Source organism: Alosa alosa, chromosome 23 (genome assembly GCF_017589495.1).
Source record: "Alosa alosa isolate M-15738 ecotype Scorff River chromosome 23, AALO_Geno_1.1, whole genome shotgun sequence".
Lineage (NCBI taxonomy): Eukaryota > Metazoa > Chordata > Actinopteri > Clupeiformes > Clupeidae > Alosa > Alosa alosa.
The window spans coordinates 12,968,063-13,040,151 of NC_063211.1; the positions used below are offsets into that span (position 1 = coordinate 12,968,063).

Below are 72,089 nucleotides of genomic sequence, written 5' to 3' on the forward strand. Positions count from 1 at the left end.
ACCATCACGCTTCAGCATACTGGGCCTCTCCCAGAACAAGCCCCAGTTGTTGACATAGGGGATGCTTAGGGAAGCGCAGTAGCGTTTGAGCCAGGTGTGGAGATCGAACAGTCTGGACTCAGCACCTTTTCTGTAGGTAGGGAGAGGCCCAGAGATGACAAAGCGTTTTTCTGTGCCCATCAGAGTGGTGATGAGAGTTTTGTAGTTTTCCTGCAGTGCTACTGACTGCTTATCTCTGATGTCGCTCGCGCTCCACGCGGTGCGATGATGTTGTTGACCTTGGTGTGGCGGGCCAGGATGCTTGGGAGTTTCTGCTGGATGTCAAGGACCTTGGCACCAGGGAAGCAGTAGACCTTGGAGGGACCGCTACATGATGGGGGAATGCAGAGGTCTCTAACCATGGAACTGCCGATGACCAGGGTGGAGGTTGATGAGGTCCGGGGAGGAGGGGGTCGGGGGGGCGCCGACTTTGAGGAGGGACCAGGATGTTAAGTGATTTCAAAATGCATTTTCAAATATTTTAAGTTTGAAGGAATCCTGTTTGAGTAGGCTATAGGTCTATGGACAAAATGTAGCCTATCTGGGTTTCAAATCAGATGTTTACACATCTTAACATGTGATGTGAGTGTTCAAGAAGTCATTCCATCTGATTTGGCAGTGCACATGTTGTGAAGAAGCAGGCTTTGTATCCCTAGGAGCCTATTAACTGAGTCTGTAGGCTAGGCCTATTTGAAACAACTTTCTAAAAATGTGACCGTCACTATTGCTACACATGCATACACACACACACGCACACACACAAACACACCTTGACATACAATACAGCAATGTGTAATGACCGCACATCTATGTAAAGTATTTATTGCAAAGTATTCTGTTGTTACAGACTTGCCTTAGTGAAGGAGTGCGCACACATGTACAGACACACTACATACAGGCACACACACACACACACACCTTTATTTGGATAGGATAGTAAAGTGTGACAGGAAGTAAACTTGTGGGAGAGAGTAGGCGTGTTCATCTGTGCAGATCTGACTTGATGAGCTTTCCATTGTGTTCAACCCAGCATGCATCACATCAAGTCAGATCTGCACAGATCTGCATGAAGACGAACACACCTAGTGATGGAATGGGATCAGGAAATGACCGCAGGTCCGATTCGAATAGGGTGCCCGTGGGCACTTGGACACACACATGGTATGGACGCTGTACCCAGTTGTGCCACAGTGACCCATGCAGCACACACATGACGTACAAAAGCACACTCACACACACAAGGAGCTACTTCGGCCTACTTACAAAACATAGTGATCTCAATGGTGCATTTTGCCCATGTTCAGGGTGGAAAGTAAACAAGAAAGATTTGCATAAGTCAAATTGGTGTTTTTAAAAAGGAGGGATCATTGAGAATAAAGGAAAAAATATTTAAAAAAATCTTTGTATATTCCCACAAGGTGTTTGGGTGCTCTGAAAATGAGAACCAAAATGATTTTTCAGACTTGTAAGGTCTGCTGTTCAGACCCTGAAAGGAATTTATTTTCTGTTCATTGCTTTTTGTGAGAGTGTTTCTACTTATTTTAATAAGGAAAATAAATCAAGAGCCTATGTTGAGTACAAATATGTTTTCTGAAGGCCTAAACAGAGCCCAGGCAAAAACTCCAATAAAATTTTGATCAACTTTGAGGGACAGCTATGACCATGCAGGATCATCTACATGGTCCTACATGGTTTAGTTACTGCGCTGTGGGCTTGTGAACTTTCTTGACTGTTTCAGAGTGGCTGGCCATGGGCATGCACAAACATGTCCTTCTTAAAACAACCCTTAACGTTTGTTTTCAAAACTGTGCAACTCACCGAGTGGTTATTGGTAGTGATTATTAAAGGCACACTATGCAGGTTTTTTAGCTTAATATACAAGTTTTTTAGCTTAATTTACCTTCATTTAACAGCTTCATTGGAATGGTTATATGACTTTTTTCGGGTTGAATGGTGGCCATCTCGCTTCCCCCTAGCGCCTGTGAGCGGAAAAACCTTCCTTGCAACTGTGGGCCGGCGGGCCGACGGCCTCAGTGTCAGGAAGTATAACGAGTGTAACGAATTGCTTTACTGCATTCAAATACACATACACGCCAGGCACCGGCTAGAAAAAGGTAGCGATGGAGTTTTTCAGACATTCGTCATGACAAAGCCAGCGAAAAAGAAGCAAAAACCGAGAAAACAGTAAGGAAATTACCAATACTGCATAGTTTACCTTTAAAAACAAATATATCAGCACAATGTATGAATTCAATCTGTGTTATTTGCTAATGTGGAACTATTTTTTCAGATACCTCACAATCGTGTATCCCTAACCACTCGGTGAGTTGCAAAGTTTGAAAATGAACGTTAAGGGTTGTTTTAGGACATGTTTGAGTAGCCTACAGTATGCCTGCTGGCAGTCACTCTGACTAGTCAAAGGCTATTCAAAACGAGTCAGAAAGGTCGAGAGAGGACCAATCGTCAAAATTTCGGTGTCCACCACTCTAGTTCATCCAAAACAAACCAGAAAAGGGACTCAAAGTGCTAAATACCGGAATTATCCTCTAATTTAGACATCAACACATTTTTTTCATTAAGCCTATCATGAATATTTTTGTAGATTTCATATGTGTAATTAAGTGTGTTAGAGTGTTGTAATTAAGTGTGTTAGAGTGTTTTAATGTGTAATTGTATTGTTTGGTGGGGTATAGGATTTGTTACATTCTGGGGAACAGGTGTCTTTGAGAGACATATTTCATAATTTATTTCCATAGCAGTTAGTAAGAGCTGCACTATCCTATTTTGAATATCCATGACTCAAAATGAAGGTTGTAATCCATTTACCTTTATTAAAAAATTCGGTTTGTAGAAACATTGAAAAGAGTTCAGTACTTGATTAAATGTTCAGCACCATTGTTACAAAATCATATTCATTGCATTTCCCTTCATCTCCATAGCACATATACAAATGTAGGCATTCAGTAGTAAAACAAATAAATTACAAAGAAGAATACAGACAGTAATGTATTTGACATCTACATCTGTCTTAAATTGGCCATATACCATTCAGTCTTTCATAGGCTTTCAATTTCATTTGGGTTTTTTTTAGTTTTCATCATTGCTCCCATGTAATAAACATTACAAAAGTACAAAATGTAAAAACACATATACAGTTTCTATGTGTAGTCATTTTTTAGATTACCTTTCATATTTTTTACACACAATGAACCTTGAGGCAAGTTTGCAAACCACTTAATGCTATAGTTGCAGTAAGCATCTGTATGCTCAGGTTTGGTTCCATATAGACAGAAAGAGAAATATGTTTTTGAAAAGTCACGGATAAATATATTTTTTGTATGAATGCTATGAGATTTTTGAAATGTTACATGCATCATCACTGCAAACTGTCGTAAAATGAAGGCTGCCCATATGTAAAATGTTTATGAAATACCAATGGTTAAAACAAAACAAACAAACAAACAAAAACAGTCACAGAGACAATCTAAAAAAATCTGATAAGCAGAAGTATGGTAAGTTTGTTTTAATATTCCAACAGAAAGATTACAGTACAAAAAGTCTAGAATTAATTTGCAGTTATCTAACAAGTGTTAAATGTTGCACTAATGGGGGTCACTTAAAATACAGTGTCTTCTGTTAATGTTTTTACAGTCTTCCACTACAAGGTAAAATATCTACACACAGAAGTGTGCACAACTGATTATCTCTCTACCTGGCATCATATTTTGCTCCAAATCCAGCATCAACCCAAATAGTCTTACAATCAACTCAAACTAACATGATTGCCCTCGATTTAATTGAAATAATTTCTAACTGCACTGAAAGATTCATGTTGTAGCTTCTATGTAAAATGCCCCTGAATGACTCAGAGCCCATATGTTTATTTAGTTGAAAGCATAATGTTTGCAAGTGTTTCATTATATAAACAGTGCAATTGCTGTTTTGGATTTAATGATGGCACATTCATTCAATCCATTTTAACATGACAATACTTTTCACTCCAAGGCTTCATACATTTATGTTGAAATTATCCTGCCAAATGTTTTATTCATTTATATAATTAATTCATTTATTTATTTTTACATGGGGTACAATAAATATCCAGAGAAAGACGAATGGACATATTGTCCAGCATAAAGTCCTGCTGCTTGATCAGATGGAAGCTGAATATGTACTGTATCTCCTGTCTGTAGTGGCAGTACTGCACTTCCTGATGCTTGATCTAGGAAGCCCTTTTTGTATTCATCATAAGTGTACATTACTGGTTCATTGTTTCTGTACAGTGCAACCCAAACATTGGCTCCTTTACAATGAACGTGGTAGGCAAAGTAATAGATTCCGGGTACATTGCAGGTAAAGACACCTGTTTGTGGATTGTAGTTCTGACCGCCATTATACAAGATTTTGTTGAAGATGACTGGACTACCAACTGGAGGGAAAGGGTTGGTAAGCTGTGCTGTGAACGCTGGCATTTCAAGTCCATTCCTACCGATAAGGTCTGCTCCATTCTTCCCTTTACCCTTCTGGCCTTGTTTCTTACCATCCAAACCCAATTCGGGTAGAATCTGTGTGATGTCTGGAGGCTGAGCAGGGGGGCCAGGAGGTCCTGGTGGGCCTGGTTGTCCTGGCTGTCCTGGCTGCCCAGGGAGGCCGCCACCTCCTGGTTTTCCTGGAGGTCCAACAGGTCCTGGCAAGCCTGGTTTTCCTTCACCAGGGTAACCTGGTTTGCCTGGACCCCCTGGTTCACCTCTGTGTCCTGGAAGGCCAGGGGGTCCGAGTGGTCCACCAGGGCCCATTAGACCTGGAATTCCTATGGGTCCTGGAAAACCTTTATCACCTGGGATTCCATTTTCACCCTTGAGTCCGGGCTTTCCTGGAATACCTGGAAGGCCAGGTAAACCTTTGTGTCCATTTTCTCCTTGTGGCCCGAGTGGTCCTGGGACACCTCTTGGTCCTGGTTGGCCTAATTCCCCTGGATATCCCGGCTTTCCTGGAAGGCCAGAAGGGCCTGGCTCACCTTTTGGGCCTGTAGGACCCTTTGGGCCTCCATTTCCACCCTCTCCTTTTAGTCCAGGGAAACCAATTCCACCAGGAGGTCCCATGTGTCCTGGAAGGCCTGGAGGTCCACTAGGTCCAGGTGGGCCAATCATCCCTGGAGCGCCACCATGACCCTTATCACCTTTTGGACCTGGTTGACCAGGTATACCACCATGTCCTTTGTCACCTTTAGGACCTGGATATCCTGGTTTTCCAAAACCAGGTAACCCTGGTCCTCCAGGGAGGCCATGTGGACCAGGTTCCCCCTTACCACCAGGAAGTCCTGGTTTTCCAGGCAACCCATCTAGGCCAGGTTTCCCCATGCCAGGAAAACCAGGTGGTCCAGGTTCACCCCCTTCACCTGGTGGACCAGCCAGTCCTGGTTCTCCAGGGCCTCCTGGTTTTCCTGGTCCTCCTGGGACTCCTGGAAGACCATTTAACCCAGTTTTTCCCAAGCCTGGCAGACCTGCTGGCCCTGGTGGTCCAGGAGGACCTGCTGGCCCTTTAAGTCCAGGCAATCCTGGAAGACCAATCCCTTTGTCTCCTTTTGGACCGGGAATTCCAGAAATTCCTGGTAGACCCTTGTGACCTGGTTCGCCACGACCCCCGGGCTGGCCCGGAAGTCCTTGTCCACCAGCTTTTCCTATACCCGGTAGGCCTGGAGGACCTGGAAGGCCTGGGGGCCCTGGCAATCCAATTGGTCCTTCTCCACCACCTGGGCCCAACTCTCCCTTTGGTCCAGGTTGTCCCATCCCTCCAGGTTTACCTGGCATGCCTGGCATTCCTGGTTTGCCAATTCCGGGGTAGCCTTGTGGGCCAGGTGGGCCTGGCTTTCCTGGGGGGCCTGGCATGCCATGGCCTGGCTGCCCTGGAGGACCTGCTGGGCCAGGAGGTCCTGCTGGTCCTACAGGTCCAACATCACCTCCATTTCCTTTCTCACCTCTAGGAACAGTCTCACCTGTGGAGAATGGCAAGAAAACACTCTGTTACATTATTCCAATACAATTATTTACATCTTTACACCTTTAATTTATATTGGGTATTTTAGCATGGTAAGTTCACTTTTAAAAGGGTATTTAAATGAGACCAAAGCTGTACACTCAATACAACCCTGCATACCACTACTGAACCCTTTGGCTGCTGTGTGAAATTCCGGTGATTAAATTCATTAAGAATGTTGTTTCGCAATCAGATACGTATTTCATGGCAGTGTACGCAAAGCATGCGTCTAGTGCTTACTCTGTGCCTACGTGTTTTATGTGTTTTAACCAGTGATATTGTTCAATACAGCACCAAACCTCATCAGTAGCTTGCTTAGGGTCTCTACACATAAAACAAAGCACCAACAGGGCTCTACAGTGCGCCCATTTCACTTGCACATGCGAGTAAAAATGATGCCGTGCGAGTGCAAAAAAATATTTAGGCGCACTGGTGCGAATGACTTATAACCATGTCAATGTTTGTCTACAAAATACACCGCAACATCGAGAAACTTTACTGGTGCAAACCATAGAATCACGTCGCGAATGCAGCATAAAAACTACACCTCCCATCAACGTTAGCAGTTTCGCGTTGTGACCCGCTAGTAGTCGCTTCTATCAAATCCAAGAGCGCACAGAAAATGCGGAAAGTTAGACTAGCCAGCCAAGATGCAAAGATTGAAGAAATCAGTTCTTCTATCCACCGAAGTCATCGGATATAGGAGGAACAGGATGAGATTCTGAGGATGCAGTGAGAGAAGGAAAGGTAACCTAACATGCCTTTTAGCCCAGTTGACGTATTGGCTGCAATATGCAAAATATAGCTGTAGCGAACAGGCACAAAAGTAGCCTCCTGTAATACTCCCATTTTATTCAAAGGTAGAACGCTACTGACAACTCCAGGCTTCCACGCACGCATGCTTGTTTACACCGAATACAAGCTGAAGTGCAAAACGAAAGTAGGTCTAACGTTTGCCTACTGCCCCAATCAATGCAGATATTTCAAATAAAAAATAAAAGTATAATATACTTTTTATTATACATATATATAAATCCTGTGTCCTGTAGCCTAAATGTTGTCAGTCATTCTTAATATTCGCAATTGGTGCACTGGCATGTTTAACTGTTAGCTGCAGTGTAATGTTAGATTATGTCTAAGTTAAGTACAGAACTGACTGTGCGCCCAAATTTTTGTCTGTGCTCTTAATTTTTTTAACTTGGGCGCACAAGTGCTGGATAAAAATGTTAGTGTAGAGCCCTGACCAACAACCTAGTCAACCTAGTTCTGTTTATTACAGAAGACTGTTAAGAACCCTTACCAACTGTCCCCTTACCAGAACCGCAGTCGGATTCTTAACCCTTAGAACCCGATTGACGCAAAGTGCTTCAAAAAACACACCCTTTCTTCTCTGTTAAATTGCTCCGGATCTGTTCATCGCAGCAAGATGAAACCTTTATTGCATGACAGAGCAGAAGTGGGGCTTTCCAAAGAGACTACACACTTGTCTGTACGATCAAGTATAAAAATAAAAAAATCATGAAATTAAATCAAATTGCAACATATTTACAGTCTATACTTCTCTGCGTTCACCTGCGCACCCATTACTCTCGTTTGAATTACTCGCGAACCCGTGATCGCATAGATATGGCAAGCATATCAGATGAAAGAGGAGACACAGGGCTATCCATTGGTACCATGTATATCGATCCTTCTGGCTTATAAAAACAGACAAAGTGACTGCAAAATAACGCAATAATAACACAAACCAACGCTGCACACCCATTACTCTCGTTTGAATTACTCGCGGATCCTTGATCGGATAGATATGCCACGCATGTCAGATGAAAGAGACTCAGAGCTATCATTTGATACCAAGTACATCCTTCTGGGTTATAAAACAAACGAAGTGACAGCAAAATAATAACTTCATATTGCTGGACTTACCCCACGTTTTTGTCTGTTTTTGTGGCAAAGCATAATCCTAATCCGGTTTTGAGATCCTAGCAAATTCCTGCATGGCATCCAATTCAAGGCTCACATTGCATCCCAATTTGTTCAACAAAGAAACAGCTTTTTTGCCTTTACTTTGTTCATGGCAATCCAGTAAAAAGTTGAGAATCATTATGAGTGCATACACCATAGCCACCATAGAATTTAGTTTGATCTACTGCCCTCTGGGAAGAGGTACAGAAGCCTGCGCTCCCGCACTACCAGACTCACCAACAGCTTCATACACCAAGCTGTAAGGATGCTGAACTCTCTCCCTCCTCTCCCTCCTCCACCCTCAGCTACATAACATCCTGGACATTGGACCCACAATGGCCGCCTGCACTACTCCACTTGCACACTTGCACACTTGTACACTTTACAACTTGGTGTTGTTGTCCTGAAAACACAACACTTCTGCTGCTCTTACATAACTTGCACCACTATGCCACTTTCTTTCTTACTTAGGTCAAACAGAACTACCCAAGCCTTTTATTGGCCTGACTTTTGCACTAGTATTTTATTGACTGTCTATGCACAATTTCAACCAAATTTTGCTGCTCTTATTTTTCATTATTATATGTGCCCTCTTATTTACTTATTTACTTACTTTTTTGTTTACTTGAATGTTATGTTTGTCTGTGGACCTAAATTGGTAAAATATGTCTTGTCTTCACCGTGGGATAGTGAGAAATGTAATTTCGATCTCTTTGTATGTCTGGAACATGTGAAGAAATTGACAATAAAGCTGACTTTGACTTTGACTTTGATAGAAAGGTCATTTAAATCACTAAATAAAAAAATGGCATTTATTTCTGTAAATCACACACCACATATTTCTGTAAATTGCTCAGCCCCAGAGTATCCCTCCAACATGGCAATTATATTGCCCGTTTCAGGACAGTCTGCCCTACACACACATGAAATGCATGTAGAGCTATGAGCTTGCTGTGGTGAGATACATGTTGAAATATAAGAATTTTTATAATAAACTTTATGTTTTAATTCTTTACAAATCAAAATAAAATCAATGCTAGTACTAATACATGAAATGATGGCAGATATGTATAGCCTAGACTCTGCTGAAAAAAACAATATATAATATGTGTGTGTGGCACTTACAATGACCAGAATAAATCCTTATGAATAAAGGTAGTGAAAATGCCCTAAAAACAGCTTAGGATTCTAAGGGTTAACAGCTTAACAGTTGTGCCTAGTGCTCACCAAAATCAACATTTATTCTATCTAATGACATAGAAAACACAATGGAATATGACTGTCAACTCATTTGAATGTCACTCAGCAATAGGATGACATCAGAAAAAATGTGCAGTGGTCTCTTAATGTTTTTCCGGAGCTGTATAAAGTTTATATGAATTCCGAAATATGAAATAGAAACATATGACATAAGCCAGCTATGCCTCAAAGACGGTGCATTTAGTAGTTGGCTCAAGCCCATCGCTAACAATCGGTATCAAGATTAGTACAGATCAAGAAGATCGGTACTGCATGGGATTCCGTCTGTGTCGCCTCCAGTTCCACACACAGTGGGTTCAGATCAACCTCCACCTTGAAAGCGGAGGTCCTGTGGGTGTTTGGCTAAAAATGCGTCAGCCAAATGTCAGCCATGTAATGTAATGCGTTGAAAACTGTGAACACCACTCATACAACGGGAACAAAGATCTTGCCAAACTTTTCCAAACAATGTTCCCAGACTCTAACATTGCCAAAAAATATTTTGAAGGGAATTTTAATGACTGAAGTTATTTTTCGTAATTCGTGTAGGTCATAAATTTAAATCATAATGGTCATAAAAAGCCATTAAAAAGTCTTAAATTTGACTGACTGAACCCTGCAGAAACCCTGCTCTAGCACTTATCAAACTAAAATGACACCCATGAGAAGAGCCACTCTGAAGTATTATAAATAACCAAAAGTGTCATTTTATCACAACATAGGCACGCAAATTATGTTATTTTGTCACCTATGTGTGAAATACAGTAGCATAGTTTTTACAAGCACTTAACCCAACGTTACTGTTTTCTTTTAACTTGTCATTTGTCAGGCACAATTTACATTTTTGTATCAGTTGATATGAAAATGATATCCTGATCAAAGTAATATTTTAAATTGTTGTCAAGATACAGATCTTGAATTATGCCATTTTTTTACGCCATGTTTTTCCAATTGAAAAAACTGAGAAAATCATGTTTGAACTTACAGGTTACAGGTAGGATTTGCAAGTTGTGAATAATATTTTTTGTAACTTTACATTTTTATTTTGACTATGAAACTTATTTTGAATGATTATGATTATGATGTCTTTTCTTTTATATAACATCAGAAAACAAAAAAAATATATTTTCAATGGATTTTGAAGTAATCTACCTGTATCTCAAAATTAGAATGTGCATCTTTGGACTCATTTTGCCAGATCGGGTCACACAAATATATTTCAATCTGAAAGGGAGACTACACCAGGCACATAACTGAAGCGCTCAGTTAGCATTGCTGCAACAAATAGCTTAAAAACTAATTGTTAAAAAAATACACTATTTTTTTGCTATACGCGAAAGGAGTGCTTACGTTGTAGACCCAGGTAGCCCTGGTGTGAGAGTTGACTTTCTAGGCCTGTTTTCAATTGCTGGTGAAATACCACTAGTGAAATGTTCAAAAACTGTTCTTGGTCTTATAATCAAAGAATATGATGTATTGATATGAAATAGAAAATTGTATTATAAGACACAAATATAATATAGAATATGGACTAATGTCATGTGATAAATGAGTTAGCATAGAACTTGTTTCGTGTAATCTCAGAAAAGAGTTCCAGAATGATCGGTCACCTTTTCCTTTTCCTTTGCCCTTGCCCATGGGAATTGGCATCTGCGGGTGGGGATCTTCTCTGTACTGCGGTAGGATGGGCATCTCGTTGCCATATGGGATGTGGTGCATGTCCTTGCCTAGGTATTGCTGTTGGGGATACGTCTCCTTGCCATGAGGCATATGAGGTATCTGTGGCATGGGCTGGTGCTGCTGGGGCAGGTGTTGCTGCGGCAGTTGCTGCTGTGGCAGCTGCTTATGCCCGTAATACGCTCCCGCGTGGACATGGGTGACCACGTAAAACTGGCAAACCACAAACAGCAGGTGAGCTGAGGGCAGAGCCCCTGCCATGTCCTGAGGAGGGATGAGGAGAGAGTATCAGTAGATAGATAGATAGATAGATAGATAGATAGATAGATAGATAGATACTTTATTGATCCCCAGGGGAAATTCAAGAGTAAGAATAATCAATTCTTCAAGAGTAAGAATAATCAATAGCGATAACACCAAGTTAGGTTCAATTGAACTATATCTGATTGGACAAGAGGCATTCCATGACTGGCAGTATCCCAGGACATCCCCAATTTGACTCCTCACTGCTAGAAATCACTCCACATTTTGCATTGAGTTGTCTGATGTTACATCTATCTATAAAGCAAGAAGCGTCTGTGTGTTTGTGTGTCTGTGGCACGCATATCTCGCTGACGTTTGTCAGACTGACCTAAGATTTTGTATGTGGCTTGCGCGTGGCACAAAGGTGTGCACTCTCGATTTTGAAGATTTTTGAATGCATATTTCAAACTATGCTTATTTACGTAGGACGTTTATCGCTGCACTGCACTGTTTCCAAGGGGACCAGTTTCAGGGGAGCTCCACCCCATTGATCGTGTACTGACAGCTCTCACTTTGATGATAGTCAGTCGCAATTTAAAAAACGGATTACTCGGGAACCGCTTGTGGGTTAAGATGCAAGATGATTATCATGTCTGACCTCAACAATAAAGACTCCCTGTATGCAGTTTGCTTGCATAAAATGATTAGGCTGATTTTGCAACAACACGCCAACAAACACGGGTGTGTAGTAACCACTCAAAATAAAAGTATGTGCAATAAACTGATGCTTCGAATAGCCCAGGCTACTTTGGACTTGAGACTTTGACTAAACAAACGACAATTCCGACTGCAAGGTCCCAAATTGAAACGAGCGATAGGCTAATGCCACATAGCTAGACAACAACAAGTGGCAGACTGAGCGACGTCACTTATGCTAAAGACTGTTTTTGAGTCACATCGTTGCAAATTTCAAACAATGATGCATCATTCCACAAAATGGTTTGTCTTCAGTATTAGGAGGTTATTCAGTAAGCTTAATACACATTTAGCCTGAACTCAAAACAGTTGTTAGGCTTATGTCATTCTTATCTGTAAAAATGTACACTATTAGAGGCCACATTAATTATAGGTTAAGATATTATAATATTCAGTATACATTATTGAATGCTTAGCTGGAATGATGTTTCCCTATCATCCTATTTTTAAAGCAGGCATACCTGTGGGTATGTAATTGGGCTATGGGTTTTCTTCAGGAATGGCATGTTTGAACGGGCACTGCACTAGTTCCATCAATTCGAAATGAGAGACCAGCGTTTTTCATACCATAAAGTTTGAGGTATTGAGTGAGAAAATGGAGTAGGGCAATTCTATTGTTCTATTCTATTTTATTTAATAGTGTTCTCCCCCGGTGCTTGTGGTTCAGTCCAACCAAAAGCTCAAAAAAGGAAAATTAGAAAATTGACGCATCATTTCAATTTTTAACTTCTGAACAGAAAACCGCAACTGTGCTCAATTGAAAATCAAAATATGCAACAATAACCCATTTACTGTGCCGTCCTAAAGAATGGATAACAGATTTTTAAGCCTATTTTTATATTTTTTCATGTGAATTCTGCAAATAGAACATAGCACTGCAAAGCGTTACACGGACCTTGAAGCAGTTATTAGCTTCTACGCGGTACAGCTCTGGAACTAACTGATGGATGACATCAAAAATGCCCCAACTGTGGCCAGTTTCAAATCTAGAATTAAAACCAAACTGTTCTCAGATGCTTTCTGCTAACAAATGCATTTCCTGCTAATCAGACTACTCATCATTCCTTGTATTGTGTATGCCAAACCATGAGATACTGTGTGACTTTCACAAGTGGAATGCTGGTTGTGTGCCGAAGATAATCAAAGGCGGACAGAGGTTTTGTCCCAGTAATAACCTGTCCTGTAGAGAGACTGTCTGATGGTCAATGTTTTTTTTGTTTTTTTCAGGCTTTGTTTGGTTCAGCAGGTCGCTAAATTGTTTACAAAGTTGTTAGCTGTGTTCCAGTAATCAGAAGTTGTTGTGCACACTCTGTACAGTTTGTAATGGCAATGTCATTTATAAAAGAATGTTACTAATCTTTTCATCTCTCAATTAGAAAAAGGCTCGGAACAGTGTAACCGGAATGTAAAAACAATGTTTCTGCTCAGAATGAATCAAAATGAAAAGCATTCTGGTTTTAATCCCTGCTTTAATCCCAGTTGTATCACACAACACAATGGCAATTTAAATGTATTCAGAATACAGTTACACTGATCAGTTCATTTTAAATCATCAAAACATGTAGGCCCTGGCTTTTAAAACTCAAATTCAAATTCTGTTTTAACCAAAAGTGGCTCGCTCTCTTTTTTATAAAACCTCTCACAGAATGTAGAATGTAAAATTAGTTTTGTTGTATGCCAATAGGGCCTTTATCCAGCCAGCATGTTTTAGGCCAGTATAGGTTCTTGTCGGACATATAGGCATAGGCTAGTTCATATTGAAAAAAGTTATACAATTTGGAACTCTAGCTTTTCCCCACCGCAGTCTTTTAATGCCATCTAATCATAACATTAGCGTGCACAGTCTGCACCATGCTTAAGCCCAATACAAATCACACCAAAGATTCGCGACAAGATGAGCTGCAACATTCTATTAACCAGCAACTTGGTACAACATTCTAAAATCTTGCAACTGTGCCTAGACATGGTGAATGCTTTGCGACGGCTGGCAACGACGTGCAACATCTAATTCACACCGCTGGAACTCCTTTCTGCAATGGTTTAGTGTCATTGCGAATCTTTGGTGTGAATTGGGCTTTAAACAGACAATCTGACGGGTTTTAGAAGATTAAATACAACCCGAAACTAAAAAACAGACCAGGCCTCTATTGGAGACCGGTCTTTAACCCAAATCTGTAGCCACGCTAGATTCTGTACACAATTGTGGATAGTCATTCACCAATCTGACAAACGAACCGGGTGACGTTTGCAGTGTGACGCGAAAACTCAAGGCAGGAAACTTCCTGGAAACTTGTCAACAAACGCATCGTAAAAGCCCCAATTTCCGCCTTGTACCGTGGGCGAAAGTAATAGAATCATGATAATTCAAAAATAATTGAAGCTTATTTTAATTGGCTATTAATTGATATCAACAATCTTGACACAAGACCTATAATAAACAGCCCAGTAAAATACGCTGACACTACTGCATTGTTTCCAGTGTATTTCATAACCTCCTGTACAACCTACCTGTGGGTTAAACTGTTAAGCTGCTACAATTATTTAACTAAAGGACGTTGTGAATGTTTCAAATAGGCTAAGCTGTCAAAAAGGGCCGTCTTATTCTTACAGGCTAATATACAAATGAATTTGCAAAAAAAGCGGGACAGGCATAATTTTCTCTTTAAAAATACTCATGGTTAGTGGTCGGGTTAAAAACTAGCATCGGGCAAGTTCAGGATCTCTGGATCTGTGTTGGCTTTACACAATCTACTGGCGTCTATCGGATATCCTAATCTTTGAAACATTTTAAGTAGTTTTCATATAGTAGTGTTGGTTCCCAAGTGCCACCCCAATAAAAAGCCTGGACCCAGCTGGCCACCCCTATAAAATAATCCTGGCTCTGTCCCTGCGTGAAATATTTGTTGACATAAGCCCCTTTCAGACATACAATGAAATGTGGACATTATCTGCCCCGTCCGGATGTCACGCGGGTGAATGTAGCCTATGTCTGAACACAAACGGGTAAGACCAGGGTTTCCGTTGTCCGGTAGCAAGCATCTGTCGTGGCATTTACTCAGTTACAAGATGTGACAAATAAGACAAAGTGACCAATTAAAGCGACCGCTCCATTAAAGCTTTCAAAAAAGCCAGGGAACGCTATGTTCAACATCTGATAGATGCCTTGCAAGATCGGTTCCCCGAGGATTACATGGATCTACTTCACTGCCTCAATGCCCTTCTGAACCCCTCTAGATATCCGCAGACACAGAGTGGTAAGTAGGAGCTGTTAATGTATTTTAGCCTTATATACAGGCCTATTTATAATAGGCGCAGCATTCTTTTGTAGGCCAATAATTCCAATATAGTTCTCACCTATTATATTATAGCTCTTCAAGAATATGCAGAACCAACGATAAGAAGGATTATTCGCCGAGCACTGAGTCTGCGGACACCATCCTCTTATCGATGCCGTAAGTCTGCGTTGAGATGCCCTCGCTGTCATGACACCGCTCCGTGGCGATGGAGGATTGCATTTCTCCACAGCCTGCAAAGTCCTCATATGTGACCCTGGATACATTTCGTTGAAATCAAATATGTGACCCTGCAAGGCGAAACCAGTCGTTTTGGTAAAATTTACAAAATTAAGTTAATGTGCTCACATGAACAGCCATTGACTAAGCTTTCCAACAATATGTATATCGAGGGTATTGCAAAAAGTATCGCTAAGATAACCGCATCCAAAGTTGGCATGGTTCTCCTGTCATGATATGCCAGAAGAGGAGAAAATCACCTTTTTAAGTAAATTGTCACGTGCGATAGTGTGAGGACACAGCTACTATTAGCCTTACGGTAGCGTGACTTTTGAAGCGGATGACTGACTATGTCCAGTTTTATCAACCGAGTGAGTGTCTTTTTCTGTCCCCTAGTTAATACCAGGGACGGTCATAAGGTGTCACTATAGAATATAATTAATGTATTTCGGGGGAAGTAAGGGGACAAGAAGTTCTATGTACACAGATTGTGTAGGCCCACTTTTAAAATGTGCTACTGCTACGTCAATGGAAAACTTCTCCTGTGCGCAAGACGACTGGTTTCGCCTTGCAGGGTCACATATTTGATTTCAACAAAATGTATCCAGAGTGGCCCAAGCTCGCCAAGATAGCCTGTGTTATCCCTGTCTCAAGTGTTCCTGCAGTGAGGGGCTTCTCGCTGCAGAATCGGATCAAGACGAAGCAGCGAAGTCGCCTGGCAGAGAACAAGGTTACGCGGCTTATGCGCATTGCAAGTTGTGGAGAGACACTGGGAAGTTTTGATTTTAAGTTGGCAGCTGCACAATTCAGCACTGTGAAACAGAATGAAAAGTAGCCTAAAATGACGTGAGACAATGCCAGTGAGACTGAGTCATTTGTTTGTTACAGTTAATTTGACAAGGAGTCCTTTAATCCGCAGCATCACGGTGGCCAATTTAAATGTTACAAGCATAATACGAGACATACAGAGAGTGTATAATTAAGTTTGCTTGAGTAAAAGCAATTGTTTTATTCAGATTTATTTTATGTGGGGAAGGGGGATTGGTTTGTTATTATATGATTGTGAAACCATAGTAAAAACAATTCAGGCACTTCACTAATAAGGTGTTATTGACGCAAATTGGACGTTCATGTTTTTTCCATCTATTTCAAAGTTAGGCCAATAAACATGTTGCATTCTATACGGCCTGATTATGTCATTCTTTAAGCTACATAGCCTGCCTCCAGTTTTCCTCAACTTGACTAATTAAGAAGCGATATTTGACCAGCATATAATTTGACCAGCATATCATATCAGCGATATTTGACCAGCATATCATTGCTGTCTGGCACTTTTCCTAAGTCACTGAAAACAGCTGTTGTAAAGCCACTTCTCAAGAAGAATAACCTGGATGCCTCCATGCTAAACAATTACAGGCCCATATCCAATCTACCTTTTATTGGCAAAATTATTGAAAAAGTAGTCTTTAATCAATTAACCACCTTCCTAACATCAAATGGGTATTTTGATTACTTTCAGTCTGGTTTTCGGGCAAATCACAGCACTGAAACAGCTCTCATTAAAGTTTCCAATGACATACGCCTCAACACAGATTCAGGTAAAACATCAGTCCTAGTGCTACTGGACCTTAGTGCAGCATTTGACACTGTTGATCACAATATTTTACTACACAGACTAGAACACTGGGTTGGATTTACAGGCATAGTTATCAGCTGGCTAAAATCATATCTACAAGAAAGGAGCTTCTTTGTTGCCATCGGAAACTGTACCTCAACACCAACGCCCTTGACCTGTGGTGTTCCCCAGGGTCGATCTTGGGGCCACTATTATTCAACCTCTATATGCTCCCACTTGGACAAATCATTCAAAATAATTTGATTTCATATCATAGCTATGCAGATGACACACAAATTTACTTAGCTCTATCACCAAACAACTATGGTCCTCTTGAATCTATGTGTCAGTGTATAGAACAAATCAACACCTGGATGTCTCAAAATTTTCTTCAGCTGAACAAAGAAAAACTGAAGTAATTATATTTGGTAAAATGAGGAAAGACTTAGGGTTGCCACTCTCCTTGACACAAAAAGGGTTGAAGGCAAAGGATACTGTTAAAAATCTTGGTGTATTAATTGACAGTGATCTAAATTTCAACAGCCACATGAAAGCGATAACTAAATCAGCTTTTACCACCTCAAAAATATTGTCAAACTCAGAGGGCTGATGTCAAAACATGACTTATAAAACTCATTCATGCATTTATCTCCAGCAGGGTTGATTACTGCAATGGACTGTTCACAGGCCTTCCTAAAAGGTGATACAAAATGCAGCAGCTAGGACTCTAACAAAACTAAAAAGAAATGACCACATTACTCCAATTCTTAAGTCCTTGCACTGGCTTCCAGTAAGTCACAGAATTGACTTTAAAGCACTATTGCTTGTTTATAAATCAGTAAATGGAGCAGGACCTAAATACTTGTCAGACATGCTTCAGCAGTACACACCTTCTCGTCCTCTCAGGTCCCAGGTGAAAAACCTGCTAGTAAAACCTACAGTTAGAACTAAACATGGTGAAGCAGCTTTTAGCTGCTATGCGGCTCAGCTATGGAACCAACTTTCGGATGACATTAAAAAGGCCCCAACTGTAGCCAGTTTTAAATCTAGACTTAAGACCAAACTGTTCTCAGACGCTTTCTGCTAACTGTGCCGAGTTACAAATTCTGAATCTGCCTCGATAATTATTCTACTTTGTCTTTTACTACTTTTTTTACTACTTTTGCCTTTGTTTTGCTTACTAATTATTCTTTATTTTTTAAATGATTTTACCTTGTGTTTTATGTTTTCTTTTTATTATGATCTTTACCTTTTAACTATTCTTTGACTAAATTGCCCTTCTATGCTTTTATTTGTTATTATCGTTTGGTTTTGTTTATGTAAAGCACATTGAATGACCTCTGTGTATGAAATGTGCTATATAAATAAACTTGACTTGACTTGACTTGACTTGACAGCATATCATCAAAATGTCCGGAAAACGAAATCTCTGCCGTTCATTTTGGAAACGCTGGTAAGACGCAGGTAAATTCACACCTTTGTGTAATAAAAAAAAACAAAAAACAATTTGTGATTTTATATAGAATTTAAAATAAATGTCCAACATCCAATTTAAAACCAACTTTACCGCGGTTATGCACACATCCACTACTGTCCGTGAACACAGTCAAAAAGCAAGCCAAGATAACAACCATTGCATCGCAATTTAACTGTGGGCTATGGGCAGATTGTCACGATAGCCAGACAGGGGTCATCCCTATGTTCCCCGCTCGGGGTTAGGGTTATAGTTAGGGTTTTAAAAAAGGGTCCCATACAAAGCGGGGGAACATAGGACCCGGGAACATAGGTATGCTCCCGCCAGACAGGCTTTTGGCTACCACATGTATGAGGACGATAAGGAAAGAAAAGACAACTTTTTAAAAGGACAACTTTCAATCTACAGGATCTTCTTGCGAATGCATCTTTGGGCAAGTGGGGCCGACACGGAAACCCATTGCACTTTTAAGGGAAAATAAAAAAAAACATGTTTTCAGACCTTCTTTTCGCATCAACAATTTGGAATTGCCTTATTATAATCATTAATCATCATTATTTTAATTTAAAAAAAAAATAATTTTAAAACCTATATTGTGCACCATACTGACAGTAGCCTATAGTGGGTCAACCTCCTCACCTAAACCACCCGGACTATTTATTCATGTATTGAATACCCGGACTATTTATTCCAGGCCATGTCCGTGCGTGAGGGTCATGTTTGAACACTCGAGTCCGCGTAAGATCCAGACCCAATTACCAGGACATTGTCCGGATGCCATGTCTGAAAGCAGCTATAATATATGAAGAGACCTTTAAGCCACTTGTCTGGTTGGCTGAGAAATTTATTTTTATGCACCATTAAAAATACATTTGGCTTCAACAAATTGTGCAAGCATCTAGCTATGCAGTTTTACAATACTTAAAATGTATTATATCATTGAAGTGTCCTTTTTGTGGTGGTGGTGATGGGGCGTTGCCATGAATAACCTAAAACTTAGTAATAGTAGTACCGTAATAGCACAATAGTAATAGTAAGCCCAACATAGGCCATCATGTTTCCATTACAAATGACAGAACTGAATGTGTGGGTAAGCTGTAATCTGTATGCTTGTGTGTGTGTGTTTGTGTGTGTGTGTGAGACAGAGAGAGAGGGAGAGAAAGAGAGAGAGAGAAAAACTATATATATATTTTATCTCCAGTTTTAATGTATTTGGAGAGTAAAGTTTAAACACATTACCAGTGATGTGTGTTCTCCATGAAGAGGACGTCTCACCAAGCACATCGCGCGATGTTCGAAAAACACGTAAACGGCGGTATGTCAAAATGTCTATGTTGTCACTTTACTTGTATAGTCCGCCTAAAGACTACAGATGCTCAGAAGAATCATATTATCAACAAACTATCTGTTGACACCCTGTTAACATGATTAAGAGTGGAGATTGGATTTGTTTAAGTTTAAGTATTATTCAACAACAATTTTAGAAACTGAATATGAATCTTGATGATCTTTAGTCTCTGTGGGCGGACTATCCAAGTGATGATCTAATCTAGAACAGAATTATAATGATGAGGAGATCCATTACTGTCAGTCGGCTCATTCTAAAACACTTGCACAATTACAGCACTGTCAGTTCAGGAGCCAGTCAATTCACAGAGGTGTTGAAAAACACATATTGTGCAGTAAAGCACATACGGAGGCGTTTTATAACTTAACAAGCATGCCAATGTCTAATTAGGGTTCTAATGTAATGCAGCATCAGCAGCACTTCATCCTAGCGAGGGAGAAAAAAAAAAGTTCTGACAGCCCCCCACACACACACACACTCCCCTCCCTTTAAAAATGGGTCATTTAGATGATGAGTTACACATGCAGTAAATGCAAGAATCTTTCTCTCTCTCTCCATTTGTCTCCTCTGTTGAGTGTTACTGACAGTGGACTGCTACCCAAATGAAAGGTTGAAGTGTTGCTTGTGCAACCCAGACACCGGGCTTCACCTCTGGTTAAGCTCATTTTGCACACGAGTGAAGAAGACATGGATTTAACACAGGACCTTAATATGTAAAGGGGCACTCAGGTGCACAGAGTAACATTGTAAATCATTATGGTGAAGAAAAAAGACAATGGTGCTCTCTTCAGTGACTGAGCACGCAATCGGAACAAAATTCAATTAATCAATGTTAACAGCACAGCCATATAATACACGTCAACAAAGTGGAATCTTTGTGAACTTTTATTCTTGAAAATCCTCCAGGTCACACCACAGATGGATTGTGTCTGCACTTCATAGTGGCAGGATATAAAAATGTTGCATATCTTATTGGTCTCGATACATATTTGATAGAGTGCCCCTATTTGATGGGAACCGGAAAAATTTCAAAACAAAACAACTTTGTGCCGGAAAATGTCATTCTTTCCTTCATGAGAGCATTTTGGAAATGATAACATAATGTGGTACCTGTTAAAATTGATTGAAACCGTCACACAATGCTTGATTGTTAATGTGTTCATCATGTAGTATTTCATATATTTAAATAGATACAATGTTTACATGGGTAATCTATTTAATGGGTGGATAAAAATAACAGGACAACACAGAATATGCACATGTTGTCACATACACATGTTTACCAGATTTTGTATGCTTACCAAAATATTTGACATAAAAAAAATTAAATATATATACTTTACTGCCATATATTTTACACTATAAGCACATGCAGTATACACATACTTTGTGTCCCATCTTACTGTAAAGCTATTTTTGGCTTTTGGCCCTTCCCAACAAATTATATCTCCTATACTACTGACAAATTCTATCTCCTATACTACTGACAAATTCTATCTCTGTCCTGCACAACTTTCAGGTGAATGTGAGATTCTGCACAGAACAACCTGGTCCCAAAGACCTGCTAGTTGGGGAATAACTGATGAATGGGTTTGTCCACTAGGGGGCCCTGATCGACATGTGGCTGTGGTTAACATTGTTAGGGATTTTAAACAGCAGGTATGCAGCCAGGTGCCAACATATAGCAGCTTGCAGCAGCATCACTTATGATCCAGGAAATATTAAGCTAAACAATCCATAAATTATAAACAATGTGCAACCGGAATATTTACAATTCATCTGTTTAAAAACTAGATACATAAACTTTCTTATTAAAGATTACATATCAGTTAATAACTATATGGGAAGCTCCATGTGTAATTAGTTTTAATAAAATTTGTAATAAGAAAAAACTGAAGAGAAAAGTGTTCCTTGCTTTGACCACTAGAGAGCATAAAAGATGCATAGTACTATTCAGACACATACTGCTCCCATGGGAAAATATGAACAGTCCTGAGAGAATTTTACAAGCTGTGAGCTATAATATGTTTTTCTGTATGTGTGTTACTAGAATGTTAACGAAAAAAGCATCTGGTTCAGGAGGAGACATTATCATCCACGTATTATATCCTCCACATTCAAAACAGTTTGGATATGCACAGCTATACGGTGTCGTCCAAGCTGTGGTCACCCAGCAGTGAAAAAATATTTCACTTGCCAAACGGCCAAGTTCCACACTGGGCCAAAGCTGATGGCTTTCAACTCTGGGGTGCTCACTAAGTGCTCCTCTCCTCCTTCCTTACCTCCCTCACATCCTTCCGTTTTGCCTTCGCTCGTCTGCAAACTACAGGAGAGTCAAGTCTTTCCACTCCTTTCTGTACACACGGTGCAGCCTTCTTAATGAGCCATGATTACCATCGCTAAAGTATGTCTGTCTTGTGTTACCACAGGATTTCACAGTCCAATAGGGCCGGGTGAAAAAGAATGCGTGGTGGTATGAAGCATTTGCTTCCTCAGATCAGCCCTTTTGTGTTGTGTTGTACTGTATAAAGACAACGTAAAACACAATGCTGCTTACTCAACGGATCAACCAAATGATCTAATAATCTGATTAATTAGCTGATGTTTCGGGCACCTAGATAGATAGATAGATAGATAGATAGATAGATAGATACTTTATTGATCCCCAAGGGGAAATTCAGGACTTCATTGACTCTGATGAAGGTCTGACTGACTCATCAAATAAATTGGTTGATATGTTGAGTAAGCAGTGTTGCATTTTTTTTTTTCTTGCTCTCAAGCTATACTTTGCAAAAGATCTGCACCTGCAGTATAACTTATCAAGGTGTGCAGCAGGCTCCTGTCTATCCTCTGTGATTGAAGTATTGAGTATGCTTCCTTTGAAGTATTGAGTATGCTTCCTTTGAAACGGTTAGTTTTTCCGAAACTTGTCAAGTATTTTTTTTTAAGTAAGTCTACTTTCATTTAATTAGAAATGCATTGTTTTATGTAACATCATTTGATTTATTCCCTTTGAAGGCAGAGCTATGAACACTAACTCTGACATAACAAGCATATCCTACAAAACATCTGTTCATGGAAACTTTGTACACACACTTCCAGACACATAGAGCATCCACCGACAGCACCTCACTGGCACACTTTGTGGGAGCCTCTGATTCATGTGGATGCGAAAGGAGACATGCTGGTGGACCGGTTTGCATGATGGCAAAGGATGTAACACAAAATCATCAAAGTCTTAGAGAGGAGCTCCTCCATAATCCTGTCAGTCTCGCCCACAATGCTCACAAAACAATCAACCAAAATGGTGGTGAAAAGACAGCACCTTTGATAAACATAGTGGGTTGAGTTTTAAATCAAATTAAATCACAAAACACAAAAAAAATGCAAAATACACCTCAATCTATGTCCTCAGTCTACTTCTAGGTAGATTACTTACACTATTATGTAGTTCATGAGGAAATCAGCTAAGCTGGTTAAGAAATGAAAGCTCAGAGGCATACGCCATCTTACCCTCAGCGTGGCTTTGTCCTACTCAGTCCCGTGGCCCCCCCTGTGGAGTGTGGTGAGCTCGCGTCCGGCGTTTCTGGCACGGCGTCACGTCTCTTGTCCTGCTGTCGACGGGTGACTGTGGGCATGAGTTGCGCCCAGGCAGCAGGTCTCGGGGGAAGCCGCTGCAACCCTGCAATCATGATGGATGAGCGAACAGGCTGCACTTTGACTTTTCTCGACCCGATGCTACTTTAACACCGGGCCTCCAGCTCAGCCATGGCCCCTGTAAAACTTGGCTTATGTTCAGAGAGGGCCTCAATCAATGTATTTTTTTCTATCTATCTACTCTAGTCACTATTTCTGCATAAATACATTTCAGTTATCCTCTCTCTCTCTTTCTGTCTATCGATTCATGATGTCTCATTCGTGATGCAACTTTTTTCAATAGTTTTTCAAAAGTATTCAATTAATTCATCCACAATTAGCATCAGGAAAGAATGTCTGTTTCAAATTCACATAGATGAGAGATGAATGACCTTGGTGTAAAGTACACAGTAGATACGTGCTGATCTGATACACTAGTTCTTAAATGTAAAAAAAAAAAGAAATGTATGGGCTCCAGGCAGATTTTGACTGCAAACTGTGACTTTGCACATCTGTCTCATGGTACATTGCTGCAGATATCACTGGGCTTTGTTCCCCTGTGAACAACACATGCTTGTGTCACTCAGCCCATCAAACTGCATTGCTGAGAAAGGCATTGCCTTCCATGGGTCACCTGTCAGTGATTCATGAAATTCAATATACTGTATAATCGTGAATGTGATTAATTGATTATTCAAATGGAGTATCCCCAGTATTCCCTAAACTTCACTAAGTAAATGTACTAGTTATGTTACATTTATGATCAGTAAGTACAGTATATAAAGGGTACCGCAAGAAGACTTCACAAACCCAGTCACTCAAGTGAGCATGAAGAGTTACATTTACGTAATCCAGAGTCTGTGTGCACTGGAAGAATGTTGTGTGGACTGAAGCAATGAGGTTGAATAGGTGAGAGGACTGAAGGGCTATTAAAACCAGATAAAAGATATGCAGGACATCAATAGACAAATACTTGGGAGACTGACGGTCTCACAAGCTGTGTTGGGAGTAAAACGTAATGAGCATGCCCGACCTTACAGTGGCGCAGTGAATCAATCGGCATTAACCCAATTGGTCTATCCAATTGTGTGCAGAGGCGTGAAATACTTTTGTAAAGATGTAAAGTTATTTGAAAGTGACATTGAAATTAATGGGGGATAATAGCATGGTAACTCTAAGTGGTCACACATTAACCTCAGACCCATCCAGAGGTGCGTAGCTTTTTGAACGTTCACCTACTCCTCTTGGTAATGTGGTAGTTATCATGCCTTGTACCCACTAGGCTACTAAGAACATTATGATGGGGGCATTGGGGTAATAGAACTCTTTTATTATCAATATTAAGGACTCCTTTCTTTATAGCTTGAACAAAACTGCATAGATGTTGAGGTGATGTGTTTCTGTTGTTCTAGAGTGGAGCTCCACACCGCTCTCGAAATGTAGGCTAAGCTTTTGGTTCTGGAAATTACGTTTTCTCTCCTCGAAGACCAAGGTAAGAAATGGTTTATAGATGTGAGTTCTAGTCTATGTGCAGGTGTGAAAGATGTATCTATATCAAAGCGGAAGACCTCAGTTAGCGAAGCTGACAGAAAAACCATCCTATCCAGACAGAGGCTTGATTTTAAATGCAACACATCTGCAAAGCCAGGTGGGACTTAACACTCTGATTGCTGTTTCTGGCTATGCAGTTGATGGAAACTCAAGAGAGTGGGCAAATATGCCAGACATTTTCCAGTTACCTATAACTAGCCAACAAAGGCAAATATGCCTTATTGTGTCTATTGTGTTGTTCCGTCCCACTACTTATTAATCTTAGTTATTTTGAGCATAGTGATTAATAACATTTTACAGTTGCCCCCATCCACATGTGTCACAGCAATGCTAAAATAATATAGCAGACAGGTAAAAAGCAGACATAATTTTCAGCCCAACACTGCCCACAAGACACTTGAAATGCAAGAAAGACACCAATGTCCAGATACAATTTAGGTTCAATCTAGAAATGTGTAGGCCACACCAGTTATTCGATGCCCAGCTGACATTGTGAACTGGCCAGTGGAAGACACAATGGTGCCAATGACATCAGTTATGAAGTCTTCAAAATGAATGGTGGCTATTCAACCAAAGTCCAACACCTGGAGATTGGAACCAACATCTGGAAATATGAAGGTAGATTAGAGGGTCTAAAGGGTATCCAGGGACAAATCCAAAACATTTACAAGTGCCCCACTGGGCAATATTGACAGTGATCTGCAAGTTGTGCAAGTGCTTCCAGAAAAAAACGGCAGAACGGTGGCATCTAATGAACAGCTACAATAGGAAACAGAAAAGTCAACCTCCTAGAGGCTTGAAGTGATGCAATAAGACAACAGTCCTGGTCATATGGTGTGCATAAGTTTACAAGATTTGTTTTAGCAGACAGGTTTAGACAAGGTCATTTTCATGGCACAATCTCCATAAGGTCAAATGCATGTGACTTTCATTCTTCATTTATCCAGTACCACGGACAGAGCCACCCGTAAAAAGCAATTGGAATGACATGGGTCGAATTCAAAACATATGCTTATTTGTTGTATTTGATTAAAATGAGTGTAATAATCAAAGCTCATAAGGAATTAAAATTCGCGTACAGCGTCTCTTAAAGTAACACAACTTAGAAATTCCTAGAAAGTCAACTACTGTATAGAAAGTCAATTACCATAGAAAGTCAACGTAGTGCAAAGGGGGGTCAAGAAACGACCAAAGCCATGTGACACAGTGAAATACCAGGAGTTCTGGGTATGCATATCATTCAACCACATTGTCAGTATAGCATCAACATGAGGTTGAAGATGTTATTCTAAGGTAAAGGAACTGCATGTGTTATTTATTGCCTATGAAATGTTCTAAATTATGCTTAACACATGGTGTATATGACCAATAAAGATTCTTCATCTTTAATTTCAACTACAAAAATGAAAGGACCTCACATTTACCAGTAATACAATTGTTGCTAAGAAATTCTTCAACAACATGAGAGAAAAAAAACACATTAAGTCACTAAAGTCTTTAACCTAACTATTTTTCCACAGACACAACTGCCGTGCTTTTTACTCAAAACAGTGGATAAACCTGCCAACCCTGCCTGGTGCCATGTTATGTTGCCATGGGAACAGGCTCTCTCTTTCTTGATTTTAGTGGAAACGAACAGGTAGCCTACCAAACAACTGAAGAAACAAAGTAAAAACAAATGTCCCTCCTAATTTCCCTGTCCCAAAAAGTTTCTTCCTGGCTTAACCCAATTTCAATATTATTAAACGGTATTAGCACAGCAAAAAGATTCTCAGGATGATAAATTCAATTGGTATTGCCTAAGCTTGAGTCAATATAGTACATAGGTCTCCAGTCACCAGGGGACTCTAATGTGTATAATCAGCTGGGTGAACAGGTCAGAGGGACCTTGTGTGGTTTTGCCTCACCTAAATGACTGACTTTTTTTGTTATTTTTCTGGTGTATGTGCGAACCTCAACTTTACAATATATTATTCAAGGTAACCACATTTTTAGTCATCATTATTCTGGAATTCCAGCCAGATGTATAGTAATTAAAAAAAGAAAACATGAATAAGAAAGCATTAAGAAAGCAAGAAACCTTCATTTAACCATTACCAGTGTTCTTGGTCACTGAAAGCATTCACGTTGCCTTTTCTTGCACTCAGCCAAGCCCCCAAAATACAGACATGGGCCAAAAACTAGCAATTCTGTTGTGACGAAAAACATGGAAAATCACTGTGAGCTCAAAATGTCTCTTAAGTGCGGTGGACCCAGAATTCAATATTTGAGCCTTGTCCAAGCTCCAAGGGTAACCTCCCTGCTCACTCCCCTTGTTTATTTATCAATTTCACATGGCTGCAATAAAATTCTCACTTGGTTCCCCAAGGCTTACATTGAAACAACAAGTGTGTCAAAATATCCATGCTACTTATCTGTAAGGCAAACCCAGTGAAATATTTAGGAAAATAAAACACAAAAAAACACGGAATGTTACAATAGTATTGCCTTCGGCAGAGTGAGGATGAAAGACTGAAAAAAATAAAAAAACAGAAACAATAGAAGATGTCTATGAGAGAAAAGACAGCAAGAACGGGGAGACTGTGTGTGTGTGTGTGTGTGTGTGTTTGTGTGTCTGAGAGAGAGGGGGGGGGGGGGGGGGGGCAAAGAAAGAAAGAACAAAATTTCTTTACTCTTCTCAGCTGCCAACATTTACAACCACAGCAGTTGTCTGGCTGGTTATAAGCCATTGCTTTTATCGCCCTGCCGGCATCTGAGTCTAAAATAATCAAATTTCCATTTCTTCCCCGAGTGTCCTGACTGCTTCCAGATGCTCTCTTCAATCTCTGATAAACAATCTCAATCACATTTTGAATGTCAGCTATGCTATTTGTTTTGCACGTACATGTTCCTGGGACTAATTGTCTGTGATCTTTGATATGCGTTGGGATGTGTAATGTTTGTTTTATTGCCTCTTTTGTAATGTAAACAGAACTATGGGAGATGTTAACAGAAGCGGGATTTGAGTCTAGCTCCTGATGTCTGGCTTGCGATGCCAAATTGACACCATGAAGCAGATTTAAACGCAGCTAAAGTGTAAATATCTGGAGGAGGCTTTTCAATCTTTCCCCTCAGCAGCTGTGAATGAGCTGTTTCATTCAGTAAGTGGTCCCAGACTTGTACAGACGAGTAATGAAGATTTTCAATGCAATCTTGAATGCTCTCAGATGGTGGCAGATAAATGTCATACTATGGAAAAGATTTAAGATTTAAGTTTTAAGATATCTTAAAAGGTCTAAAACACACACACATACACACACACACACACATACAGATATGCGCAAAGTCGTTATAGTATAGAAACAACATGTAGAACAAGATTTTGTTAATGTTCCCAGAATCCTATGTCATGGAAAATACTTTAAATACTTTCAAGGCTGGACAGGTGATTGGACTGTCCTTTTACATTTATTTTCACTGGGATATGCTGTTTCTTGTGTTTTTCTTGTGTTTTGTGTTTCTAGCTTTATTTTCACTTCCACCTTTTTTTTTTTTTAGAAGCTTCTGTTTTTAAATGAAAGGCAACATTTTGAAGCTATTGTAATCTCATCTGCAGAAATCTCATTTTAAGAGAGTCTGACTAAATTGTCTTCTCGGCGTCTGAGTCATTTCCAAACATGCGCAAAGAGGAAAAAGAAAAAAAAAAGCTCACGCTCCGAGCCCACACGAAGCGAACACAGAACACAGTAAACAGTAGGACCTTGTCAGAACCACTCTTAAGCTCAGTAAATTTCACACACACGGACAGTTCCAGGAGCACTGCTCTCTCGCTCCCTGTGACCCAGGTGTCATAAAACTTCAGCATCCCTGAAGAGACACCATCAATTCTCACCTCTGACACAATGATGGCGTGATGACAAAAAAAAGGGGCAGAGAAAGAGAGAGAGAGAAAGAAAATGTGTGTGTTTGAGAAAGAGTGTGTGTGTGTGTGTGTGAGAGAGAGAGAGTCCAAGCAGAAGGAGAAAGGTGAAATCTGCTCTGCCCAACCAATTTCCCCCACCGCAGCCAACACCGCAATTCCCCTCACACAAAAGCTTAACTGCTCCCCAAGGAAAGGTCACCCATCCCCTCCCTCTTCTCCTTATCTGTCATCGTGTCATTCTCTCTCTCCCTTTTCTCTCTCTTCATCTCTGTCTTTTCTGTCTCTCACTTCCTTTTCTCTTTCTCTCTCTCTCTCTCTCTCTCACTTGCTTTCATGCTTTAGAAGTAACGTCAGTTCTGGACCAGGAAGTGGAACACTGTGTGAAAGAAGCCATTACCTCCGCTCCTCCGGGACATCTCAATAAAAAGACATGCTGACGGATGAGCTAACCTGGCTAAAGTGCGCTGCTAACACCCGCTAAGCTCACCTTACCCCAAATCACCTTTGCCACGGATGTCCTCTCTGGGAAAACTCACAGAACACACTTGGGACCATTTTCACATGCAGATGACCCCCCCCCCCCAACCACCATCACCACCACCACCACAAACACACACACACAAGTAGTCAGACACCACTGGTCAAAAATATGCAAAAATATTCATCAGTTATTTCGATAATCATAAACAATTCTAATTCTCCCTCTTTTCACAGTGTATTGACGTTAAGTTTTAGCTTTGTTGTTAATTCACCTACCGGTTCTATGGATGCCTGCTCAGGGTGCAACCAGAACATATGCAGGGGCAGCTACTTTTAATGTGCGCTGTGGTATTTCGGAGATTTTCAGAAAGGAGCTTACAGTGGTTGCAGTGAACAGAGGAATGCAAGATCAGCTGACAGTACTGTCAAGGAGCCAAGCACACAGCCTGGGACTGTGAAACACATTCTCTCTTCCTCACTTTCTCTCTCTCTCTCTTGCTCTCTCTCTCTCTCTCTCTTTCTCTCCTTCATTCTTCCACATCCCTCAGGTGCACTGGAAGTATTTAGTGTAACCATGTGTGCAGGTCCCGAGAGAGGCTGGGAGATGTTGTCTGCTTTGGTTCAGGTCGAGAGAGGAGAGCCGATCGCTGATGCTTCTCCTCCCTAGCTGGCCAACATTGACTTGGGAGCAGACGATCATTATCCCCCTCCCCTCTCTCTCTCTCTCTCTCTCTCTCTCGCTATCTTTCTCTTGCCCCTGATGCACTGCTTGGACACTGGCTTTTCTCCCTCTCTCTCTCTCTCTCTCTGTCTCTCTCTCTCTTCTCACTTTCTTGCCTTGTTGATTTGACCCCCCCACCCCCCCTTCTCTACATTTCGTATAAAATGTTTATGGTAGTGTGTGTGCTCCCATCTCGGGATGAACAGAGTGATTTATGCTCGCACAAACACTCAAACAGTGCCCTCCGCCGGGCATGTGTACATGTCAGGCAAAGGTCAGCATCGAGCAGGCCTCCTGCTTGGGGGCATTCCTGATCACTCCAATTTCCATTCAGTTCTTGGCATTCCTTCACATGCGAGTGCTGCCTCTGCCTCGGAGTGCGTCCTCGCTCTGTACTACAGAGTCCATAGGGGTGGGAGGCCTGAACCGGAGAAGGTAAACGAAAAGAATGGAAAAGAATGGGAAGGGGTCGGGGTAGAGGTGTTGGTGCTAGTGGTAGGGGTGGTGAAAAGAATTGGCGTCTTTACAGTGGGGAGGGCTGGAGGTGGTGTGTGTGGGGGGGGGTCCCCACCGTTAAATTGAGTCAACACTGCTGGATGAATGGGGGTCAAGCTCTCCACGGCTCACAATACAAAAGGGGGAAGACCTCGCAGTGGACACACTGTGTTTCTCCTGCTGTTGCTGCAAGACCAGCCCCGTCATCAGATCCATTTCCCCTCCTCTTTGGAATCCGAGGGCTGGGGAGAGCAGAGGCCAAATTTTCAGTCTTTGAGGAGAATGTGCTGGGAGATGCATAATTTTCTTATTAGCCTTGAGCCATGTCAGACAGAATATCTGGTGTCTGGGAAAACAAGTCAATCCATACCCACAGCCAAGCCTCTTGTTAGAGGAGACTCCACATTCTCCTTTGCTATGCTGCAGTAGATTCACTGCTCACTGTAAAGCGAAGGGCTTTACAAAAATTATCAAAAATTTGATCAAAAATTTGATCTCTAGTTCCAGAACACGCCCCTCTGCTATCGGAAAGAAATCAGAAATTTTTCATGAAGCTAAAACTGCTATGGATGAACACAGAAGACATTTTTTAAGAGAGAAATCTGAAGAACGACCACCTGATCCTGGCAATACTCAGTAGTGTTATTCCTCCACATATGGCCTGCGTCCGGACAGAAAATGAAGCCAAGCTCATTTATGAGACATCCTTGGATTTACGAGTAGACAGACAATTGATGAGGATATATCACTTCAGGCGCACAAGAAAGACACTTAATGCATTGCACAGTTACTCGCGTAGTCGCCTCTCTCCTCTGCCTTCCTCTCTCTCTGCTCTCTCTCTCTCCCTCTCTCTCTATTTCTCTCGCCGGGCCGCATGCTACCGATCCGTTTCATTTTTCTAACTCAAGTCAAACATAAAGTAGGAAAATATCTCTCAAATTTATTGGTCTGGGAATGTTGGTGGTGGTTATGATGGTGTGTGTGTGTGTGTGTGTGTGTGTGTGTAGGAGGGGGAAGCATCCTCTGAGAAGTTCCCTCACATGAGCGAGTCCTGGCGAAGGCTGCTGGATTCAGCCATTTCTCTTGCTCACAAAAGGGACAGGGAGGGAGAGAGACAGACAGACAGACAGACAGATAGATTAGATGGATAGAGAGTGAGGGAGAGAATGCAAATCAGGGAAGGGATTGTTGACTCTGGACAGGTTCTGGTTGAGTTGGGTTGGGTTGGGGGTGGGGGGTTGTAACCAGAGTGTGGGCAGGATGGTTTGGATGGGCCTCAAAGTTTCCCACAGAATCCCACAGGTAATTCACAGCGAAGGACCATGGATGTCACCATGCCAGGAAGCAAGGATGCGAGTTCTGTCATTATCACTATACTACAGCTTTACTTCTCTTTCTTAGAGAGAGAGGGAGAAAGATTGAGAGAGAGGGAGAAAGATTGAGAGAGAGGAGAAAGAAGGGAAAAAATTCCCTGAGGAGGCTCATAAACTTTTCACACTTCTCATGCTCAGTGCTACAGGATGGAATCGGGACCCTGAGCCAAGCTCCATGTGCTTGAGCACTCACCTTCGCCCTCTCTCTTGAGGGAGCAGTGTCAAGAAAACTGGACATAAATGACCTCAGCTCTAGACTAGAAAAAAGACTTTCCATAGGTCTCTCTTTTGACTGACTAATGAAACTGACTGGATGCTCACCTGCCCTAACTTCACCATTTGTCATCGGGAAGTCGATCTAGGAGATTTTCTCACCATCACACACATACAGAAGACGAGGTAAGCTGCGTCACAAAAAAAGAAAAAGACAAAAAATGTGGCTGTAAATTCAAGGAGAAATGTCACGTCTCTTGTAAAAAAAAACTCCCCAAAAAAACAATCAAACCCCAGTTTCCAACTTCAGTGGTGTGGTTTAGCCGAGGAAAGTAATGGGATACTCATGCTCTTTCACTCACTCTGCATCTAGGTCTTTCTTTGTTTCTTACTCAGCTGCTATGTTCAAAAAAGTGTGTTTTTGTTGTGCCCCGGGGACAAAACAGACCACTCAAAATCCCTAAGCCCCGGAAAAAAGTCAACAGCCGTCTTCGGGGGCTTTAGCGGTCAGTGTCCGGAAACATGGCATAACATTGGCATCACTCAGGCCAAACCTCAGCCAGCAGTAAGCACACAGCCTCTGCTAAACAACGATCAGGGGCATGGACAGTCTGCAGTGTTTACAAAAGCAACTGGTTTATTACTGTGCATGGCAAAACATGGCACAACTGACCCTGCCATAACAGTGTTTATGGGCACTAGCCTGCAACTGAGAAATGGCTCACATATGGAGAAATGACACATTGAGAACATGATATGCAGCAGTATAATTACTGAAATAAAACTGTCTTGCTCCCTATATTTTCATAAACAGAGTAGGCACATACACGTCATCAATCATTGCCCCAAGACTAAAATACAATTTTTTTTTAAAATGCACTCCATTAAACTTCAAAATGCTTTTCTTCCTCATTAATAAATACATAGCAAACAATCCCTTAAGCTACTTTTTACATAACCAACACATAAACAATTACACATGTGCAAAATATTTGTTCAAAAATAAATAAATAAATCAAGAAATGGAAAATAGCTTGCCATTCCAGTTTCTGACACTGTCCGAACAACATACTTCAGAGCAAGCGTGAATGAGAGAAGAGCCAATTCAGCGCAGCATTGAAAGTGACTGGTAACGGAACCAAACCACAATATTTTTTGGATGCTGAAGATGTGCTTACCTCTTGTGTGTGTTTTTTCCACTTGGGTCAGGAGAGCACTTGGTAGACAGACACTGGGGTAAAGACCTCTGAACAGCCACAGGCAGCATGGACTACACTTTTATGGACAGGTGGGTGGAGCCAGAACCATTCCTGCGAGGAGGTGGGCAAAGAGAGAGGGAGAACGAGAGAAACTGAACAAGAGAAAGTGTGTGTGTGTGTGTGTGTGTGCGCGCGTCTGTGAAGAAGACAGAGAGAAAGAGATAGAGACAGAGAGCATGTGCAATAGCAGGGAGAGTTCTGGAGAGAGAAGACAACATAGGACAGAGAAGAAGAGATGAAGTAGGAACATGGAGGGAAAGAGAGATAGAGAAAAGGAGAAAGGGTGTGTGTGCGTGAGTGAGATAGAGAAAGAGGGTGAGAGAGGAGATGTTAGTGTGAAAGAGAGAGAGGGAAAAGGAGAAAGAGTGTGTGTGTGTGTGTGAATGAGATATAGAGAGGGTGAGAGGGAAGGTGTGTGAGTGTGTGTGTGAGAGAGAAAGAGAGGAAAGGAGAAAGAGTGAGATGGAGAGATAGAGCATTTGAGAGAGGGAGGACAGAGAGAGAGAGAGATGAGAGGGCAGAAAGGGAGAAGTGCAGAGACAGAAGGTGATTCAGAGAACGAGAGACACGGTGCGATGCCTGGCATTTACAGAGAGGGTTTTAACCTACAAATTCTCTGACTTGTAGCTCTGACATCCGTGCTTTAAATCACATCACGAGTCCAGAACAGTGGCCTCGCATGTTCCATCCATCCCGCCTTTGGCATGGAGATTCTCATCCAGTTTGAGTCCTGTGCTGAGGATCTGTGACATTTATTTGAGTTGCAGCTCTATGAAGGCGATGCCTATGGAAATCTAAAATGCCGTGTCTCTGTATACTCCAAAGGAAGCCAAGGATCAGAATGTTATGAGAGAGAAAGAAAGAGAGCAGAGGAAGACAGAGAGAGAGAAAGAGAGAGTCAAAAGGACAGACATAACAGCTGGTTCCGATTTGGTGCAGTATTGAAAATATGTTTTTGTTTGTGTTGTAATGTTGCCGTATGTCCATGTCTTTTCAGCACAGTTCCTGTTTGTCAAGAAAACATTAACATAACCACTTGCGATTTGCCTGTCAGCCTCCCCCCCCACAACCCTCATGTTGGACTGAGACGGGTAATTTTATGCCCATTAAAACGCTCGCTAATGAAAACATTTTGCCCTCACGTGTTACACACTTCCTGTTTCAGTCTTTCACCATCTCTCTCTCTGTTTGGTTTCTCACCACACACACACCTACACACACACACACACTCTCTCTCTTATGCAGAGCAGCAGACAAATGAATGGTCTCTTGCCTTCGATCACCCTATCACCCAACTCAGAAACATATACACACATTCAAAAAATGACAGATTTATTACCACAAAAGGCAAGTTTCGCAAAATGAAAAATAATATTGCCGTTTCGACCCATCGACAGTATTGCAGATTACATTAACTCTCACTGCAGAAAATCATCTACAGTGCAGAGCTTAAATTAACTGTGCTGTGATTCTAATGTAGTGATTAATCTATTATTTAGACACGGGATTTAGAAGCATGCAAGCTAATATATATGTCTGCCATATCAAACATCACTTGTTGTGGTTGGAGGTCGGTGAAATAAAAAAAGAGAGGAAGCCCATTTATTGGACTGATGAGACAGATCCCACAAGACCTCTTTGTGAGATTACAAAACACTCTGAATACCTAATGATCCCAAAGACAGGTCCAGAAAATGGCAAGAATGAGACATTGGATGGCTGCTTAGTGGTATAGTAAAATGCAATCATATATGGCATTTGTCCAGTAGAAATCCTCAGCCAAAGTGTGTGGTATCATTAAGGTTACCGTTCTTGAGAGAAAGAGCCTTTGGTAAATTAATCAAACCAAAATGTGTTTTTATTCCTTGAAGTCTGGTTGAGGAATGAGAAGGTCTATTGTGAAATGTTATCCAGGCTGGCAGTTAGAAACAGTATGTGTCTGGGAACAGACTGCACATGCAGTGGTTCAGGAGGTAAAGTGGTCGTGTGGTGAATGAACAGTTCCAGGTCTGAATGCCACGTTTCCTGGCTGCCAGTCAGAGGATCCTTGAGCAAGACACTGTACTTCTCCCAACAAACTTACAAACGACTTATATAGCTGCCTTCACCACTGTAGGGATATTAAACTGAGGAAAGGGAGGTGTGTAAATTGATTGTGAACTGCTTGGAGTTTTTGAAGGACTCTGGAAGGATCATGTAAATATAGCCTCCTTCCATTTTGAGAGAGTGCCTGGCTACACTACAATGGGAATAGAAAAACAAAACATGAACCTTTGAACATGAATACCTTTGTCCATTATTCTGATTTGGACTATTTCTGACCAGCTCATCGTTTTCAGACATTTGCAAGTGCAACTCTGTAGTTGCCATTTGACTTTTGGTGTTTGTGTATGTTCTACAGTACTACTAAATGTTGGGTCAAAGTATATGTTATTACAGGAAACATACATATACATGTGTGTTTTCACAGACATACTACAAATTCTATGTGACAGTACTGTCACAAGTACACATCAAGAGCAGGAAGTGCTCGATGAGTCATCTCCTCCTGGATTACGGAAAAAATGACCTCACGCTACCTGCACATGATTTTATCTGTCGCGCAGCTGATCGCAACTCAGATCTCAAGGCCAAGTCTCAATGTCGACGACCGAAAAATCAAGCAAGCTGCATTATTACCGCATAATGTGGACTTCCTGTGGTTTGATCCATTAAATTTAATCTGGAGGATCAGCGGGTTCATGGTGACGACTCGTTTCTCTAGCAGGTGGATGCTATGTCAGCACTCTTGGCTTTCAGTCTAGTCTTGTGTGCCATGGAAGCAGTACTGGAATTCCTGGAAATCTGGATAGCTTTCCCATAAAGAGAGCACATCGATTACACCTAAATATGGGAACGTTTTTGAGTCTGTAATAATGACACCTTCAAGCAAATGCCTCTGTTTTTCTTTGACACCAAATTTTGTTTGGCTGTGACAGAATTAATTCTTGTGATGTTGTAGGACCTAGCGGTGCCAAGGTAGACCTACAGGCGAGTCATTTGTGGCCGATGTGTTAAACCAAAGACAGGAATGTGAAAGGGGCAAATTCAGAAACCTTAAGTTAGAAACCTGAACCAGCCACAGATATCTTATAGTTCCAAGCCAAGTCAATTTAGAGCAGATATGGATAAACAAATATAACTGAAATAGGTCTGAAGTACTAATCTATATCTATATAGAGAAAATCACTGGCCCAATGCAGCTTGATTGCTTCCTGTACCAGTTACATGAAAAAATAAAATCAAATAAATCACCCATACTTTTGGACAATCTTGGGCCCAGGTGCTAACTAAGGTTAGGGAAATATGGGGATAAAACTGTCAAGTAAATTGGGTGAAAGTATGGAAATTATGACTGTAATTATAGTATGTGGCTGTCATATAAGAAGGTGAAATAACTTCCTCTTGAGTGGGAGAGTCAAGCAGTAGCTGAGTGAATCATCAGATATAGGCTACAAAAGGTGCCTTCGAGCGACTGTTTTGGGTGAGAAATAGTATTTCACCTAGAGATCAACACAATTCGGTATAGAACGCAAGATGAGAGTCTCATCGTGAAACTGAGCATGAGAATGAGGTTATTGGACTTGAGGAGCCATGTACTGTATGTCAGTTACAAATCTTGAAGCTGTAAACCAAAGATTCTAGAGCGGAGCTCTGTTCTAGAATCTTTGCTGTAAACATGGCCTGTTCTGTTCCATCACATTTGTGATGTTTGTTTATTGCCATGGCAACTCGGCATAGACACTTGCTCATCCAGTAAACTCTGGTCAGTATGAAAGGGTAATATTCTAAAATGAAAAGACAGATCTATAATTTGCTGCTTAAGGCCACAATCTCAGGAGGCATGCTATATTCAAAATTGCAAATAAATACTGCCTTGATAGACAATAACAAAGGAAAGCTAGGTTTTCAGCTGTTAATTTAATTAAGCTGTTCAGTCCAGGATTATGGAGCCCTGGATGGGTCATTACATGATGGGTTTTATTTTTATTATTATTATTATTATTATTATTATTATTATTATTATTATTTTAATAGTAATGGGAACGTTTTTACTTAAAGGAGAAATCCGGCCAATTTTAACAATTTTAAGCGTTTAAGTTTTAAGCGTTTAACGTGTCTTAACGTCCTAAAACAACAATCAGTGATCACCAAATTTCTCTCATATTGTTCCTCATAATTACTAAGAACCTTAGCCAAAAAATTTAGCATGAAGTAATATTATGAACTTTAGGCTACCTGACGTGCATATTTCTTCAATCTCAATCTCCAATCTCCACTGACGCCTATGGAAACGGGCTTAATGTCCCAAAACAATAATCAATGATCACCAAATTTCTCTCTCATATTGTTCCTCATAACCACCGGAAACCATCAAAAAATCTAGCCCAAAGTTGTTTTTCTTTTTGAGCACCTCCGAATCCCAGGACAAAACGCACTGGACCTCAGGAACTGAATAGGCTACTTTGAGATATAATTCCAAAGGGGACAGCTACTGCACTTAAAACTTAAAAAGATTAAACAAACCTTTTCGAAGTTGAAACTTAAAATCTATTAGCGCACCTTTATGTCACAGACGAGGCTACTGTATGTGGGCTCGCCCTTCTATGCATTGAAAAAGACGTTACCTGCAAGCTGGCCTATGATTTCATTGCTGAGTTTTCAGCAAAGATCAGGATATGGCGGGTCAATGTCATTTATTTGTCCAATGTTACAGACCAGTTTCCATACTGCACATCTTATTAATAGTTTAAATGTTGTGTGTGTTTCTGCTCATTGACAAATAGCGTTCAGCACAATGACTCATCCCCAATTCAATTCCCTGTTAGTAAGTAAGTATTCACCTTTGTTAGACTATTTAGTTTCCGTTTGTATGATATTTTGTGATATACCCTATGATAAATGGCTTATGGTCAAATATGTGTGACTCAGCTACATGTGTCTAATGTCCCCTCTTAAAGACAAGCTGGTGTAGCCTATATTAAAAATGCACCGACAGTAGGCTACGGCCTGATTTCATGCATGTAAGTAAAAAGGGCCTCACACCCGTTAAGTTCGCACAGGGCCTCGCACCCCCCTTGTGACACAGGGCCCTGCACCCAAGCATTGTGTCTTCCCCACCCAAACAAAGTCAAGATTTTTTTTTTTTTTTTTGGCGGTCAGCCCATAGACAGGTTTTGCAGTTGGGCATCTACGCAGCCTCAAACCCAGCTTGGATGTAGATGAGTTGGCGTTGAGCGTAATGGTAGCTAACTGGTACATAGCTGTGCAGTATACTGTATGTAAATCCCCCTCCTTAAAGGAAAACTCTGGCCATTTTTCACATAGATCTTTGTTTCTCAAAGTCACTTGAGTTGCGAGTTGCTGCAGCCAACAGCTAAAGTGGCCAGGCAGCTAGAGTGCTACACTCTGGGGGTATGATTGTTTTGTGTTTGTGTTTTGTCTTTCTGTCCATTTTGATCCAATTTGACCACTTTCTATGTTGCCCACACTAAAATTTCTGCCAGCCCACCCAAATGTAGTAGGATAGAACCAGCCCTGTTTTCCATGAAACTGAAATGTTATCTTGACTAAATTTGAAATAAATTCAAGGTGCACAGAATTGTTACTGTTAATTGATGATGTTTAATATACACCTGATAGAACATGTAAAAATGATAAAATATAAGATTACCTCATGTTAACTTGCTGCTGAAATGTGAATTTTTCATTAGTGCTGGTTACATCTGTTGGCTCTCTGCAACCAGCATGTGTGCTCGTGAAGGAATCAGAACATTTCTGACACAATGTTTATAAATGTAACAATTGTCTAAAAGTCAGAAGCCAAACATTGCAAAAATGATCCACGGTCCCTACACATAGGCCTACTCATTTGGAGAGCCGGGTGCAATGTTAAGCTACTTGTCCAGTTTTTGGTTGATTATGTGAATATTAGATTGCTGCTTATTGTTTACCTTAGCCTACTATGTTTGGAAAGTGGCATTATTTGTGTTTTAACAATGAGCCCTAAGTCATCAATTTAGCATCATATGTATTGAGAGTCAAAACCCAGAATCTGAGAACCAAAATCCTGAATCTGTAACCAAGAAATCAAACTCTGTAAATGAGAGCACGACCATCTATGTCAAGAGCTTAGAAAACTGGGTAACACTTTAATTGACAGTATCAACATGAGAGTGACCTGACACTGTCATGAACATATGACACTGTCATGACACATGAACCCTAACCTTAATCCTAACCCTAACACTAAACCTAACCCTAACCCTAACTTGTTATGACAAAAACCGTATGTCACTTAAAGTATCCCGAGGTCTTTATGTGGTCGGATAGAGAGTCCAGAATGAATTTCATCAAGATAGTACCTTTCCGGAAATGTTGCTGCTGCAGCTGGCGTCTTTTGAGTCGATTGCCGAGTGTGGAGCTCTGGAAATTCACAATTTCGTCGCCGTTTTTAAAAAAAAAAAAAAAAAACATAGTCTAGTATTTCTTTCGAAATTGAAATGAAGTTGTATGGACTGGACTATGTTTTTTTAAAAAAAAAACGGCGACAAAATTGTGAATTTCCAGAGCGTGTTACTCCACACTCGGCAATCGACTCCTCGATCGATTGCTGCAGCAGCTGCAGCAGCAACATTTCCGGAAAGGTACTGGCTTGATGAAATTCATTCTGGACTCTCTATCCGACCACATAAAGACCTCGGGATACTTCGGTTTGGCTTTAGGGACCCTCTACTCACAACCACGTAAGTGTAATGTTGTTTGGAACTGTAGAAGAGGTATAAAAATAGCGTTTTGTAGCGGCGATATGACTTGCCCTGGTCACTTCCAGGCTAACGAGTTTTGACTAAAAACGGTCAAATCGAACTTTCTCAAAACACATCTGAATGACATGATTTGGATGTCAACTCAACGTATGTACTCCCAATCATCCGTAAATTGTCATTCTTTGAGGGGTCATTCTCAGTTATGCTTCTTTCAGTCTCACTCTCAGTTCTGAAAGATTTTCGCTTGAGTTTAGGCATGAATTTGACAGCAGGTGGGTGGGATATATTGGATGCTGGAAAGCAGGATTTAGTAACTTATTAGCTATTGAACAGTGTTCATACATATGGGGCTAAATTCACGACTTAATGATCAAGGGGAACTTTGTGAATGCATAGTAAACAGCTTTCCCATGTTGCAAGTTGGTCTTTTTGTGAATAAAACATGAGAACAAAATCATTAAAAAAAACTAATTTGATTAAAAACAGGCACATGATTTACAGTAAAGAAATGAGCACATTACTTGGTAAAACGAGTGCACGTTAGTAAAATGTTAGTGGTGCACGATATATCTGCCGCCGATATAACATCGGCCGATATGGTCATATTTTTACACATCGGTATCGTTCCGATGTCAAAATAGGGCCGATGTGAACAGGTCGATAATCATTCCTGTGTATTTGACGTGTGTGTAGGCTTACTGTAACAGCTTGTCCTATCCGGATCCGAGCGAGCAACTATCTTGTAGTATTCGGTGTTATCTGTCTACACTGAATCCGTTAAATATGCCCTTCTATTGCATCATATTTCTTATTTAAAATAGCAGAGCAACGCAAGTGACATAAAGAAAATAGACACGGGGCGTCCGACAAAAGTTCTTTCAAAACGTTGCGTTGTATCGCGCTGCTCGCAGATGCAAATTAAATTAAAGTCAGGGCAAAAGGGAAAGTTGTGTATGATGGCTGGCTTGCATGTCAGCTGCAATAGCCTAATGCCTAGCACTACATATCTCTCGCGGTAGGCTAAATATAATGTGTATCAGGCAGAATGTAGTTATATGGTCGTAATAGGAATTTAAGGCCTACTACTGTACTTTAAAGTTTTGAACTGTTGTACAATGTTCACAGAATACAGTGACTTTCAGTGAGTTAGATGTTTATTGAGAATACTCAGGGTTGGCTTATTCCTAGGGTGAATTCAGGACACACTTGTATCCTTTATAAAAAAATTATATTTTTATATAAATATTATTTTTTTTGTCATATTCTGCACACAGGTAACGTTAAAGGTGCCCAATATCAGTCATTTCTGAAAATAAATCACAAAATAAAAAAAAATGTGTTTTGGAAAATAGCTCTTTATTTGATTATCATAAAAATGTGTTTTCTATACAGAGATATCGACATCGGTAAATATTGGTAACGGCCATAACAGCAATATTAATATCGGTTATCGTATCGGCTACTATTTTTACATTGGTGCATTACTATTATATTACTATTAAATGTTTTTTTTTTATAATTATTGCAATAACACCTTCTGGGCTCCATACAGGATAGTCATGGTTACCTGGAAAAACACACTGTACTACACGTGCAAATAAACACATTTGCTAAATTACAACTAAAATATTTTAAATAAGCAGCTAAATCCAATTACATTCATGCTGGCGATGAATTGGAAGCTTACTGAATGGAGCAATGAGTGTCTGGTTGTTGTCTGTTCGTTTGATGTACTGGTTTTGGAGACTTTGAGTTTTTGTGTTTCCTGGTCACTGTAGTTTTTGGCTGAAAGCAAGTGTTCACCAGAGTTCATTCTACTTTCCTAATACAGAGACAGAAAAAAATCATGCACACAAGCATCATGCACACAGGGAAGTGAACATACTGTACAAAGACAAACACACACACACACACATACACACAGAAATGTACAGATGACAGAGAAACACCAGACACTCTGCTGTAAGCACCAGCCATAACTAATCCTGCCTTGCACATTTATTTTACTCTGGCGTTCGACAGCATGTTTATGTCCACATAAATACAGATGATTTGATTTTCCAGACAATTGTCCACAAATCCTCCACCCTGGGCATATTGCTGCCATGACAATATGGAGATATCCATCAATATCAACTAAAAGAAAAAAAAAAGTTAGCTATTATAATGTTTACATGTATTTTGAACAAATGACAAAGGCAGCAAAATGGATCTGTACTATACTTTCAAAAACTAGTCAACTTCTACCCAAAGGTAGACCAATAATATGCTGGTCACTTGCAATTGAACTTCTTGTACATTCAGGGCCCTAAGTTGAATCATGGCCAAGTGCAAAGTCATAACTCTGACTGTAGCTTATTTAATAGCTAGACCAAGTCAAGTTGCTAATTTAACACCGTGGGCAAGACACTGAAGCGCAAACATTGATGAGTCAGCTTTTGATAGATGAGTCCAGATAGCAAAATCAAATTGGCAGATAGCGGACTGCTGGTGGTACAGTATGCCACCGGTGGCGTGCCACTTGTGGTCCGCCGTTAGACCACCATCTCTTTAAATTTAACTTGTCATGAATATTAAGAAAAGTTAATAAAATGATATATGGAGTATAACTGAACAAATTAAAAAGATTTTAGATTAATAGTGGCAAAATATTGGGCAATCCGCCAGAGAACCGATGAGCAAAATGCCAGCAGACCACCACATACTAATGGACCGACAGTGGTCCGCCAGCCTCTTGCTATTTGAGAGATAGGTTATTCACAAGAACTTTGCTTCATGACAGACTTCGCACTTTGTCTGTTTTTTAAATTAGAGCCCTCAGAGCGCGAACTATATTCACAAAAGTTTCAGGCAGCTAATATCACTAAACAAATTCACCAAAAATTATACTACTCTTTTGCAAAGCTACCAGGGGGAAGTGAACTAGATAGCTTTCACAAGCTAAAACCTATGGAGCCCCTAAAGGGACACATATGCAAAAATGTGGTGACAGGTGCGCAAACCATAAGCCTGTTACATACTCGCCACTCGGACCGGTAGCGCGACAATGTGACGTCACGGGAGCGCCGTAACCATTTATACTGGCGCGTGGTGGTGAGCTGTCAGTAGCATTGGCCTCAATGGCAGTAAGAACTACCCTCTGTGATGATATTTCAGACTTTGGTTGCTGCTATTCACAACTACATCATTACCATCTAGTTTCCAAGGTGTATGCAGCTAGATAGATAGATAGATACTTTATTCATCCCGAGGGAAATTTTAGCTAGCTGGCTGGTGCTGAGAGATGAATGTGTAATTTCCTAAGGTGGAAAGAGATTTTTCTCAGGTCTTAGCAGATATCCTTTGGTTGAAAATAAATATCATCCGTCATTCCCTTTAACAGCAAGCAGCGCAGCGGTATTTTGATAGTCAGCTGCGCATTTGAAGGAATCTGCTTGCATGCGAGACTGTATGGAACAGGTATTCCATTAAAACAATGATATAGCCTACATGCATCTGCACTCATCTATTATTTGAACTCAACTTCACCGTGGTGTCATAGTCAACGGCAAAACAGTTATACACAATTAATTACTGTTACTATTGAATGACAATGGTTTACCATTGAAAACATAACCTGAAAAAAGCAACACTTACCCCAATAATATTCGAATGACTGAATAAAAAACCTAAGGACATTTATCCTGCAGAGGAGTTGCTGCTTACATCTCGTGACAGTGCGTCTTTAGCTGTGCTTATATGCGCCCTTCGCTATAGACCAGGTTTTTTTTGGTCAGTGGCATAATGCTTTTTAAAACAGTGTAAGATAGCGTTTTTTAGATAATGTGCCAGACCACACCTTAGGTCGTTAATTGCCACACTCCTGAACGCATTGTTCAATAAAAGAGACGTGCATGGCGAAAAATTGAAGTGTAAGATACAGTAGGAATACACCATTTAGATGGTATAAGATCGAGTCGGTGTGCAGGGCAGAGTCGTACAGTTCAACACAACGCACAAAGACCGGACTTGGCACACGGCTGGATTCGAACCCGCAAACAGCTGCATCTCGGAGCGGATGTTGAGTGTGTTGACAATTGAGCTAAAATGTCTGGGCTGCTCACACACAAAAAAGCAACCAAGATATGGCAGCTAATTCATAGACGGCATGTTGAAGGGTAAAGTGGAAGTGCAGTCTTGAGCTAGGTGATCACACTCAGGAGGACGCAGAGGAGTAAGTTTGAGGATGGGATTTTTATTTTTCCCAAATAAGGCCAATATTTTGGCAATTAAGATAAATGGCAATAATAAGGCCAATATTTTGGCAATAAAGATAAAATAAACAAAAATGAAAAAAATACTTTCAATAAATGAAACAAAAAATTGACATGATAGTCAAAAAACAATACAATAATTTGTAGCCGGCACTAATGTCTGACCTTGTCAAGTCACCACAGCACTGAGAGCAAATAGGACGCATGTCCTGTCACTTACTGCTCTCCTCATAAACTGACTGACACAGTATAAATAGGCCTGAGAACCACCTCTAAGACTGGCACATACCAACTCAAACCATTGACAGGGGTGTTCCATGTAGCCAACATGAAAAAGCTAACACAGCCATTATAAACCCATGTAATACACTAGAAATAAATAACGAATATAATTAATCACCATGTTAAATTTGACACAGTCAAAATGTATATGAAACAGCAAAAAATATTAATTCATTAAACTACGAATCACTTCCGGTTGACCCGGAGGTTTCAACGACATTTAAACTGGACAGTCGCGGCACACATTCTTTATACACGACGAGACATGACGAAACACCGGTAAGACAAACATAACGCTGTGATAACACATGTATCTATTAAGCTAAATAAACGGAACAGTTAAGACAAAGACATTTGTGTTGCGTGGTTATTTTAACAGAATATGTGACGTGAATAGTAAATGATTGTAAACAGTGAGCGATGTAATGATAGTGGTTGGTAGCATGCAATAAATCACCATAGTGTTTGATGGTAATGTCGACTAGTTAAACAGCTACGGGATTACGGCAGAGGTGTATGATGAATGACAATGTTAACAAAAGATTTTACAACAGTATGGAGGTGAACTGAACACATAGACACGTCAGACAAACACACACAGGTAACAATTACACTCAGTCTCTGTTTGCATACTAAAGGTGGCAGCCTGCAAGCTACCGTGGACGGTGGGGTATGCACCCGTCCCCCCCTTATGAAGGAGCGTCCAGCTCGTGGCGCGACAGAAAGTCTGCTATTACATTGTCCTTACCAGCCCTGTACCTCACAGTAAATTTGTAAGGCTGCAAGGACAGGTGCCAGCGAGTAATCCTGGAGTTAAAATCCCGCATGCGATGGAGCCATTGCAAAGGCCTATGGTCTGTCTCTATGACAAACTCCTTCCCCACCAAATAGTTCTTAAGAGTGTCTAGTGCCCATTTAATGGCGAGACACTCCTTTTCTATGGTGGAGTAACGGGTCTCTCGAGGGAAAAGTTTGCGGCTCACATATTGCACGGGCCTTTTTTCCTCCCCCTCACCTTGCAGCAACACAGCCCCTAGGACAAGGCCTGAAGCGTCCGTCTGCACTGTGAAGGGCAAGGAGAAGTCGGGGCTTTACAGCACCGGCTCATGGCACATGCTCTCCTGCAAATCCCGGAAAGCAGTCTCACACTCGGGAGTCCAGACCACCTTGTTAGGACTGGACTTACGAGTGAGGTCAGTCAAAGCAACAGCTCGACTGGAGAAGTTAGGGATGAAGCGCCTGTACCAGCCGACCAGTCCCAAAAAGGATCTCACGCCCTTCTTGGTTGTGGGTGGCTGGCAGCTGTGGACGGTGTCCACCTTGTTGACTTGAGGGCGGATAGTGCCACCACCCAGGACGTACCCAAGGTAGCACACTTCGGACCAAGCAAGCTGGCATTTGCTGGCGTTGACTACCAGCCCGGCCTGATGAATCCTCCGGAAGACGTCTCCCAGGTGCTCCAGATGCGCCTCCCATGACGAGCTGTGAATCACCACATCGTCAATGTATGCAGCAGCGTAGTCCTCAGCGCCGCTTAGCACCTGGTCCATGAGGCGCTGGAAACTTGCTGCGGCACCATGTAATCCAAAGGGCATGACCTGGAACTGGAAGAGGCCAGATGGAGCTCTGAAGGCCGTCAGCTCCTGTGCCTGGGGGGAGAGTGGTACCTGCCAGTACCCCTTACACAAGTCAAGAGTGCTGAGAAACTCAGCCTTCCCCAGACGCTCCACCAGCTCATCCACATGGGGCATGGGATAAGGGTCGAAAGCAGAAATTCCGTTCAGTTTAGAAAAGTCAATACAGAAGCGGAGTCCCCCGTCTTTTTTCGGTACCAGGACCATGGGACTACACCACTCACTGTGCGACGGCTCAATCACCCCCATCTCCAGCATCGCCTCCACCTCCTGTTTCAGCGCGGGGATCAGTCGTGCTGAAACCCTGGTGGTCGTCTGCCGGATGGGACCTGGAGATGGGGACACGGATGTCGGATGTCGTGTGTGATGACGTCAGTCCGCCCTGGTCGGTCTCTGAACAGGCCTCTGGGGATGTTCTTGCGCAGATCTTCCTGATGTTCAGGTGTAAGGTGGGTGACGGAGGGGTAGGTCGATTCGCCGCACGCAGTGGGAAAGTACTGCTCCAACGGCTCTTCTTCCTCCTCGACAGTCCGCGCCCACAGCTGGTCTTTGATGTCAGACGATGGTCGGTCTATCCATTGTTTGAGCAGATTGATGTGGAAGGTCTGTTTAGAGCGACGTCTGCTAGGCATGGCGATTTAATAGGTAACTTCGCCAACTTGGCGAAGCACCTCGAAAGGACCTTGCCACTTTGCCAGCAGATTGCTCTCAGTTGACGACAACAGCAACAGTAATTTCTGTCCGGACGAGAAGGTGCGGCTGCGTGCACTGCGGTCATACCACGTCTTCTGCTGTGCCTGGGCCTTGGCCAGTTGATCATGGGCCATGGAGCTCAGTTGATCCAGCTTCTCCCTTCTATCCTAATGACATAGTCCGCAACGTTGGTCAGCTGGCGAGGAGCGTCCCCCTCCCAGCTCTCACGAAGGATGTCAAGCGGGCCTCTCACCTCCCGTCCGTACAGGAGGTCGAAGGGGGAAAACCCGGTGGATGCCTGCGGAACCTCTCTGTAGGAGAAGAGCAGGTAAGGAAGCCACTGATCCCAGTCAGCTCCAGACTCAGACACAAACTTCCGCAGCATTGATTTCAAGGTCTGGTTGAACCTTTCGACCATGCCATCAGTCTGCGGGTGATAGGGTGTGGTTTTGATACCTCGAATCCCTAACAGGGAGTACACCTGCCTCAGTGTTTTGCTGATGAAGTTAGTACCCTGATCTGTTAAAATTTCCCTAGGGATTCCCACACGGGAGAAAAGCTGGATTAAACAGTTGGCTATCTGTCTAGCCTTGGTATGTCTGAGGGGGAAAGCCTCGGGGTAACGTGTTGCATAGTCGCATATGACCAAAATGTAGCGGTGACCTGCCCCGCTTCTTTCTAGGGGCCCTACTACATCCATGGCGATTCGACTAAAAGGTACCTCAATAATGGGAAGGCTGATCAGAGGTGCTTTCAAACCTCTCTTTGAGCGAGCAGTTAGTTGGCACTCTGGACATGATTTGCAGAACTCTGCTATGTCCCTCTGAAAACCTGGCCAGTAGAACCTGTGCTTAATTCTGCTCTCGGTCTTCTCTTTGCCTAAATGGCCAGACCAAGGAATGCTGTGTCCAAGATGCAGAACTTTGGCTCTGAGATATTCAGGAACCACTAGCTGTTCTATGTCTGCACTCACTCTGTACAGCTTCTCATTATTTAAAACAAAGCACGTGTCACCCTCCTCAGTGGCTTCCCTAGCCTCATCTGGGGTTTTTACAGCGGAAAGACAAGAGCTAAGTGTTGGATCGACTTGCTGGAATTGTACGAAATCTTCTACCAAGACTTCATTGCCCTCAAGAGGTGGGGAGTCAAGACTTTCCTGCACTGCCGTGCCCTTCACTTTTGCTTTTGCCTCCAGGGCAGCCTTTAAGACCAATTCTGGTCTTGCCGTGTTAACACTCTGTAAAAGATCGGTAAGAATAGGTACATCCTGGCCTAGAATCACCGAGTAAGGGCATTTATCTAAAACACAGACAGTTAACAAGTACCTCTGTCCATTGATCTCCAAGAGGACCTCACTGGTCTGGTGCTCAGTCTCATCGCCATGGATGCAACGAACCTTGACCTTTCCCACAGGCTTTCCCAAACGGACTTTAAACAAGACTTAAGAATAAAAGACTGACTACTTCCGGAATCAACTAAAGCCTGCAGAGTCTTTCCTTTAACCTTTACTGGGACAGTGACATCAGACATACCAGGTAAGTGCTTGCTAGGGCCAGGGAGATAACACAGTCTGGAGTCAGACACTTTCTTCAAAGGACAGTTAGGCCTGATATGGCCTTGCTGACCGCAACCATGACAGACAGGACTTCTGGCTGTTGCAGCAGTTCAGGGTTTGTGCCCTTCTATTTTGTAAAACTTAGCGAGTAATAGGCACTATTAATTAAAAACTTTGGTTTGGTAAACAAATAATACTTCTGAGCTCATGTAGGCTATACGATCTAGTTTGACCAGACCTAAATGTAGTAAACAATGTTTAAACGTTTCCTTTTAGCACCCTCGCGGGCCAGTTGCACCTCAGAAACGTACCTGGTGGTACACTTGGCTGCATCTGCGAAAACGTTCCCAGGGGAACGTTTCGCTAAGGAGACCAGGTTGTCATTATCATCACATAAAGAGTGCTACATTTTTGCAATCTAAGCTAGCTAGTTAAAGTTGACAGATAGTTAGTAGACGCTTTTATCCAAAGTGACACGAACTCGCAACGTCCGGGTTGACTAATTGTCAGTTGACCTGACAAATACCTGAAATTGGTTACTGAGGTAAGTTACTGAAATTGAAGCTGATACTAGCTAAGCCTAAAATGTTAAAAAAGAAAGGATGAATTATTTAATAACAAAATGATCATTTCTTGTGCATTTTTTCTTGAACATTAAATGTATATCTTTGGCATAAAGGATTACATCACTGGTGTAAAATAATGGAAAGTATTTTGATGGTAATGGATTTCAACCCTAATGAAAAAAAAAAGATTGTCACACCATATACAATGCCATGTTTCTGTGACCCACAACAGCTCTGAAGCAGACCAAACACCTGGGCCAAACATTACACCAGTGTTTCTTAGAGCCCTGGTCAGCCATAGGTATGCGCGTGCCAGGCAGATTGCCAGGTTTGTCACACTATGCCATTCACAATTGAAATATAAAAACTATCCATTCCAGACATTACAAATAGGGCAGAAAAATCTGTGTTACTCAGTACAGCCCGAGACTACAGCACTGATGTAAAAGAACATTAATCATCTGATTATGACATTGATGGTTAGTGCGTAGAGAAATGGAGTTTTTCTTCTTTCTCCTTAGAGATGTCAGAGAAACGTCAGAAAAGAATTAGTCACGTCAATGGGGAGTGGATATAATAATAACCCAAAGCGTGGCCATTATTCACACTACCCACTTGTGGATGTGACAATTGACCCCTTCCCCCTCCCACTCTTCACTGACCCTCTGTTTAGACAACGAATAAAACAGCAAAATCGTCAAAAATCAAACAGCAATCATCAAAATTAATTTGGAGTCATAAAACGGGCCAGGCATTCAGCGCATTAGAATGCACCACCGGTGGTGCTCTAGTGCAGACAAGCATACAAATATACACCAGACATTCCCATGATTTAGCCTGCATGGAAACTGTGCGTGCTGGTCCCCCTTCATTTTTGTCAAAGTTTGAAGGAGTCAGAGGTGAGTTTGAAGTCGTTGTGGCTCACTGTGTTCAGTACAATAATACTTTCTTTCAGTGTTCTGGCATGAATTGTTCCCAAGCTTCTCCAAAATGTTGATTAGTCCCTCGCATTTGGGTTGATACACAAATGTCAACGTGGATACATTTCTCCCCAAAGTCTAATAAGTGTTTGAGTCCACAAAGACTAATATTCCTTACACCAAGAGTAAACGTGAATAATATAGCCTATGAATGTTTATTAAGTGGCAATTACAATGTTATGACAAGCAATTCCATACTGCATCCTTGTAATAGTTTTAACCAGATGTATCAACTTGATAGGATACAAATGATCTATTCAGCAGGCGGCTGATTTAGAGCAATGGCAACAGAACTAGTTGCCTAATTAGACTGAATGTAAGCTCCGGGGAAGATGGAGAATGGTGTTGAAAATGTGTTTGCGCTTCTGTGCAAAACTGTGCTGATCTAGAAAGCAGACAGCAGAGCAGGTCGTGACTTCACTCCTGTGCAGAACACTGGGTGTCCCAGAAGCATGTACTGTGAGGCTCTGAAGTCCAAGTATCCCAAAGAGCATTGTTTTAGCATAGGAATGTATGTGTGTGTGTGTGTGTGTGTGTGAGAGAGAGAGAGAGCGAGAATGTGTGTTCATGTGCAAAAATGAGTGTCTGTGTGCACGTATTGTGTACGAGTGTGTGCGCGTGTGTGTGTGTGTGTGTGTGTGTGTGTGCGCACATGTGTGTTCGCGCGCGTTTGGCAGAGTTCACAGACATTCTGAATGAATTTAGCTTGAATAATGATACAGAAACCTGACAAAACAGCCCAATGACTCGCAAGGCTCTTGGGAGAAGAGACCAAGGTTGGCTGAGTTCAGCTGCAGCTCCACTGAAGAAATGTTGAGACTATCCTCACCCTGTTTAATATTTAATATGAAACAGACTCATTGACATTTGGGAGAGTCTGATTCCCACACATTAATATCAGTCACTGTCTCATTCCACGTACCTCAGACAATAGCCTACTACTTCACTGGGGAAATATGTGTAACCAATGCAGTTATTCATAAAACTGGTAAATGCTTTTACAATGTATTATTTAAGACAGGGTTTATTATTTATGAGCCAGATTTGACAGGTGATCAGAGGTAGGCTGAACATTGAAACCATGTGGTCTCATTTACCTGTGCTGTTGTGAACAAACGCCATGGGCTAAAATCAAGTCAGTGAATCACTGGGAAAAATTCAGTCCAAACTAGTAGATTGAAATCAGACATTTTTGAAACCTCCTCCAATGCAGGCATAATAAAATGCTAACCAAGCATGATAACATCCAGGTCAAAGGTGAGTTGAAAGGTTTTCAATTAAGTACATTGAGTGAGACGTAATGGATGACATGGTCTCCAGAAAGCAGTAAGTTAAACATGCCAAGGTGTTAATGCGGCCAAAATGTGTCACAATCAGGAAATGGGCTGGTATTGAACATCTGACCATAAAATGAGCCATTGATGCTGAACTGTTTCCCTGGGCAACAAAGCTTTTATTGACAACACACACACTGCGTATTAATCCTTCTGTGGATTTCAAATTCCAAAATTACAGAGCAACATATTACTCTGCTAGCTGGACTGTAGAACACCCTAAGTGCAAAAACATTTGCATGTCTTGATCGTATGCACTCGTATAGATGCATCTCCCATTTTGAATCAATTAGATGTCAATACTTTATACACATGTGGAGATCCATTTTTTAAAGGAGACCCCTGGGTGTCTTGCTGAATAAAATTAAGACATTCAACTCAGTTGGTGCCGCTCGGTTCACTTCTCATGTCAAATAAATGGTATTTTTGCTTCTAAAAATGCATATTTTGAAAGACATTTTTTGGGAGAAACCATGCATAACAGACTGACATATTTAATTTATTTATTTTAAAAAAGAGCAAAGCCACCCACTCAGTAGTCTATTTACAGAAGCTTGAGGCACCTAGTCTGGCCGCCTAAAGAATGACCTAGTAGTGTGTCGGAGTGATGTCATGCCGTCCGTCTCAGAGGAGGAACATGAGACCTAACATGATGTACTGTATTTAGTCTTCCTAATTTATCACTTTCACCTACTGTAATTACTGAAATGCTGGCAGAATTATTATATTTTACACCGTAAAAAAAATTGTGTGCTCAACATCACCCTGTCAAGTTAATTTGCATGAGTTATGTGACTGTGTAGTGTCAAGTTTACTGTATGTGTAAATGAAAGCAACAAGATGCTTTTCACTGGGTTATGTTGAGTATGCTTACTTTTTTAGTGTGTAAAAAAGTGGCTTACATGTAGTATACAAATGATCAGGTTAAAAAATATTAGGTAAATGTTGAGGGACTCACTGTGAAGTGGTCCACACATTCATAGTAATAATAATTATAATAATAATAGTAATAGCTTAAATTTATAAAGCGCCCTTCAGGATACCCAAGGTCGCTTGACAAACAAAGGGATAGGTAGGGAATGGAGGTCAGAGGCCAAAGGCCTCAGAGAACAGGTGCGTTGTTAGGTGCTTTTTGAACAAGCTTAGGGAGGGGGCAGTATGTAAATGGAGGGGTAGCTTGTTCCATAAACTGGGGGCTGCAGCACAGAATGCTCTGTCCCCAAAGGTCCGGAGTCTGGTGTGGGGAATGGCAAGCTGGTCTTTGTCAGAGGACTGCAGGAACCGTGATTGATTGTAGGGATGGAGGAGATCAGTAAGATACTGGGGTGCAAGTGCGTGGAGGGATTTGTAGGTGGAGGAGGAGGATTTTAAAAATGATTTGTGACTTGACTGACAGCCAGTGAAGCTGTATGAGGAAGGGAATGATATGCTGGCATTTTGTGCATGTTAAGACCGTGGCAGCTGATTTCTGGACAAGTTGTAGCCTGTTAAGGGCCTTGCTGGGCAGACTAGACAGGACACCATTGCAATAGTCCAGATGGGAGGCGATGAAGGAGTGGATTAGAGTTTCGGTGACAGAATCCGAAAGTGAGGGTTGAAGTATTGAGATGTTTTTGAGGTGGTAGAAGGCGGATTAAGTGATGTGTTTGATATGTGACTGGAATGAAAGGGTAGAGTCCAAGATGACGCCCAGGTTGCGGACTTCTGGGGGTGGAGAAATGGAGCAGCCATCCAAATCCAGGAAGAGGTCATTGACCGTCTTCAGTTGTGCAGCAGGAGCCACCACCATGAGCAGTTTTATTGCTGTTGAGTTTGAGAAGCCTCAGGCCCCAGGAGAGTGGTGAGAGTGATGTAGACGACAAAGCAGCAAGGAGGCATCGTATGATCATTTAAACAAGTTTTATGACAAGGTCGGTGAGGATGGGGAAAAATACATTTCTGTGCAAACTTTGCCCGCACTTCAGTCACAGTCATTATTCATTTAATCATTAAATAAAATACAGTACACGTCTTGGTTCAATAGGTTACGTGCAGTCATTTTAATATGTTTTAATAAACATTGAACCAGTCCGGCCCTCGGCTTGTAGCAAATTTGGGTTTTTTGGCCCTCTAATGTTTTTGACTTTGACATCCCTGGTGTAAGAGACAGCATCAAAGGCTGCAGAAAGGTCCAGGAGGATTAGGATGCTGATGAGACCGTTGTCAGCGGCGATGAGGAGGTAATTCGTGATTTTAATGAGGGAGGTAGTAAAGGTGTCATGCTCAAGACATTTCATATAGATGTGGTTGTCATAGGGACCCCAAAAGCCACTGTATCTGTGGGCAGATTTGTTCCAGAATTTTCTTTCACACAATATTCCACTTGTAAATGGACCTGCGATTATAAGTCAGCTTTAATAAAACGTAATACAAGTCAAGGAAACCCTTGTGACCCAACCCCATGTATCAATAACAGCTTTGTCCAGAACTTTTTCCTCCCTCTCTTTTTGGGGAACATAATTTTCTAGAAGTGATATGGACTACTCTGTCTCTACTCCAGATATTGTATCTCCATACTTTATCCTGAGCCACTCACAGTCCAAGCTCCTGGTCTTCATATTATCAGTCAAAACAGCTCGGGCCCATTCAGTGAAGAATGTGTTCTTACCAAAACAGGTGCCAAGAAAATTGAAAGTGAATGGAATGCCTGAGCCTCTCACCTGCACACCATTCTGGGAACACTTTTCAACATTATATTTTATATAGCTCATAACACAGAGGAATTCACTCTTTTTTGGGAGTGTTCCACCTCCGATTACATCTCTGCTGTGGAATGGGGTTGCCTCTAAATCAATCTGAGTGGACGGACATTTAGGAGTCCACATGGTCATTTTTACAAGAGTAGCTGTGACATTGGATGAGACCTTCAGTTTGTTTTTGTGAGTCTGTCCAACTGACCTTGCTCTGGCTGATTTGGGACGTTCCCAAACAGTCTGAACCTCCCATGGTGGTGGGCTACATTGCCTCCTTTGTATGCTTTCAGTTGGACACACAGTAGTGTGTTTATGTCTTTGCTTAAAAGAAAACACAGCAAGATGAGATGAGTGATCTTTATAGATGCACTGACAGCATCATCACTTCTACCAATCGGCTAGAGCTATGATCCACTATCCACTACTTTCCCATGAAATCAACCCAAATAAAGACTTTTACAATACAAATGCCATATTGTTTTAATAAATAAATAATACAACTTACAACTGTAATCTGTAACTGAGTTACACACACACACATACATCTCTATCGCTCTTTCTCTCTCTCTCTACCTTGCTTTCTGCATGCTTTTGAGGGTTATGCCTGGTATTGAAGGTTGACCTTATGTAGGCTATAGTTGACCTTATATGCATGGTATTGAAGGTTGACATTATAGTATATACTACATTTTTGGCATAAGTTGCCAATAAAGAAAGAGTAATTAGTAAAGGCACCAGATATTCCTATTCTGCAGTATGCAAGAACTAAACAACATTGGCAAAGTGCTTCATACAATAAAGTCAAATAAACATAATGTTCGAGAGATATGTGGGCTTACCATGGATTATTTCTGAATATATAATACTACTGAGAGAACATAAAAAAAGGCTGGTTTAACAGGAGATTTCTCAAAATAGAGACAGACTACAACCCTCCAGTGGGTCGTTTATGGTTAACAGAGTTTGCTATCACAGTCAGGGTCTGTTTTATGTCGTGTCTGTAAAGAAATTGTGTGGAACATATTTTTGGAGTTGGGGCAGGGAGCACATTTTTTCACTTCAAAAGGCTTTCTGTCACCCCTGCGCTCGACTTGCATTCTCATTTAATGATGTCATTGTATCAAGTGATGCAGCATAAACAAAGTTTTCCACAGTGACAGAGAAAAGAATGCTCGCAGTCTAATCCGGCTTCCATGCCTCTTAAGATTAATCAGAGATGATACAACATCAGTCTACTGCTGAAAAAAACAGTTAAATACACTCTCCTGCATAAATTAAGATAGTAAGACATTAAGATAGTTAGTGGTGTTCGTTGATGTTCCAAAACAAGTAGCGTAGCGAAATACAGTTTCTGTCGTGTTTTATTTGCCATTTTGTAAAATCCCATTGATTTCTGTTGGAAGACTCATTGCACGTTGATAGCTGCGCCACCGTCTATGCTTCAGGTTCAAATATTGAGCGGTTGTGAATAGTTCCACAATAGCAAAAAATACGGCTGGAAATCATACATTGCGCCGATATATTTGCGTTTAATAATCAACGAACACCACTAACCACTCGGTCAGTTGCACAGTTTTGAAAACGAACGTTAAGGGTTGTTTTAGGACATGTTTGAGTAGCCTACTACAGTATGCCCATTGCCAGCCACCCTGAGAAGTCAAAGGCGATTCAAAATGAATCAGAAAAGTCGAGACAGGACCAATCGTCAAAATGTTTCATTTTCCTCGAAGTTGAGCAAATTCACACCTTCATTTGAACAACAAACATTCAAATGTGCAAAGCTTCAGAAAAGGAAAAAAAAAGGAGCCGCAAACGAGCCTGCCATATGAGAGTTTATTAGGTGCACTTGTGCAGATTTTCCTGTTCGACATACCTGAAGAGGTGTTAGTGTATGCTAGTGCAGATTTATGGAGCAGGGGTGTGCTACATGGACTTAATGTGCAGAGACAGCTCTGGGTTCAGACAAGTTAGAAAAATAATGGAAGGACAGAGTTGGGGGGAAAAGGAGAGTGAAATTTCGTGGCTCCGGAAGAATCAGTCAATTATTGCAATAGCAGACAGTTTGGGAAGCCACTTTTCCACAAAGTAGACATCGTTCATCTGGTGAAAGCATCCCAGTCTACCTTTCAGCAGCTCAGCACATGCCAAACGTTTTCACAGATCTGTAGAGATGCAAACAGTTACACACTTATACACACACATGTACATGCATACAAACACACACATATATGTACAAACACACACACACACACAACTTTCTACTGCAGAGAGGGGGAGATGCAGCCAAGAGATCACGAGAACGCCCTGGTGCGTTTTGCTCAGGAATAAAGAGGATGGAGTCATAATTCTGGGGCTGATTTACATCTAACTTGAGGCCACTTTTACAGTCAAATTATCTGCTTGGTTTCCCTAACTGACTATTTATATGCTGCTAATTATCTGCCCGTAAAAATGCCTGCATGAAAATTCGAGTGGCTCCTTTTGGTGGTGGGGTAGCTGACAGTTTTTATATTAATCTAGTTTAACATAGTCGGCAGTAATATTCTTGGGCGTCAACATGGGAGATTAAATAGACCACAATTTACCAGGACCCTCTGCAGCTTGACAAGTAGGCTGTTAGACTGGATTCATTTGTTCATTTGAACAATCCCATATGCAGCCAATGACTGCATATGGGTGATCATTTCTTACGTTTGTTGGTCATCTTTTGCTCAGAACAAATGCTTATTTGCTGGTTCAAATGGTAATATGAAAGATTGTAAAGGATATTGGAGGTAGGTGTTGACATATAAAATCTCTGTTAGTATGCTGCTGTTGACATGATTTCTCATTCCTAAGGCCCATATCTTCCACCTGACTAAGAGAATGGACAAATCTGTCAAGTACACCTGACACATCTAAGATAGCTGACAATGTGTGTTCATGAGCCATGTGTGTTCAGGTAGAGGGATACATTGTTACGCTGATGAGAAAGCATCTTAAAACCACATGTAGACTGTGTAGCACACATGAGATTTACACTTATTTTAAACAGACAGAATGTTCTTGGTGCCTTCTCTTCAACAATAATAATTACCAGTACTAGGTATTAGGTATCTTACTGAAGCCAGTTATTCTCAAGAGATTAAGCTTCACTTCTTTCCCCCAAATAATTCCACCCGGCTCCAACGTTCCACGCTTAACGAGAACGTCCTCATTACTGGCTCATAATAAAAACTCACAACCAATCTTCAGCTAAACAAATCAGCAGGCGGTGACGTGACAGCAAGCCTCAAGGATTTAGAACAAGCCCTGGCTGTCTGTAGCCCTTCTCATCACACACTCTTTGTATGGAGGTCAAGGTTAAACGCCGCCGAGGGAGAGACTGAGGCTGCTGAAGTGGAGGAAAGAGACTGATATCTGGCACGGACAGCGCAAGGGGTTAGCCATTGCCTCAGGCATGGACGGCCCTGGGCCTGGGAGCAGGGGAGGAATGAACTGCACTGTAATGGACTGTAGGGATCTGCTGTTCTACCTAATTTTAAGTCCTTCCTAAAAAGTCTGTAGTCTTAACACATGAGTAAGTATTCCCGGCCACATTTTATTTTTCTTCTTACCCAAGGAATCATAGTTCAGTTCCGTCTTTTGAGTTTTTTGATGGATGGCTTTTCTGTCTACGCAGTGCAATTAATACTTTCGTCCATTACACACATCCTGTGGGTGTTACTTTTGAAATTATATTTCTATCAGCTACGCGTAAGCCATCTTTTATCCTGAATGAAAGGTTTGCCTGAAGCAACATTGTCACCAACCTACCTTTTTCTTTCAATGGTATAGTTAAGTTTGTTTCGCTGGTATGAGATTGTTCTCGACCCTCATGTACTGTAGCACAAGTTTCCAAAAAGAGCAGCAATTCCAGCCCAACAGAGAAATACACAGTAGCATAGAGTTGTTAATTCTCTCATTACAAGGACCTTCTGTGCTTAACAGATTGGCTGAGCGAAACATATGTCTGCCTTCCAGTTCGTGCATAAGCACAAGAGTATGCAAGTGTAGTATTTTGAATGGCAATCATTCCTCTGACTCGAGAGTTATTTCCTGCCACTGCGTATTATGTCCAACATCCTGCCTCTTACCCACAATGATTAACGGGCCTGTAAAGACATAAAGTACACACTCGCATAATGTCACCAGTGTTCTCCAGAGGAACGGCTGACTTAGCTTTGTTGATCTCTTGTCTGCATTACTGCCCGACATTCTTGCTCCCAGGGCTCATAATAATGTTCATAGATCATAGACACACACACTCACACACATACGTCCCAAACCCATCCCCACATCCCATCAAATAGGAAAAGAGCACACAAAAACACTAAATAACAAACAAACAACAAAACCACAAAATGGTTCTCACCTCCATTGTGGCTAAACATTTTTTGCAAATCGAAAGTGTATGAGTGTGTGTGAGTGTGTGAGGTAATTACTAATGAGGCAGAGAGAGAGAGAGACACACAGAGAGAGAAATGGATTGAAGTGTAATAGGGAGAGGCCCACTGAAAGGCCCATTGACTCATCCCCCATGCAGTACGTGAAGCCACTGCTCCGTTAAGACTTGTGAGGTCATGGCATAACAGGGGCCCCAGACACCTTGGAGCCAACAATTAGGACAGAGAGAGAACCCGAGTGAAAATGACCAAGACCATGACCAAGTGGAAAAAAAAAACAGCAGTACACAGTGACCCTTCAGTCCTTTTGACATTTTCCTTTAGTGTTTGTAGATTGTATTTTATGTTTGTTTTTTTTTTTTACCCAGCTCTCGAAAATATAAAATTCCATGTGAAACTTATCTCTCCATGAAAATGAAGGAAGAGCTGTGACACTGATATTTTATTTCATCTGAATGATTTCTGGGGAGACTGGCAAGTCAGAAATCAACTGAAAGATGAGGTGTTTCAGTCTGCTTTCAGATGCTGTCAGGTGAAACACAGATTGCTGCCAACAGGTGGTCAGAGAGCGGTACTGCATGGAAAGGACCTTTTCTATCCACATTTACTGTACGTGTTTATTTTTTTATGTGGCTGCATTGTAATCTATACCTCCAAGTTAATTTGCCCTTTTTGATTCACCTTGAATTTGTCTAAATACTCATTGCATTTCTTGGTTCTACTTGCTTCCCAGCAGCTTGAAAACATCTTCAGGTTTGGCATGTCCAAGTGAGGAAAATGGTACAGAGGAAGAAATCTTTCAGCTCCGACACAAAGCGGTTCCAGACATGAATTTGAAACGAGCTGTCTGTTTCTCCAGTGGGTCAAATCATCACATATTAAAACTTTAAAGAGAACTTGGCCAATCTAATAGACCTTGTTCTCCTGTGGATAATTGGTTGATTTATGAGTGACTGGCATGGCATTCGTTGCGACTTCTCCTTTTAAAACGGCCTCTTGTTTATTTGTCTATGTGCGGGATCCAAGTGTATCTAGTTGCACAGACGCCTGGGATGCAGCAGCCTTATATATTTTGACTGGAAAGGGGTTCTTGTTCAGTTGAGGGGAGAACCGGTCACATCCAAAACCCTGGTAAAGTCACTGGAGGCTGAGTCATTGTCTAATCATCTGAAGCCCGTCTGGCCAACGTCTGGACACAGTTTCGAACTGGAAGGCTGACGGTGGTGAACACTCTATAGCCGAGAGTAGTCAGAGACACGAGAGACCTTTTTTTGCACAGGTTTCCTTTCCACACTTCCTCTCGTCGTCCAAAGCCAGTTTAGTCACCATGACAACCTTGCGGAGGCATCAGCCTCTGCTGGACGGACGGGCAGTTCTGACCGTGGAAACCCCTACCAACCTATTTGCTCAGCGCATTCCTCAAAGCTTTCTGCCAATATTTGAATGTGAAACCTTGCAAATGTAGACACTTGTCAGGGCACAGAGTCCACAGACAGTGGACAGAGCCTGCCCTGCGCACAACCATACCCCCCCACCTCTACATGGGTTGCTGTCGTGAGCACAAAAGCATGCAGATGATGAATGGCCGCACTGGTAGTCACACATGAGCATTGTGAAAGACAAAGCCCAAATCTAAATCAGGGATATTCACTTCGCTAAATAGACTCCATCTGAGTAGCGGAGAGTCAGTATGATTTTCCGCGTAATATACTGCTGTGTAAATACATTACGGCCCCGGAACTCTCTGGAGAGTGGGGGCCGTGCAGCTGCTTGGCAGGGAGAACGGGTGGAGGCCCTGAAGCTGGAGATGAAAGCGGAGGAGAGAGAGAATGAGCAGGCGGGATGTCCAAGTGCATACACACACACACACACAGCATAGGGAAGTGGTAGAGGGCAAGGAGGTCAAGGAAATGAGAACACCTTTCCTTCTGATGGATAAATACTGTAGGCCTGTGTGTCTGTCTCTCTTTAACTCTTTGGACATTGTGCATGAGAAACACATGAAACACATGCACACACTGACACACACACACACACCAACACACTTGAAAATAGATATTATTAAAATACAAAGTATTATCAAATTAAAACAACAATATTTTACATATTTGTTGCAAAAGCTTTGGATAATAAAAGTAAATCAATATGTGCCATCATTATCATTGCTATTCACATTGTCTTTGATATTCAGAGGGCTGGGGGGGAGAAATAAGCACATTTGAGGTAGGATGCTCATACTGTTTTAATGTACAGTAGAAGGCTATGGTATAGTTATGGTTAAGGTATAGATTTTTCTGCATGCTACTCTTGGTAACACTCTGCAGCTCTGCAGTATAAGTGAATCAATGTGTTTTCAACGTTATATCCATTTAGTGCCAAGTCTATATACATATATATATATATATTTTTTTTTTAAAAGCAGCATGGAAGTATTATCCTGTTGAATCACATCTATAGAGGCCAGGCCTTGTGGCTTGCCTGGCCTGTATACAATTATATGAGTGGGAGCAAACTCACGTCAACAATATATAAAGATCAGGTCAAAAACCCCTGAAACATGAAAAGTACAGTACATTCTCACAACACAGCACTTACTCTACTGTACAGACAGAACGAGAAAGAAAGAAAGAGAGAGAGATTGCAAAAAGGAATGGAAAAGAAAACAAACATCATCTGGAGAAATGCAAAGGGGGAGCTCCATGGAGGCACTGTGATGGATCGTACAGGAGATTCGGCAACTGCGCCGTCTACAGAGTGGCTGGGCTAGCCTGGCCCTGGAGAGCGAGTGTAAGTACGGGGGATTAGCATGTCTGATAATACAAAGGGAGGTTGGAGTGGACCGCAGCTGAGGCTATAGTGCCGAGGCCAGCCTGGATGCTGTCATTTTGATGTAGGAGGCAAATAAAGATCTGGGCTGACACTCGTGAGGAGTGTCAGCAAACACGGTTTGCGAGCATATGTGTACGTGTGAGGAAATGTATAAATGTGGGGTGTGTGTGCATATGCGAGTGTGTTCAAGAGAGCGAGAGAGTGTGTGTTTTTGGGTGTTCCCATACACGGTAAAAGAATAATCACCTAAAAGTAAAATAATTTCATATAAACTTAAATGCCTGTCCATGGTAACACAGGCAAATTAAGTTTCCCGAGAGTGTCTTTGGAGATTATGATTATGATATATATTGTAGAAGACATGTGTGGTAGAAATGATCCTTTTGAACAATACAAAATGACAGCAAATATGAGTTTTCAAATGTTCACCTTGTCCAAGAAAAACTAATTCAGCATCCTTTTTCTGTTATACAAACTGTACAATTATTATCATGAATAGGAAAATACATTAAATAATTTACAGAACCATATGACATACAATATTTTGTAATTTAAGAAAAGACAAAAAATGCTCTGTTCAATAGTTATCAAAAACATACCGGCAGGAGATGGATCTCTTTTTTGCACGCTCACAATGTGTGCTGTGAGTGCGAAACTATGGGCAGTGTTCATGGACAATTTGAAGTAAAATCAGACTCTCACTGTTTCCTTTAGAAACAGGCAACCACAATTATTCTGCAGCCAAGTAATAAAATCACTGAAAATATGCTCAATCTACTGCCCTGTGTATCCACTTTCTTTTGAACACATTTTTTTTTAACGGCATTACAATGATGTTGAACAGAGACACCGGGAGAAAGTAACACTGGAATTTGTGACCAGTCACATGTTTTGGTCGGCCCTGTTTTGTTTCTGGACGGCTGACGAAAGCCTGCATCATTATCTCCACAACAGACCAACAGATTCCCCCCAAACAACGGAGCCGAAACCGTCATTTCCCAATTTTCACCAAGCCTCTCCCAACTCTGAGACACTGACCAAGAACCTTAAGCATTTTCATCCTCCACCCTTTCTTAACTGCCCCGTCGCAAAAAAAGAGGACATGTACGTGCTAATAGAGCTTGCGGTTTCACTGGAGCAATCTCCAGCTCACAGATGGACAATATAAAATACAAATTCATAAATTTCATGACTGCCAGTGGTGGTGGTGGTGTGGTGGGGGGGGCACCCAGAAAAAGTCGGGGTCGCGCCAGCAGCAGCATCAAGTCAGACAGAGCAAACAATTCCTCACATTCCACCGAGAACCAGAGCACACTGACAAACGCGCAAGCTACCACATAGCGGAGGTCACCCAAGATCATCCAGATGTTTCCGCGACTGTGCTGCTAATGCGCAGGGTGTTTCGCCGGGTTCCAGCAGAAGGTAGCCTAAAACTCGTCATAGAGCCCCATGTGTTTTATCGCTGGCTGACATCTTTAGCAGGGCTGGTCCAGGGGGAGATTGTTTTGTGGATAAGTGGACTGCAAATATGTAGCTCTTGAATGGGTGTCTTGAGATTAGAGCTATGCTAATGAATGTCAAGCGCTGTAACACTTTTAGCTTTTTCAGATATGTGATCGGGGGATAAACGTCATTATGTCTGGCCGAGAAGGGATAAAAAATCCCTTTTTTTACTGTTGGACCAGATCCTGGCAAAACAGTGAAGATGTATTCCTGTGTATGTGTTCGAGACACCACAAAGTGGACCTTTTGACTCCATTTGCCCATAGTAGAATGATATATAAACAGTCTGAAGTGGGTCACCATAGGCCCCAGACTGTCGACTGAGACTGACTCAGTCCAGTGAAAGTTGTCTTGGATAAATATTTATCATGAATGACCTATACCAACTTACAAAGCACTTTGCTTGGCTATAATTGCCTTGTAAAGTTTGATCTTGTGCTCGCTTACCTTATCAAGTAGGACCTTGTCTGAGAGACACTTTTCAGATTAAACACACCAGAATGGAGCTGATGAAATACATTAACTTAATTAGGCCACCTTTTCATCTGAACTTTAAAAAAAAAAAAAATATTAGCATATCTTAAGATGGAGCATGTCAATACAAACAGCAGTTATATCGGTGTTAAAACATTGAGAATGTTAAAATGACAGCCCCTTGAAAAAATAAAGGGAAAACAATATTTTGTTGGCTTTCCCAGCTTTGACTCTGGGAGGGTGTAGCCACAGTTCCAGAGAGGTCTTGGTCAGTGTTTGTGGAGCTTTGATGGGATAGATCACTCCCTGGTCAAGCAGGTTTTTGCTGGCATGTACAGCAGAACTGTTTATGGCGCTATTACATTCGCAAATAATCTCTCCATGTGATGTTGCAGAGACTATATGTTTTAAGAAACCAAACACACCAGAAGACAACATTTGATCTGTGTTATTGTTTTTGGGAGTCTCCTGATGGCACTCCTGTTCTCTTTAAAAAGATGGCAGTTAGATACATGGAATTAGAAAAGAGAAAGTTTGTATGTTTGTCGAGCACTTTGTTAAGGATGGCAATGACGTCTGATATCATTGATTCTACTAAAATGTTGCATATCAATTAACATTTATGAATCAATCAATGAAAAAAAAAGAAAACCTGAATCACTAATGCAGAACAAAACATCTGTGGAATAATGAGCACATTATACTTTTTCCAAATCTATTTGACCTATTTAACCTTCTTTTCCTTTTTCTTTTGTTTTGTATTGCAGTTACTACATCATACCTATTATCCACACATTAATCTGCCATGTTTAAAATCAAAAAGTGCTGCGCATTCACAAAACCTGGAAAAAGTTAGTGAGGTAAAGTTAAAAAAGTCACTAGTTAAAGGAGAAATCCGTCGATTTTTCACATAGATCTCCATTTCTTGAGGTCACTGAGTACTGTTGGTATAGGCCTACGGATTTTTTTTTAAAACAATCGGTTTTTACTTAGCTTGAGTTGCTAGTTCCAGCAGCTAAAGCAACCAGGCAGCTACAGCACTACACTCAGGAGGCATTGTCCGTGGGCCCCCATGCTCATGCCCCCAGAGTGTAGCGCTGTAGCTGCCTGGCTACCATGATTAACTCCACTCACCAAACCAATCCCGGTGAAGATTCACTTCTCTGATAACAGGTTGAGTGAATGGTGAGGCAAAATATGCATTTTTTGACTGACAATTTTTTTTCAGATGCATCAGAATCGAAACACTATATTATTGAGCATAGCTATTTTGGATATGCATTTGATGTCTTAGTAGGTGCACGTGTGGCGGATTATACTTGCATCATGGTCCTGGCAGAAGGACAAATGTCCTGTTTTCTGTATTGTGTATTGTGTGTACTGTACACCTGTCTGTCTGACCTCATTCACCCGCCATACTCCATAAAGTAAGTGTGTAGTAAGTGTATGTGTGTACTGTGTAGTAGGCCTGTGTGTGGTGTAGGTATGTGCAGTGAACATACAAGTCAAGTCACTGCATAAAGACAGGTAATGTAAAGCATAGTATCAGATGTGACAAGTATTAACACACACAGAAAAGCTGCTTTCCTTTGAAAGGAAAACTCTTCACATATCTCTGTTTCTCGAGGTCACCGAGTACTGTCGAAAAAGTTTTTTTTTTTTAAATCATGCCCCCAGAGTGTAGCACTGTAGCTGCCTTGCTGCTCTAGCTGTTGGCTGCAGCAACTTGAGCTAGGTAGCACCAATTATTTTTGTACTGACAGAACTCTTGAGGAGTTTTCCTTTAAGTCTTGACCAAGAATACTTATTTGGGGCATGTGCTTTTGTCACCACAGGTCAAAGGCTATTAGGCTTGAAATTGGTATTGCTTGCTCTTTTGTGATGTGCTGGTAAATGAATGCATTTGTCATTTGACCAACATCTGGTATAGTTCAAATGGCAGCTAGTAATGTATCCCATAATTATTGCATTTTTATATATTTTGTGTCTTAGGACTGTAGGTTTCAACTACATAAACCATGGCATAATACAGTGTACTTGAGTTGTGAGAGAGAAGCACAGCTAACCTTTATCACCAGAGATGAAAGAGCAGGAAAGGAGTCTACATGCAGACGTGGGCGCACGGACTGTCAGACATAAATAGTCTGTTTGCCCCAGCGCCAGTTTTAGGGGGGTTTCGGCCCGTTCTGGCCATTTATTTTAGAATACCATCAGCATGAGTGCTCCAGACAGTGCATGTGCCTCTCTGAACTCCACAAATATTTCAGACACATATTGGACAAATATTCCCCTGAGCGCAAGTCCAGAGTACACACATCGCACGCCGACCCCTCGATCTATCACTGCGCGCCCCAGACAGGAGATTTACGATGATCAAAGTGTCCTTTTGGCTGAGCTGGCTCTACATGGGGGCCACAGAGCTGTGTGTGTGTGTGTGTGTGTGGGGGGGTGTTCTGCCGGTGAGAGACTTGTAGTCCGTAGTCGACACACTTGGTTTCCTCTTCATCGATGTGACTACAGCTTTGGCCGACGTGCTGGGTCTTGACAGGCGCTACACACGCTCTGCAGGGACGCCACTGTAAGGCATGATGGCCACATGTTCCCAATGAATCACGATCCCTTGCGCCCTTGTGCAGTCGGAATGTCTCAGTCGATGTCCCCGGAGGTGTGATTGTGAAGAAGGATGTCGATGCTTCCCAGGAAAAATTTGGCTAGTTATTTGGCATAGGTTGGTAGTTAGGTGACAACTGAACCAAAACCAAGGATTTCATGTACTCTAGAATTGATCTATGTGATTTGTTTTTCAGGATCAACCATAGTGCACCCGATGTGTGTATTTACATGGAAGTTTTAACTGTCCTTTTTCCTAAATCATTGTGACACTGGGAGGTCTACTTGAAGGATTTACACATACCAACCATCCACAGATGTACCTAACTGCCACATGTGTGAGTGTGTGTCATGCTGAGATACGAGATCGGTGGATTTTGTCTCCCCCTCAAATAAAAATACCATAAAGTTATGGGTTCACAGGAGCCTTACTTTGTCACTGGTGACCCTTACTTTGTCCGCTGGTGCGCCCCCAGGGGTCAGCACTGTTGGGCCATAAATCGGCCTTTCTTCCTCTGGCACACAAACATTTCGCTCGCTACAAGGAAGCTCTGTGCTCTTTTGACCCCCAGGCCTCTGCTTCCAACCACAAATGGTTTTCAGCCACAGGACTCTCCATCCAGAACAGAGGTGGATTTCAGTGTTACGCTGGACCAAAACCGTTATATTTCCTGTGCCGATTCCTTCTAGAAACTTCTAAAACATGATTTAAAGAGGGACATGCCTTCTGTAATGTATCCTTTCCGTGGGCTGTGTTTCCGTTTTAAAGAACTTTGTTAGGATTTTTGAGATAAAGCATATCTATCTTTACTGGGTCTTGTTGAATAGGTGTTGTTGAGATTACAGTGGTGTGGTCAGAGCAAGGCGTCAAGTTGACTGGAGATTTGGGGAAGATCTATGAGACTGATTCAAAAGGTAGATTGTATAACTGGATATATTTATGAGTGGTAAGGGAGTGGCATTGTAATTCCCTTGAAGACAGAATGATTTCCCGCAGTGTTGAAATTAAAATGAGGAATCTGGCAACCAAAAGTTCCTGAAGTTGGGAATCAACCATTAAATCACTTGGTGAACTGCTGGTCTTGGAATGCTGAAAGAAAAATATTTAACACCAGTATTCTCTCCCTCTCTCTCTCCCTCTCGCACAATCACACACACACACACACACACAAAAAAACGCATGCGTGCACACACACACACATTACACATAATTTTCCAGTGCTGACATGCTTATTTGCCTAATAAACTAATCCCCCCGGCTATATAGGAAGCAATGTTTGGCAGTCTCTGTTACAAAGTATGGAATTCAAATAATTAATCATTTTTGTCCACTGAACACTTGCATTTGAAAGTGGAATACACAAACAGCAGTCTTATGGTGTCTTTCTTTTCTCCATCCAAAAATGGTTAGCTAATACATTGAGCAGTCACACTTATGTTGCATTACCCAAACGAAACCTTGCTTACATCCCTTTCTCCATCGTGGGAGAGGCTGCTTGCATGCAGACAGTGTGTAAATGTTTAGTCTGATGCTCAGTGCTTTTAAGCTTCTCCTCAGCATCATTGCCAATGCTTAACTGAGCCGCTGGGCAGTGGGTTACACTCCCTTCCCCACATGCACACACACACACACACACACACACACACACACACATCTCCTCTCTCCTCTCCCGTCCTTTCTCCCTCTCTCGCGAAAACCGCACTCTTCCTGAAGCAGATCCACAAGAGGTAGCAAAACAAATGACTTTGGTGCTTTTTTGACACTCCACTTGCAGAGACAACACAGGGGGAGCCTGGTGTGCATTTCCTTGCGCAAGCTGAGCCCTCTGTTACCAGTAGGTATTAATTAGCTCAATTTGAGACACAACCACAGCCTAGAGCCACAGGAGAGCTATAATAAGCATCTGACAGAGCAATCAAATAAACAGATTGGCCGGCATAGGATTAACTAAAGCCCAGTACCATATGTTGGGACTTTAGCATAGCAGTTTACTGCTGATCAATAAATAGTGTTATTTCACTACATACCTGCAAGTAATGCTGATGACTTTTTGTCAAAGACAGGTTTGTCAAAGGTTAGCTCAAAATTGCAGACAGACTGTGTTTGCTTAGGCTTTGATTTTCTTTGAGACAGCTACAGCATGCTGACTGATTTGCACATTCCTCCTCTTGAAGTGGCTTTTTTGGAATAGTAGGCTTCTTTGGGTCTAGCGTTCGCATCTGGTCACTAGACATGCCTATACTGAGAGTCTCATGCAAGTCGTTCACCATCAGATCTAATCTGTTAAACACGATACCTCGCCAGTGATATATGTTTTCAGCACTGGTTTCCTGCTCTGAATAAACATTGGATAAAGAGGAACAAAAGATGTTGCCAGAATAGTGATGATGGTTTGCATAAACATGAGTTTGCCTCAAGATGTTCCGTATAAGGAAGCCAAACCAGCTTGCATGTATCAGTATTGTGCAGACTAGAGCATTGGTTTTGTTTATGGATCCTGGCTGTGAAAAGGCTGGTGTTTTAAGACAGATCTATTAGAGGCGAGTAGACACAGAGTAATTCGGGATGAGGTGCAGGACATCAAACACGACGTGTCAGGCACACTGGTTCGCTTGCTCGCTTGAGCCTGCCAGACGTTTTTCGTCTTGGTGCTCATGCCAGCGATCTGGAGTGGCTGGTTTCACACGTCTGTCCCACAGGCCGCGCACACACACACACATGCTCACCGATGTCTGTTGGCTCAGCTGTGCTTGGCACCAGTACTGTCGCCTGTGCCACGGTTTTCACATACTCGAGTGCAGCTCTTTTCTATCGGTAATATACTTTTATGAGGTTTTACTTGGCTGTGTAAGGGTGGCTTTTGACTGTCCCTCCAAACCAAACACGCTCGTGTTAGTCAAGTGGACAGGCCGGCCCTTCTCGCCCGAGAGACAACTTCAATAAAGAAGACAAGAAGACAGGGCCGCAATGTCAATGTGTATCACCCTCCTCTCCTGCAACACAGTGCCTGGGCCTTGTCTGAATTTATTGAGTTTAGACTGGGTTTACACAAGTGCCAGTGGAGCACAACCCTGCCCCCTAGTGGTTTAAATCCACACTACAGTTCAGTAGTTAGGGTGGAGGAGATCTGTCTTGTTTTTTCTTTCGCTTCTGCTGTGTAATCTGAGCTCTTTTGGACATCTCTTTGCAATAATAGATGTATTTATCAAAAGCGTGGCTCTCACAACACGATTGGGGCAGGGAACAGGATTTGGAGATGACAGGGGGAGAACCCGACCGACCTTCAAGATGAAACCGGCTCTCAGAACAGAGTTGGTCAAACCCATAAACACTGGGTTGAAGTGGGTTCTCAGCCCGGGCGGCGAATCAAGTGCGGCCTCCTCCAAAAGCCGTTGGAGCGCAGAGAGAGAGAGAGAGAACGGGCGGGGGAGAGAAGGAGAGAAAAGTGCCGACTTCCTGGAGCGGCGAGGGCAGGGAGCGACTAGAGAGCTGCTCAGCTGACCTCGTCTGAGGACTCACCGCTAATGCTACGAAAACAAAGGCTAATCTCCTACACCAACACACCACCTTCTCCAGTACTCTCCATTCATCATCATAATAATAGGCTTTCAGCAGGGGTGGAGGCAGTGCCGCAAACACACCCACACACTCACATACACACACACACACACACATATAACTGCGTTCAAATACACAGTATCGCTTAAGATGCACTTAGCTGCTGTTGCGTCCAATCTGAGTTTTTCCCAATCCACTGATGGAGATCTAAGGCCATGGGTGGAAGCCGACTGTGAACTTGAAACTCCAAGGCCCGTGTTTCAGCGATTCACACGATAAAGCAACTGAAACAACTGAAACAACAGTAGTGTCTCTAGTGAAAACTTACGCAACAGCTCATTAACAGGAAAAACTGTATTTTTCTGGTTTAGGCGTGGTACTGTATATTGTCCGCCACACCAGACATTGACAAAGACAAAGTGATCCTGGCTTTTGTAGTACTGTTCAAATGGTGTCAGGTAGAGTGATTACGATGAACAGCTTTACACATCAGCCAAAAAAAAATAAAATATATATATACATATATATATATATAGAGAGAGATATACAATATATATATATATATATATATATAGATAGATAGATAGATAGATAGAGAGTCATTTTTGCGTTTTCTCATTCCCACAATTCCTTGGGTCTGGAATGTGCAGTGTCTGCTTGGATAAACTCAATAAACAGAATTCTACTGTTGATATTTGAGATAGAGATTAAGCTGCGGTGGAGACTATCAATTGCTCAGCTATATTTTATAGGGGCTCTCTATGCGTGAGGAAGGAACAGTGCAAGAGAATTTAATAACATTTTTGATTCCACAAAGCCAATAACTGACAAACTACAAAGCAAGTATTGAATATGACATGATCTATCAATGTCAATAATATACATTCACTGATGAAAAACCCAGTGGTTTGTCAAAATAAGAATTAAAAAAAGAAGATAGATGATGCTGGACAGCCACTGTCTCATCTCGCTAATATGTCAGCTGTCATCCGTCAGACGTGAGTTGCTCCAACTTATCCAAAAGCCACTCTTGTAACTCTCTGGTTCCAAGCAGCCCCTTCAACAATCCCTAACCAAAAAGGCCTGGATCCATGCAGCCATATTAAGGCTGTGAACTCATCCTTCTGCAATCCTCCGACTGCATTTTATTGCTTTTCTCTTGTTGCACACACGGGCCATCTGCCTCACGGCGAGAACACTGGCTCAAAAGCTTCTTTATCTGGGCATGTTCCTCTGTCGAGGGGGGTGGGAGGACTCGGAGATGTGTGTTTGTGTGTGTGTGTGTGTGTGTGTGTGTGTGTGTGTGTGTTGTGTGTCTGTTGAAGAGGGTTGGGGGTTAAGTCTCACTATTCACCCCTATAAAGGCAAAATATGATGGCCAGGCCTCACCTGCTAGCCTCGGGGGGAAGGAGGGTATGAGACCCTGGAGGCTGAGGTCGGACGACGCCGCCATGCTGTGAGCATCCAGTAAAGCTGTCAAACGGAGTCGGGGGGCTGCGCAGCCAGAGCGAGAGCGTCACGCCAGCCCATATAAGAGGCAAACACGGCAAGGATACAGAAGGAAAAAGTTAACATTTTTACAGAGGCTGGATAATGTTTGCCTTGCAGTAGCACACTTGGCCCGCTGTGGCAAAAGGCAACATTCAGGCGACTTTGAAGTTGCTGAGCACATGCGGTTTACTTACAGCATGCTCTTGAGAAGATACAAGACTTTTCTTGTGATTTATCTCTATTTGTCTCTTGTTTTATTAATAAAATATATATTTCAGTTAATTTCATTTTTACAATACTAATCATAGTTACACCAAGAGTTTTCACAATCAAGAAAAAAATGTGTAATACATATAAAGAAAAGATACAACTGTACGGAGAATTGAAGAATAGAGTTGAAATAAAAGCATTGTCGGTAGATGCTAAATTCTTTCTATCTCTGTAATACTCAGAATACCAGATGTTTCTATCTGTCCTTTTCCCTGCTAAAATCAAACAGTGCACACGGCACATCCCGTGTTACTGACATTTGTGGCTTATTTTATTGATGAAATCAGACCAGTAACCAGATGTGCTAGACTGTTAAACAACGGAACATTGATCTTCATCGTGAGGTAATCCATGACACATCGGAGTCTGCCTCAAAGGGAAATAGTCTGAGGAGCTCTCCCCAAGTGTATGTGTTTGCATGGTGGAAAAGGAAGAAAAGAGAGGGAGAGAAAGGGACAAACATTTAAGTCAAGGCTAAGGAAGAACACAGTAAATACTTGTGTGTGAGCGTCTGTGTGTGTGTATGTGTGTGTGTGTGTCCATATGCATGAATGTGTGTGT

General features: G+C 41.7%; 1 protein-coding gene across 2 annotated transcripts; it reads right to left on the reverse strand.

Moving 5' to 3' along the window:
- Positions 1 to 2,844: 2,844 nt before the first annotated feature.
- On the reverse strand, positions 2,845 to 33,535 carry LOC125288701 (collagen alpha-1(VIII) chain-like). 2 transcript variants are annotated; one of them, XM_048235265.1, is made up of 5 exons: positions 33,453 to 33,494; positions 32,383 to 32,465; positions 23,418 to 23,586; positions 10,890 to 11,220; positions 2,845 to 6,034 (listed from the first exon to the last, which is right to left on the reverse strand). In XM_048235265.1, exons 4-5 carry the CDS (start codon positions 11,215 to 11,217, stop codon positions 4,119 to 4,121), a joined length of 2,244 nt encoding a protein of 747 aa, XP_048091222.1. In that variant the 5' UTR covers positions 11,218 to 11,220; positions 23,418 to 23,586; positions 32,383 to 32,465; positions 33,453 to 33,494; the 3' UTR covers positions 2,845 to 4,118. The 2 variants fall into 2 exon arrangements, with proteins under 2 accessions (XP_048091222.1, XP_048091221.1); XM_048235264.1 differs by lacking the exon at positions 32,383 to 32,465 and having other exon boundaries at positions 33,453 to 33,535.
- Between the last annotated feature and the right edge of the window lie 38,554 nt (positions 33,536 to 72,089).

Bases quoted from the DNA above. Each gene is read 5' to 3' on its own strand.
- LOC125288701 (XM_048235264.1), bottom strand. From the start codon at position 11,217: ATGGCAGGGGCTCTGCCCTCAGCTCACCTGCTGTTTGTGGTTTGCCAG. The intron at 6,035-10,889 runs GTGACCGATCAT...CATTCTCCACAG, and splicing joins GGGCAAAGGAAAAGGAAAAG to GTGAGACTGTTCCTAGAGGT.